The following is a 72,089-nucleotide window of genomic DNA, read 5'->3' on the forward strand; positions in this document are numbered from 1 at the left end:
CTAAAGACGCCGAGATCATTATCCATGCGTTTGTTACGTCTCGTCTCGATTACTGTAACGTATTATTTTCGGGTCTCCCAATGTCTAGCATTAAAAGATTACAGTTGGTACAAAATGCGGCTGCTAGACTTTTGACAAGAACAAGAAAGTTTGATCATATTACGCCTGTACTGGCTCACCTGCACTGGCTTCCTGTGCACTTAAGATGTGACTTTAAGGTTTTACTACTTACGTATAAAATACTACACGGTCTAGCTCCAGCCTATCTTGCCGATTGTATTGTACCGTATGTCCCGGCAAGAAATCTGCGTTCAAAAGACTCCGGCTTATTAGTGATTCCTAGAGCTCAAAAAAAGTCTGCGGGCTATAGAGCGTTTTCCGTTCGGGCTCCAGTACTCTGGAATGCCCTCCCGGTAACAGTTCGAGATGCTACCTCAGTAGAAGCATTTAAGTCTCATCTTAAAACTCATCTGTATACTCTAGCCTTTAAATAGACCTCCTTTTTAGACCAGTTGATCTGCCGCTTCTTTTCTTTCTCCTACGTCCCCCCCTCCCTTGTGGAGGGGGTCCGGTCCGATGACCATGGATGAAGTACTGACTGTCCAGAGTCGAGACCCAGGATGGACCGCTCGTCGGGACCCAGGATGGACCGCTCGCCTGTATCGGTTGGGGACATCTCTACGCTGCTGATCCGCTTGAGATGGTTTCCTGTGGACGGGACTCTCACTGCTGTCTTGGAGCCACTATGGATTGAACTTTCACAGTATCATGTTAGACCCGCTCGACATCCATTGCTTTCGGTCCCCTAGAGGGGGGGGGTTGCCCACATCTGAGGTCCTCTCCAAGGTTTCTCATAGTCAGCATTGTCGCTGGCGTCCCACTGAATGTGAATTCTCCCTGCCCACTGGGTGTGAGTTTTCCTTTCCCTTTTGTGGGTTCTTCCGAGGATGTTGTAGTCGTAATGATTTGTGCAGTCCTTTGAGACATTTGTGATTTGGGGCTATATAAATAAACATTGATTGATTGATGGAAGTGAAGGGGAAAATCATAAAAAAAAAAAGGATCAAACGAGCATCAATATTAGCTGCAAATGTGTTCCTGAATCTTGCCTGGGGCGTCCACAATAACCCATTATCACTACTTCGGTATGGAGAGATAGCCTAATGGCAATCACACCCCACCTTTCACACTCGTTTTACGGAATTTTCAGTTTTTGCGGACCCCGCCGTCCTTCAGAATATTGGCCTCTTCAGTTGTAGAATTTTAGTTTTTTGTGTTTTACGGAATTTTCAGTTCCTTCTGATTCTTTGGCCTTTTTACCTGTTAGAGCCTAGGATTTACAGGGTTTGTATATGTGTCATAACACTCAGTCACACGCTTTTTTCCCCTTGTAATTCAAAATGTACTCACTGGAATCTGGGCTCCTCCCCCTTGGCCTCGGTATTCCCCCTCAATCCTCAGATCCCAGCCGAAAAGAACAAAAAACATTTCGTCAATGGGGAGATAGTTGCTATGGCCATGGTCTGTCCGTATTCGCCTCTCCTACTGGAATCGTCAGATGTGTTGGAATCCGGCTCGAAGGACCCAGAAGATGTCAAGTTCAAACACCAAACTATCTATTACACAAGACAAGAAGAAGGAATCAAGCAGTGAAAGAGTTGAATTTTACTCATGAGGAGAGACGTATTGGGCTGTACACTCAGTTACAGTTTCCCCCTACGCTCTAAGGTACAGTCCCACGTGCTCCTCTATGTATTCGGGAGGTCCGTAGTTAACATCACTGAGCAAACAGCCCTAGTAGACACAATACATGATTATTCAGAATGGAAATGTGCTGACACACGAGATCTCGCCCTTGGCTGTCAGTAGGCAGGGTCCGGAAACAAACTGCTGACAAGAGAAAACTCGCAAAGCAAGACCACAAGTTGCGTCTTTGCACAGATAGAAAAGTACAACTTCAGCACAATTGATAATAACTATAGCAACGGACTTTAAGCATAAAAGTTGTGTGATAACTTATACATAAATATTCTAACACAACCTTCTACTATCCAGGTGAGAGGCATGAGTTAGAATGTAGAATTAACTTTAGCCTGCTCAGAGGCGATGCAGCAGATCAGTATGTCAACGCTGTAGGTCTCTGTGATCATGGCGTCGCTAAAAGTAGTTTGTCTGCGTTAGCGCTTATAATAACAGTATCGCTGATACTTGTTAATATGAGGTACTTTTACCAGTATTGTTGGCGGTTGTGATTTTTTTATTTTTTTAGAGTAATAAAGTACTCCTATTAGCTTAATTGTTAGCCACCTCATACTTGCCATACTTTAGGACTTAGAATGCATTGGGGGAAAAAAGGAAAAACATGTGTTCTTGTCTGACAGAGGGTTTGTTATTGATGGGCAAATTTTAAATAAAAAAAAATACAGGAGAGGACATAATAGATGTCATTGAATGCAGCACAAATGGCTGGAAAAAAAGAAAGAGAAGAGCAAAAAATGGGGAGGTTAATGGAAGGCAAAGATCATCCTGTCATGAAGCTGGGAAGGCGACAGAGGTGACGTCTTTTGCATCAAGAGACTTGTTCACCTCACTGGAGACATGAAGGCTGTCATGAACAACAGCAAGAAAACATCTATTTTCTGTCTCCTGTGAGGGAAACTGCTCCTCAAGAATCAATCTCTGATATGCCAATTATTCTCCTTTCTGCTCAAAGACATTTGGAACGGTGACGCTGTCAGCTCACAGCAGTCCTCGTCAAATAGTGTGACGCCAGGGTGTGACCGTGCTTTATCAGTATCACGCTCCAATTCCTTTATCATTCCACGAGTTGACTGATTGTTAAGATCGTTGATGACTAGTCGACTATGGAAACAGTCTTTAGTTGCAGTCCTAATGTACAAAAGCCAGAAGCTGTGAAGTTGTCACCTTGTGTAAATGCTAAATAAAAAGAGAATACAACAAATCCTTTTCAACTTATATTTAATTGAATAGACTGCAGAGACAAGATATTTTATCTTCACACTGAGAAAAAAAATAATCATAAAGTTAGAATGTAATAGCAGCAACACATTGCAAAAAAGGCTTTTTTACCAGTGTGTTACATGGCCTTTCCTTTGAACAACACTCAGTAAAGGTTCGGGAACTGAGGAGACACATTTTTGAAGTGGAATTATTTCCCATTCTTGCTTGATGTATCAGAATCAGAATCAGAATCAGAAATACTTTATTAATCCCTGAGGGGTGATTAAAAGTTTAAGCACATTCCCATTCAAATTCAGACAAACATTACAGGGAGACAGAACAGGATCAAACATCACAGGGAGACAGAACAGGATCAAACATTACAGGGAAACAGAACAGGATCAAACATTACAGGGAGACAGAACATGATCAAACATCACAGGGAGACAGAACAGGATCAAACATTACAGGGAGACAGAACAGGATCAAACATCATAGGGAGACAGAACAGGATCAAACTTTATAGGGAGACAGAACAGGATCAAACATTACAGGGAGACAGAACAGGATCAAACTTTACAGGGAGACAGAACAAGATCAAACTTTATAGGGAGACAGAACAGGATCAAACATTACAGGGAGACAGAACAGGATCAAACATAACAGGGAGACAGAACAGGATCAAACATTACAGGGAGACAGAAAAGGATCAAACTTTATAGGGAGACAGAACAGGATCAAACATTACAGGGAGACAGATCAGGATCAAACATAACAGGGAGACAGAACAGGATCAAACATTACAGGGAGACAGAACAGGATCAAACTTTACAGGGAGACAGAACAGGATCAAACATTACAGGGAGACAGAACAGGATCAAACATTACAGGGAGACAGAACAGGATCAAACATTACAGGGAGACAGATCAGGATCAAACATAACAGGGAGACAGAACAGGATCAAACATTACAGGGAGACAGAACAGGATAAAAAATTACAGGGAGACAGAACAGGATCAAACATTACAGGGAAACAGAACAGGATCAAACATTACAGGGAGACAGAACAGGATCAAACATTACAGGGAGACAGAACAGGATCAAACTTTACAGGGAAACAGAACAGGATCAAACATCACAGAGAGACAGAACAGGATCAAACTTTACAGGGAGACAGAACAGGATCAAACATCACAAGAAGACAGAACAGGATCAAACTTTATAGGGAGACAGAACAAGATCAAACTTTATAGGGAGACAGAACAGGATCAAACATTACAGGGAGACAGAACAGGATCAAACATAACAGGGAGACAGAACAGGATCAAACATTACAGGGAGACAGAAAAGGATCAAACTTTATAGGGAGACAGAACAGGATCAAACATTACAGGGAGACAGATCAGGATCAAACATAACAGGGAGACAGAACAGGATCAAACATTACAGGGAGACAGAACAGGATCAAACTTTACAGGGAGACAGAACAGGATCAAACATTACAGGGAGACAGAACAGGATCAAACATTACAGGGAGACAGAACAGGATCAAACATCACAGGGAGACAGAACAGGATCAAACTTTATAGGGAGACAGAACAGGATCAAACATTACAGGGAGACAGAACAGGATCAAACATTACAGGGAGACAGAACAGGATCAAACATCACAGGGAGACAGAACAGCATCAAACATTACAGGGAGACAGAACAGGATCAAACATTACAGGGAGACAGAACAGGATCGCTAATGGGTCTGCCCTTGATTGATTGATTGATTGATACTTTTATTAGTAGATTGCACAGTACAGTACATATTCCGTACAATTGACCACTAAATGGTAACACCCCAATAAGTTTTTCAACTTGTTTAAGTCGGGGTCCACGTTAATCAATTCATGGCCCCTTACAAAAAAGGTGAAATACAGGTAAACAAAGGGGGACCAATTATTGAAAAAAAAAATGGTCTAAGCCTGGGCCTCTGGAGAAGGGGTCCGGACTGAGGCCAAGGGAAAAAACAACTCATAGCCATAGCACACATCTCTCCTACATGTGTGTAAGAGGGAAACATCAAAGAAAACAAAAGACATTAAATACATGAAAAGAGCAGAGCTGATGCAAGCAGCCACTTCTACTTACCGCTGTGAATAAGTGAAGTGAATTATATTTATATAGCACTTTTCTCTAGTGACTCAAAGCGCTTTACATAGTGAAACCCAATATCTAAGTTACATTTTAAAGCAGTGTGGGTGGCATTGGGAGCAGGTGGGTAAAGTGTCTTGCCCAAGGACACAACGGCAGTGACTAGGATGGCAGAAGCGGGAATCGAACCTGCAACCCTCAAGTTGCTGGCACGGCCACTCTACCAACCGAGCGATGCCAATAAAAAGTAAAAGAAACATATACACTGTGGTGGCCTCTGTGGTGTTCCACGCCATGGTCTGCTGGGGAGGAGGCAGCATGGCCAGAGACAGGAGCAGACCCAACAAAGCAACCAAGAGAGCCGACTCCACTCTCGGCCACCCACTAACTCCGCCAGTGTCCTGTCCGCATGGATCAATCAATGTTTATTTATATAGCCCCAAATCACAAATGTCTCAAAGGACTGCACAAATCATTACGACTACAACATCCTCGGAAGAACCCACAAAAGGGCAAGGAAAACTCACACCCAGTGGGCAGGGAGAATTCACATCCAGTGGGACGCCAGTGACAATGCTGACTATGAGAAACCTTGGAGAGGACCTCAGATGTGGGCAACCGAAAGCAATGGATGTGGAGCGGGTCTAACATGATACTGTGAAAGTTCAATCCATAGTGGATCCAACACAGCCGCGAGAGTTCAGTTCAAAGCGGATCCAAGACAGCGGCGAGAGTCCCGTCCACAGGAAACCATCTCAAGCGGAGGCGGATCAGCAGCGTGGAGATGTCCCCAACCCATACACAGGCGAGCGGTCCATCCTGGGTCCCGACGAGCGGTCCATCCTGGGTCTCGACTCTGGACAGCCAGTACTTCATCCATGGTCATCGGACCGGACCCCCTCCACAAGGGAGGGGGGGACATAGGAGAAAAAAGAAAAGAAGCGGCAGATCAGCCAGGATGAGCCAGGATGCGTCTAAGGAGACCGAGGTGTCCGATACCTGCTCCTTCAGCCAGTCCTGTCTCTTCATCCGCATCTCCTCTGGTCTCTCCAAACAGACTCTGGTGTGGCAGAGACCCAGCAACTGGTCTCCGGGGCCAAAAGGCTCCTGGTAGGCAGATCCAGAAGTTCAGAAAAAAACCACAGCAGAAGTCGGGAAAGTGCCACCCCTTGTCGAAAAGTCCCAAAGGGTCCCCAACCAAAAGACAATGTTTCAGCATGTTGCAAATACATTTTAATCCCCGCTGGAATGTTCATATGCAGATTTATGCAAATGAGGTGCTGTGAGTGTAAAGCCAGCAAGTCTTAGAGCAAGTGGGGTCATCAGTTTGACCTTGGATGGCGTGCGGAGCAAAGGTGAGGCAGCAGGCTAGAAGGTGGCTTGCATGGCGAGAGAATCAAGCAACAGGACTATGATGGTGCGGAATAGAACTGTAGAACATTTTTAATGCGTGCCAACTGAATTACTGCTTGAAAAGAATTCAGTTATTTTGGCTGAGAGCTCATTTGCTGTGTGGCACATGAAATCTTTTGTAAAAGTGCCTCTATTTTTATCCCTCGCTGACATGAAAGCAGAAATGAAAAGACAGCATCGGAGCATCAGCGAGCTGGCGCGGTGGTTCAAGGTAGTGTCGCTCTTCAAAAAATGCTCGTCTGCTCCCTTCGGCCTCGAGCTCCAAGCAGGATGAGAGCGCAGCACAACAACAAGGAGGAATTAATCTGAAAGCTGTCAGCTTGTGGTCAGCTTGACCTTTAAAGCAGAGATGCTCCTTTTTCCCCCCAATTTTGCCTATTTTTACTATCTTTATGCAAGAAAAACATGTTTTTTATGCAATAAATCTGCTAGATTACAGCATGAACATTTGACTAATGGGAGTCAACTATAGTGGCCATGAAGCCCTCGAGAAACATGAATCTACCTAAATAATAAGCAAATAGTATCATTTTTCACCAACACACTTCTGTTGCTAGGCAACACTCACTCCTGCTACGACTAAGTTAGTGCTCAATATTACTAGGACTAAGTTAGTGTTCAATATTACTATGACTAAGTTAGTGCTCAATATTACTAGGACTAAGTTAGTGTTCAATATTACTATGACTAAGTTATTGCTCAATATTACTAGGACTAAATTAGTGCTCAATATTATTGGGACTAAGTTAGGGCTCAATATTAATAGGACTAAAGTAGTGCTGAATATTACTAGGACTAAGTTAGTGATTAATATTAATAGGACTAAGTTAGTGATCAATATCACTAGGACTAAGCTAGTGCTCAATAATACTGGGACTAAGTTGGTGCTCAATATTACTGGGACTAAGTTAGTGCTCAATATTACTAGGACTAAGTGCGTGATCAATATTATTAGGACTAAGTTATTGCTCAATATTACTAGGACTAAATTAGTGCTCAATATTACTGGGATTAAGTTAGAGCTCAATATTAATAGGACTAAAGTAGTGCTGAATATTACTAGGACTAACTTAGTGATCAATATTAATAGGACTAAGTTAGTGATCAATATCAGTAGGACTAAGTTAGTGCTCAATATTACTAGGACTAAAGTAGTGCTCAATATTACTAGGACTAAGTTAGTGATTAATATTAATAGGACTAAGTTAGTGATCAATATCACTAGGACTAAGCTAGTGCTCAATAATACTGGGACTAAGTTAGTGCTCAATATTACTGGGACTAAGTTAGTGCTCAATATTACTAGGACTAAGTGCGTGATCAATATTATTAGGACTAAGTTATTGCTCAATATTACTAGGACTAAATTAGTGCTCAATATTACTGGGATTAAGATAGTGCTCAATATTACTAGGACTAAGTTAGTGATCAATATTATTAGGACCAAGCTAGTGCTCAATAATACTGGGACTAAGTTAGTGATTAATATTAATAGGACTAAGTTAGTGCTCAATATTACTAGGACTAAGTTAGTGTTCAATATTACTATGACTAAGTTAGTGCTCAATATTACTAGGACTAAGTTAGTGTTCAATATTACTATGACTAAGTTAGTGCTCAATATTACTAGGACTAAGTTAGTGTTCAATATTACTATGACTAAGTTATTGCTCAATATTACTAGGACTAAATTAGTGCTCAATATTATTGGGACTAAGTTAGAGCTCAATATTAATAGGACTAAAGTAGTGCTGAATATTACTAGGACTAAGTTAGTGATTAATATTAATAGGACTAAGTTAGTGATCAATATCACTAGGACTAAGCTAGTGCTTAATAATACGGGGACTAAGTTAGTGCTCAATATTACTGGGACTAAGTTAGTGCTCAATATTACTAGGACTAAGTTAGTGCTCAATATTATTAGGACTAAGTTATTGCTCAATATTACTAGGACTAAATTAGTGCTCAATATTACTGGGATTAAGATAGTGGTCAATATTACTAGGACTAAGTTAGTGATCAATATTATTAGGACTAAGCTAGTGCTCAATAATACTGGGACTAAGTTAGTGATTAATATTAATAGGACTAAGTTAGTGATCAATATCACTAGGACTAAGCTAGTGCTCAATATTACTGGGACTAAGTTAGTGCTCAATATTACTGGGACTAAGTTAGTGCTCAATATTACTAGGACTAAGTGCGTGATCAATATTATTAGGACTAAGTTATTGCTCAATATTACTAGGACTAAATTAGTGCTCAATATTACTAGGATTAAAGTAGTGCTGAATATTACAAGGACTATGTTAGTGATCAATATTAATAGGACTAAGTTAGTGATCAATATCAGTAGGACTAAGTTTGTGATCAATATTACTAGGACTAAAGTAGTGCTCAATATTACTTTTCCACACACTTTGGGAAGATGTCTAACAATTTTGTCATTCATCAGTCATTGTAGTCTCATTCATTCAAACATCTCACCTGGACTGTTTGCTTAGTCTTAGATTAGTCACATATAGTCTTAGACTTAGATTATTACATCTAGTGTTGGACTTATTTCTGTCAGATCTAGTCTTCGACTTAGATTGTTAAATCTAGTCTTTAACTTAGATTGTTACATCGAGTCTTAGACTTCGATTGTTACATCTAGTCTTGGACTTAGATTGTTACATCTAGTCTTTAACTTAGATTATCACATCTAGTCTTAGACTTAGATTGTTACATCTAGTTTTAGACTTAGATTGTTACATCGAGTCTTAGACTTATACTTGTCAGATCTAGTCTTGGACTTAGATTGTTACATTTAGTCTTAGACTTAGATTGTTGCATCTAGTCTTATGCTTAGATTGTTACATCTAGTCTTAGACTTAAATTGTTACATCAATTCTTATACTTATGTTTGTCAGATCTAGTCTTAGACTTAGATTGTTACATCTAATTTTAGACTTACTGTAGATTAACACATCTAGTCATAGACTTAGATTGTTATATCTAGTCTTGGACTTAGATTTGTCACATCTAGTCGTAGTCTTAGATTGATACATCAATCTTAGACTTATATTTGTTGGATCTAGTCTTAGACTTAGATTGTTACATTTAGTCTTAGACTTAGATTTTTATATCTAGTCTTAGACTTAGTTTGTTACATCTAGTTTTAGACTTAGATTGTCACATCTAGTCTTAGACTTAGATTTTTATATCTAGTCTTAGACTTAGATTGTTACATCTAGTCTTAGACTTAGATTGTTACGTCTAGTCTTAGACTTAGATTGTTACATGTAGTCTTAGGCTTAGATTGTTACATCGAGTCTGAGACTTATATTCGTCAGATCTAGTCTTAGACTTAGATTGTTACATTTAGTCTTAGACTTCATTGTCACATCTAGTCTTAGACTTAGGTTGTTACATCGAGTCTTTGACTTATATTTGTCAGATGTAGTCTTAGACTAAGATTGTTACATTTAGTCTTAGACTTAGATTGTTACCTCTAGTCTTAGACTTAGATTTTTATATCTAGTCTTAGACTTAGATTGTCACATCTAGTCTTAGACTTAGATTGTTACGTCTAGTCTTAGACTTAGATTGTTACATATAGTCTTTAACTTAGATTATCACATCTAGTCTTAGATTTAGATTGTTACATCTAGTTATAGACTTAGATTGTTACATCGAGTCTTAGACTTAGATTGTTACATCTAGTTTTAGACTTAGATTGTTACATCGAGTCTTAGACTTATACTTGTCAGATCTAGTCTTGGACTTAGATTGTTACATTTAGTCTTAGACTTAGATTGTTGCATCTAGTTTTATGCTTAGATTGTTACATCTAGTCTTAGACTTAAATTGTTACATCTAGTCTCATACTTATGTTTGTCAGATCTAGTCTTAGACTTAGATTGTTACATCTAATTTTAGACTTACTGTAGATTGTTACATCTAGTCATAGACTTAGATTGTTATATCTAGTCTTGGACTTAGATTTGTCACATCTAGTCGTAGACTTAGAATGATACATCAATCTTAGACTTATATTTGTCGGATCTAGTCTTAGACTTAGATTGTTACATTTAGTCTTAGACTTAGATTTTTATATCTAGTCTTAGACTTAGTTTGTTACATCTAGTTTTAGACTTAGATTGTCACATCTAGTCTTAGACTTAGATTTTTATATCTAGTCTTAGACTTAGATTGTTACATCTAGTCTTAGACTTAGATTGTTACGTCTAGTCTTAGACTTAGATTGTTACATGTAGTCTTAGGCTTGGATTGTTACATCGAGTCTGAGACTTATATTCGTCAGATCTAGTCTTAGACTTAGATTGTTACATTTAGTCTTGGACTTCATTGTCACATCTAGTTTTAGACTTAGATTGTCACATCTAGTCTTAGACTTAGGTTGTTACATCGAGTCTTTGACTTATATTTGTCAGATGTAGTCTTAGACTAAGATTGTTACATTTAGTTTTAGACTTAGATTGTTACCTCTAGTCTTAGACTTAGATTTTTATATCTAGTCTTAGACTTAGATTGTCACATCTAGTCTTAGACTTAGATTGTTACGTCTAGTCTTAGACTTAGATTGTTACATGTAGTCTTAGGCTTGGATTGTTACATCGAGTCTTAGTCTTATATTCGTCAGATCTAGTCTTAGACTTAGATTGTTACATTTAGTCTTAGACTTCATTGTCACATCTAGTTTTAGACTTAGATTGTCACATCTAGTCTTAGACTTAGGTTGTTAGATCGCGTCTTTGACTTATATTTGTCAGATGTAGTCTTAGACTTAGATTGTTACATTTAGTTTCAGACTTAGATTGTTACATCTACATAGTCTCTAGACTTAGATTTTTACATTGAGTCTTAGACTTATATTTGTCAGATGTAGTCTTGGACTTAGATTGTTACATTTAGTCTTGAACTTAGTTTGGTCACATTTAGTCTTGCACTTAGATTGTTACATCCAGTCTTAGATTTAGATTGTTACATGTAGTCTTAGACTTAGATTGTTACATCTAGTCTTGAACTTAGATTGGTCACATTTAGTCTTGGACTTAGATTGTTACATCCAGTCTTGGACTTAGATTGTTACATCCAGTCTTAGACTTAGATTGTTACATCTAGTCTTAGACTCAGGTTGTCACATCCAGTCTTAGACTTACGTTAGACAAACGTTTCAAGGTGTGTCAAAGAACAAGTAGGCAGCCCACCTGTTCCAAATAAACTTACACCAAACCAAAGAGACCGCAGTGCTAATTTCCGTTAGCCTGTCAGTAAGCTGGGCTAATGTATGTTAGCACCAAGCTAGCGGCGTAGCAGCCAAGCTCAAACCTGAATGTTTCTATTGATTTTGGGATTGGGTTGCCTTTTTTGAGTTTATACCAAGATGTAGTAAGTGGACTTCATGTGTGGATTAAAATACTTTCCTTTGTGTGCTTAGTTTTACAGGAACTTCATTGTGGTGACGATCACTAAGCAACCTCAAGTTGAAAGTTTTTCATCTGTGATTTAAAGGGGGACTGCACTTTTTTGCCTATCGTTCACAATCGTTACGAGAGACAAAAAGAAAATGTCATAATTTTTTTGCAGTTTAACGATTAAAATTGGCCTTTTTTTAAGGGGGTTAGCAATGCGGCTAATGGGAGCAATCAATTCAACCTCTAAATCACTTTTGAAATGCATTCAAAAAACATCAACAATATTTCATTTACGCTCTGTAACCTGTATGATAAGAAACTGTAGCAACATTGTTTTTGTGAGCGCAAACACTGAAGAACTCTTCTTCTAATGTGGTAACACGTCGACGTGCTGGGGTATTAGCCATAAACTAGCTACAGGAAAATATAAGTTAGCTTCTACGTCAGCACAAATTTAGTTTGAATTTGTAATACACAACACTGTGATAGAACATCAATCTGTACTAAGTGAAAAACATGAACAATCATATTACAGTATCTGTAAAAGTATTATTTCATGTTCATTTGGGAAAGCACTCCATTTATGTCAAAATAGCAAGGCTTCAAATTCTATATTTATGGCGTGAAAATCGCTTTCACCTTTCAATCCCCACCTAGTACCAACCTCGTCACGTCCGTTGTGTCCTTGAGCAAGACACTTCACCCTTGCTCCTGATGGGTGCTGGTTAGCGCCTTGCATGGCAGCTCCCTCCATCAGTGTGTGAATGTGTGAATGTGGAAGTAGTGTCAAAGCGCTTTGAGTACCTTGAAGGTAGAAAAGTGCTATACAAGTACAACCTATTTATCATTTTATTTATTTACCTCACTCTCCTGGCTTCCGTCTGCTCCAGCCCTTCCTTTGTTCATCCTCCGTATGTTCGGCTTCGAAAAGAAAAGGTTGTGAGTCCCCATTTGTCCAAAAATAGTCGTCTTGGTTTAGTCGGCCTTGATTAAAACACACTACTGTTTAATTGCAGAAGAAGGAACACACATTTGTTGCCAGAAAGGGAACATGCGCTGCTATGGAAACTGAAATCAATGCGCTGAAGAAAGCAGCCCTGGCATTGATTAAAGTGATCCAAGTACGGTAAATATTGAAGGTATTACATATTGTTATGAAGGTGTCTATTGCTACATTATATATAGCTGTACGTGCAGCGTGTTTTATATACAAGTACATTGATGGAGGGTTTTGAAGTTTTTTTTAGAGGCTTTGAAGGCGACAACTTGGACAAACTTGAATGATCCACAAGGGAAATTGTTCCACACAGTAGCTCAGTTACAATGATGGAAAGTGCAAGGATGGACAGGACAATGCAGGTATAAATAGACTAAATATATCCATCCAGCCATCTTCTTCCGCTTATCCGAAGTCGAGTCGCGGGGGCAGCAGCCTAAGCAGAGAAGCCCAGACTTTCCAATTCGTCCAGCCCTTCCCGGGGGATCCCGAGGCGTTCCCAGGCCAGCCGGGAGACATAGTCTTCCCAACGTGTCCTGGGTCTTCCCCGTGGCCTCCTACCGGTTGGACGTGCCCGAGGGAGGCATTCGGGTGGCATCCTGACCAGATGCCCAAACCACCTCATCTGGCTCCTCTCCATGTGGAGGAGCAGCGGCTTTACTTTGATCTCCAGAGCTTCTCACCCTATCTCTAAGGGAGAGACCCAAACTCATTTGGGCCGCTTGTACCCGTGATCTTGTCCTTTCGGTCAAAACCAGAAGCTCATGACCATAGGTGAGGATGGGAATATAGATGGACTGGTAAATTGAGAACTTTGCCTTCCGGCTCAGCTCCTTCTTCACCACAACGGATCGATACAGCGTCCGCATGACTGACAAATCTTTCAAGTGTTTTTTTTTTATCATCTTTAAAATCCTACAAATAAAAAAAAGACGTGTGTTCTTGTCTCTCATAATGATTATGAACTGATTGTGATTACGAATTGTTTTGTGATTAGGGAATGGATGTACTGATTATAAATTGTTTTGTGTCATGTTTGTGTGTCCTGAACTATTCCAAATGTTGCTGGTTTCGGAATTAGGATTGTATTGTTATTGTGTGATTGTGTATTATTTGGTTGGACTGATTAAAAAAAAGAAACTTAAACTTAGACTACGGCTTAGACAAACTTGAATGATCCACAAGGGAAATAGTTCCACACAGTAGCTCAGTTACAAATGATGGACAATGCAGGTATAAAATAGACTAAAAGCAATATAAAATATAACATATAAATAAATGATAAATGGGTTGTACTTGTATAGCGCTTTTCTACCTTCAAGGTACTCAAAGCGCTTTGACACTACTTCCACATTTACCCATTCACACACACATTCACACACTGATGGAGGGAGCTGCCATGCAAGGCGCTAACCAGCACCCATCAGGAGCAAGGGTGAAGTGTCTTGCTCAGGACACAACGGACGTGACGAGGTTGGTACTAGGTGGGATTTGAACCAGGGACCCTCGGGTTGCGCACGGCCACTCTTCCACTGCGCCACGCCGTCCCTATATACGTAATATTTACAAATATGTTTCCATTTCAGTTAGGAACTTGTGTTAGATGTAAATATAAACAGAATACAATGTTTTGCAAATCCTTTTCAAGCCATATTCAGTTGAATATGCTACAAAGACAACATATTTGATGTTATCCCTCAGTCTACCCCGGGGCAGCTGTGGCTACTGATGTAGCTTACCACCACCAGGTGTGAATGAACGTTTGAGTGTTTAGAAAAGCGCGATATAAATCTAAGTTATTTGATGTTCAAACCTATAAACTTTTTTTTTTTTTTTTTTTTTTGCAAATGATAATTAACTTAGAATTTCATGGCTGCAACACGTGCCAAAGTAGTTGGGAAAGGGCATGTTCACCACTGTGTTACATCACCGTTTCTTTTAACAACACTCAATAAACGTTTGGGAACTGAGGAAACTAATTGTTGAAGCTTTGAAAGATGAATTCTTTCCCGTTCTTGTTTTATGTAGAGCTTCAGTCCTTCAACAGCTGTCCTATTTTACGCTTCATAATGCGCCACATATTTTCCATAGGAGACAGGTCTGGACTGCAGGCAGGCCAGGAAAGTACCCGCACTCTTTTTTTTACGAAGCCACACTGTTGTAACACGTGCTGAATGTGGCTTGGTATTGTCTTGCTGAAATAAGCAGGGGCGTCCATGAAAAAGACGGCGCTTAGATGGCAGCATATGTTGTTCCAAAACCTGCATGTACCTTTCAGCATTAATGGTGCCTTCACAGATGTGTAAGTTACCCATGCCTTGGGCACTAATGCACCCCCATACCATCACACATGCTGGCTTTTCCACTTTGCGTCGATAACAGTCTGGATGGTTCGCTTCCCCTTTGGTCCGGATGACACAATGGGGAATATTTCCAAAAACAATTTGAAATGTGGACTTGTCAGACCACAGAACACTTTTCCACTTTGCATCAGTCCATTTTAGATGATCTTGGGCCCAGAGTTTCTGGATGTTGTTGATAAATGGCTCTCGCTTTGCATAGTAGGGCTTTAACTTGCACTTACAGATGTAGCGACCAACTGTATTTAGTGACAGTGGTTTTCTGAAGTGTTCCTGAGCCCATGTGGTGATATCCTTGAGAGATTGATGTTGTTTTTTGATACAGTACCGTCCGAGGGATCGAAGGTCACGGTCATTGAATGTTGGTTTCCAGCCATGCTGCTTACGTGGAGTGACTTCTCCAGATTCTCTGAACCTTATGATGATATTATGGAGCGTAAATGTTGAAATCCCTAAATTTCTTGCAATGTCACTTTGAGAAAGGTTGTTCTTAAACTGTTTGACTATTTGCTCACGCAGTTGTGGACAAAGGGGTGTACCTCGCCCCATCCTTTCTTGTGAAAGACTGAGCATTTTTTGGGAAGCTGTTTTTATACCCAATCATGGCACCCACCTAGTGGTGTAACGGTACACAAAAATGTAAGTTTAATATTCATAAATGTAAGTTACATTAAAACACTCTCTACCTCTAAACCAAAAAGCTGTGAAAAAGATGATGCTGTGTTCCAAATTTAAGTTCTTTACTGATATTGAGTGAGCTTATGGCTTTTAATTTTGTTTATATATATATATATATATATATATATATATATATATATATATATATATATATATATATATATATATATATATACGTAGGTGTGGGAAAAAATCACAAGACTACTTCATCTCTACAGAAGTGTTTCATGAGGGGTTCCCTCAATCATCAGGAGATTTTAATGGAAGCATTCACATACAATGGTTTATATAGAGCACAGAGTGGGTGGGTACAGGCAGGCGTAGGGTGTGGTGATTGGCTCATGTGTTACCTAGGAGGTGTTTCCGTCTATGGCGGCATGTTGAAATGATTTCACTGCGCTTGTTGAGGGATGATAGATCTGGATGATACATAATAAACAGTTTCTCTTTTAAGCATAGGTTGCATCTTTTATTACCACTGTTGTAAGGTGTGCTGGATGCAAGAATTTGCCATTTTATTGAATATTCAACATTATTGTCTTTGAGGTTCCAAATGTGTTTGCTGATTTCTGTAGAATTCTGCAAAGTCTGGTTTCTAAAGGAGGCGTTGTGATTATTCCATCTTGTTTTGAACGCTCCTTCGGTTAATCCTACGTACGTGTCGGATGTGTTTTATATATATATATATATGTATATATATATATATATATATATATATATATATATATATATATATGTCTTGATTGGATTATCCAGAGAATAGTGCTCGATACCGTGGTAGAGCGCAATATGTAGGTGTGGGAAAAATCACAAGACTACTTCATCTCTACAGAACTGTTTCATGAGGGGTTCCCTCAATCATCAGGATTGAGGGAACCCCTCATGAAACAGTTCTGTAGAGATAAAGTAGTCTTGTGATTTTTGCCACACCTACATTGCTTTCCTCCTCTCTAAGGTTCTCATAGTCATTATTGTCACCGATGTCCCACTGGGTGTGAGTTTTTCCTTGCCCTTATGTGGGCCTACCGAGGATGTCGTGGTGGTTTGTGCAGCCCTTTGAGACACTAGTGATTTAGGGCTATATAAGTAAACATTGATTGATTGATTGATATATATATAGCATTCTATTTTAGTTACTTTGAATTTACAACCCCCTGGCGCTTTTTTTGTACGGTTTTTGTACAATTTGTACTGTTTTTGTACTTATTTTGATTATTGTTTCTCGACTGTTTGTAAATGTTGAAATATATAAATACAGTTTAAAAAATAAAAATTTATTTTTTGTAGTTTTATACAGTATAGGCGACATTAATAAACTCTAGGTTACATTGTAGTCAGCTGGAGAGACTAAAAATGTATCTGAGGGTTTATATATGTCTCCTATACTGTATAAAACTCCGCTTCACCGCGACGTGTCACCACTTCCACTCTCCGCGCCTTCAAAATAAGAGCTCGAGGCATATACTGTATAACAGCTCATCACAAAAAGGCAAGTCCATAAAAATAGGTTACATCATCACAAAGAATTGATTGATTGATTGATACTTTTATTAGTAGTTTGCACAGTACAGTACATATTCCGTACAATTGACCACTAAATGGTAACACCTCAATAAGTTTTTCAACTTGTTTAAGTCGGGATCCACGTTAATCAATTCATGTTAAGAGGATATAACATCACCTTATGGCAGGTGTGTCCAAAGTGCGGCCCAGGGGCCATATGCGGCCCGCAGCTAATTGTTTACCGGCCCCCCACACATTCTGGAAATGCTATTGCAAAAATAAAAAACAACATTAAAAATATTGGAATGAGGTGAAATCTATCGAGAAAAAGTTGCAATGTTGACACAAAGCTGCCATGAAGGCTGTCTTTTTTTTCTCATTTGTCTTTATTTTACTATGTAAAAAACATCTTTACCATGAATTGATTAACGTGGACCCCGACTTAAGTTTAACAACTTATTGGGGTGTTACCATTTAGTGGTCAATTGTACAGAATATGTACTGTACTGTGCAATCTTCTTATTACAAGTTTCAATATATCAATTTTTTGTTGTTGTTGCCATTGCTAAAAAAAATTATGACAAAAAAATCCATGTTATAATGAATTATTTTCAATTTGTTCAAATATTTAACTTTAAAATGTTTTATGTGGTAAATGTTGCATATATTGTGCAGTTGCCATATAAAAACAAAGTTTTCTTTGACAAAAGAGCAAAAAACAAAAAAATTAATCGTTAAAACGTAAAATCAACAGATATATCTGAAGTTGATCTCGTAACTTAAGTGTTGAAAGTAAAAAAAACAAAAAACTAATAAAAATGTATCACTTAATGAGTGGGGCACCTTTTGGATCCCAAATATATTTAGCGGTATTTTATTTATCTTTTCACAGTGATTACTTAAAAATAATAAAGAATTAAAATCAATGGTGTCCTGCATTATTGATCTTTTAGGGCTCTAATTACTAAATACTGCATATTTCAGTTTTACTATTAAAAAACAAAAACAAAGATGTTTTTGACAGAAAAGCCATAAAACCTTTTTTTTTTTAAGTTGATATAGATATTTACTGTAGGCGTTAAATAAAAAATAATACAAATTTGACTTAGTAACATTTTAATAACTGAAACCCTTTATGGTCCCCGGGACCCCTAAAGGTAAAATATTTTTTAAAAATCCATATATTTTGTTATGGTTTGAAAATGAAAAATATCAAAATGGCCCCGCATGTTTTAAACTTTCCGTGTGCGGCCCTTCGTGGAAAAAGTTTGGACACCCCTGCCTTATGGAATTTTTACAATTCAAGAGACAAATTACATTTAATTGAAGATTTTTCACGATAAATAATGTACGTTTTAATTCTCCCTTAACTGCTACCAGAGATTATGTCCTGGATAAAAATGAAATTAAAAAAAAAGTTATTTGTTGCCGTAAACCTCGTACACTCCATTCATCGTTTTTTTCCAATTTAGAGCCTCGCCATTGGTCAACTGATCGACCAATGGTGAGGCTTGGGACATTCTACAATAAACCGCTGATTAGCTTCTGCGCACGCGCAGTCTTCACCCCACAGAAGAGCACTCGCGTCCCTCAGAGGATATTCTCTCTGCTTATAAAAGGTACGCAGAAACACGACATGGCGATATTTCCCCGACCCTTCAATGGTCATAAAGCTAGTTCAGAACTACAGTGGTCAACTATATGTCTTTTCCTCGTATAACCGAGCCAGCGCCGCTGTTCTCACATTGTTGTGCTAACCGGCGAAAGCTAAGCTACATTTAGCATGCTAGCTTCCTGCTAAGCTAACGCTCCTCGGTGTGCGAATAACGGTGATTTTCACACTAATGCCTTTTCCAAAGTGTCTGAATCACTTATCCATCACGTCGTACGGCAGCCGAAACCAAAAACTTGCACTTTAAAAGGCACTGACGTCGTTTGGCAATCAACCGGCGGTCATTTCCTCAAATGTCACGTGGTCTGCACTTAAAATGCATAGCTATCTTATGAGTAGGGGCGAGAAATTGGGCCGCCATCTTGAAGTGGTGATGAGGAGCCGGCGAGCAGCCTAAACTGAGTTGATAGGTAGAAAACAAAGATGCTAAACTGAGTTGATAGGTAGAAAACAAAGATGCTAAACTTAGTTGATAGGTAGAAAACAAAGATGCTAAACTGAGTTGATAGGTAGAAAACAAAGATGCTAAACTGACAGTTGACCCGTAGAAAACAAAGATGCTAAACTGACAGTTGACCGGTAGGAAATAAAGATGCTAAACTGACAGTTGACCGGTAGAAAACAAAGATGCTTAACTGACAGGTGACCTGTAGAACACAAAGATGCTAAACTGACAGTTTACCAATAGAAAACAAAGATGGACAGTTGACAGGTAGAAAACAAGATGCTAAACTTACAATTGACTGGTAGAAAACAAAGATGCTAAGTTGACAGTTGACTGGTAGAAAACAAAGATGCTAAACTGACAGTTGACTGGTAGAAAACAAAGATGCTAAACTGACAGTAGACCGGTAGAAAACAAAGATGCTAAACTGACAGTTGACTGGTAGAAAACAAAGATGGACAGTTCAGAGGTAGAAAACAGAGATGCTAAACTGACAGTTGACTGGTAGAAAACAAAGATCCTAAAGTGGCAGATGACAGGTAGAAAACAAAGATGCTAAACTGACATTTTACAGGTAGCAAACAAAGATGGACAGATGACAGGTAGAAAAAAAAGATGCTAAACTGATAGTTGACAGGTAGAAAACCAAGATGTTAAATTGACAGTTCACTGGTAGTAAACAAAGATGGACGGATGACCGGGTAGCAAACAAAGATGCTAAACTGACAATTCACAGGTAGAAAACAAAGATGCTAAACTGACAGTTGACCGGTAGAAAACAAAGATGCTAAACTGACAGTTGACCGGTAGAAAACAAAGTTGCTAAACTGACAGTTAGAAAACAAAGATGCTAAATGACAGTTGACCTGTAGAAAACAAAGATGCTAAACTGACAGTTGACAGGTAGAAAACAAAGATGCCAAACTGACATTTGACAGGTAGAAAACAAAGATGGACAGATGACAGGTAGAAAACAAAGATGCTAAACTGATAGTTGACAGGTAGAAAACCAAGATGTTAAATTGACAGTTCACCGGTATTAAACAAAGATGCTAAACTGACAGTTGACCGGTAGAAAACAAAGAGGCTAAACTGACAGTTAACAGGTAGAAAACCAAGATGTTAAATTGACAGTAAACAAAGATGGACAGATGACCAGTAGAAAACAAAGATGCTGGACAAGTCGCCACCTCATCGCAGGACCATATATATATATATATATATATATATATATATATATAGATATAGATATAGATATAGATATAGATATATATAGATATAGATATATAGATATAGGGACGGCGTGGCGCAGTGGGAGAGTGGCCGTGCGCAACCCGAGGGTCACTGGTTCAAATCCCACCTAGAACCTACCTCGTCACGTCCGTTGTGTCCTGAGCAAGACACTTCACCCTTGCTCCTGATGGGTGCTGGTTAGCGCCTTGCATGGCAGCTCTCTCCATCAGTGTGTGAATGGGTAAATGTGGAAGTAGTGTCAAAGCGCTTTGAGTACCTTGAAGGTAGAAAAGCGCTATACAAGTACAACCCATTTATCATTTATATATATATATATATATGCATATGTGTATGTATGTATATAGATACATACATACATATATATATATAAACACATACATATATATGTATTTATATATATATATGTGTATATATATGTATGTGTATATATATATGTATGTAAGTGTGTGTATATATATATATGTGTGTATATATATATATGTATGTGTATATATATATATATATGTATGTGTATATATATATGTATGTAAGTGTGTGTATATATATATAAATATATATATGTATGTTTATGTATGTATGTACATATATATGTATGTATATATAAGTATGTATATGTATGTATATATACATATGTATGTGTATGTATATGTATGTATATATAAGTATGTATATATGTGTGTATATATATGTATGTATATATATATATATATATGTATATTTCTATATGATGCGCGAGCTCGCAACCGCGGCGACTTGGCAACCAGCCAAACCCAGTTTAAAAAAATAAAATAAAATAATTATATTTTATGGTAAAGCACATCCGCACCACCTATTCACCTTGACAACCCCAGGTAAATGATAGATAATCCGGCATTAGTTCAGCTAGTCTGTTTACATGATCACCTGATCTATTCACATTCACGTGCAGGCAGAGCACAGCTTGTTCACGTCTCACCTGCTGGTGGGCGAGCTGGATAATTAGACAGCTGCGTCTAATCAAGTGTTGCATAAAACTCCACCGCAGCGCAGAGTGGAGGAAGGTTCACTATCTTTGACAATAAACTACAGTTGTGCCAAAAAAAAGTACCAAATCCAAAAGCTGAACGGACAGCCAGTAAGATTACACTTTATTCCCCTTTGTGGGTGTGACGCACCTGTTGTTGAGCTGGTTAGATGGGAGAGTTGTGTGTATGTAGCGTGTCTCGTCTGGAGGCTAAATACTCACCGTGTTTGGTTACATGTTGTATGGTGAGGAAATGTTACAGCATATTCTTTACTTGGTCTAATAAATGTTGAAACAGTTTGCTTTATCAGGAGGTGAAATTATTCAGTTTAAAGTGTTGGATTTAACTGTGCTGGATCATTGGCTGTTAGTGAGGGCATAAATAGGAAACATGTCTTTTTTATATATAGGAAACATGTCTTTTTTATATATAGGAAACATGTCTTTTTTATATATATTAAACATGTCTTTTTTATATATAGGAAACATGTCTTTTTTATATATATTAAACATGTCTTTTTTATATATACTAAACATGTCTTTTTTATATATATTAAACATGTCTTTTTTATATATAGGAAACATGTCTTTTTTATATATACTAAACATGTCTTTTTTATATATATTAAACATGTCTTTTTTATATATAGGAAACATGTCTTTTTTATATATAGGAAACATGTCTTTTATATATATTAAACATGTCTTTTTTATATATATTAAACATGTCTTTTTTATATATAGGAAACATGTCTTTTTATATATATTAAACATGTCTTTTTTATATATAGGAAACATGTCTTTTTTATATATATTAAACATGTCTTTTTTATATACAGGAAACATGTCTTTTTTATATATATTAAACATGTCTTTTTTATATATACTAAACATGTCTTTTTTATATATAGGAAACATGTCTTTTTTATATATATTAAACATGTCTTTTTTATATATAGGAAACATGTCTTTTTTATATATATATTAAACATGTCTTTTTTATATATATTAAACATGTCTTTTTTATATATAGGAAACATGTCTTTTTATATATAGGAAACATGTCTTTTTTATATATATTGAACATGTATTTTTTATATATATATTAAACATGTCTTTTTTATATATATTAAACATGTCTTTTTTATATATATTAAACATGTCTTTTTTATATATATTAAACATGTCTTTTTTATATATATATTAAACATGTCTTTTTTATATATATATTAAACATGTCTTTTTTATATATATTAAACATGTCTTTTTTATATATAGGAAACATGTCTTTTTATATATAGGAAACATGTCTTTTTTATATATATATTAAACATGTCTTTTTTATATATATTAAACATGTCTTTTTTATATATAGGAAACATGTCTTTTTATATATAGGAAACATGTCTTTTTATATATAGGAAACATGTCTTTTTTTATACCAGTAGACAACATTTAAGATCTGAGTCTTTCACTGCTAAATACATACATTTATATCGGATATGTATTTTAAATATGTATATAAAATAAGTGGTTAATCGGTATGGTATGTATATATTTTCATATTGGGTTTTCTGCTGCATTTATTTATTGTGTTTTTGGGGTTGAATGTATTTTATATGTATGTTGGTGCATTTATGTTGAGACAATTTATTTTAAATCTGTTTTAACTTAAAGGGAAAATATTGGTCAATTTTCTTGCATGTGTTTAATGGTTAAGCGTTTGATAACCTAATTATAATTGTAAATTATGGGATTAGACTTGATTAACTTTGTACAGCATGTTAATCTTGTGGTGTTTTGTCCTTTACAGGTTTTTCACCTAGAAGCTAAAAGCTAAAAACTAAGACTGCCAAAAGCTCCTAAAGACTGCAAAAAGCTACCAAAGCTCCTAAAGGCTGCTAAAAAGTCAAAGGAAGCTGTTTCATTGGTTGAAGAAATTGTTGCAAACTAAAGGAAAATAAAAGGGGAAAAAAATGACGGTTTGGTCTTTTGAGTGAAATCCAGAATTTATATTCAGCATTGGCACATCCTTTCAAGTGTGGGATAAGGACAGCTAAAACACCAAAACACTTGACAGTATGTGTATATATATATATATATATATATATATATATGTATGTATGTGTATATATATGTATGTGTTTATGTATACGTATGTATGTATGTATATATATATATATATTAATGTGTATATATATGTATGTGTATATGTGTGTGTTCTGTATATATATATTTTATTTTTAAATTTTTTAAAATAAAATGTTAAATTATTTCAATATGAGTAAAAATACAAAACTGTGATAAGAACTGATCATTCTGGTCCCAATGTTGTGCTCTTACAACATATTTCTCATAATCCTTTTTTTCCCACCAACAATTAAACATTTGTCTCATAAGATTTTTTTTTCCTCAAAATATTTAGTTTCTTCTGTTAATATTTACATTTTTCTCTTAATCTTTTATAAATTGTACATAAAATATTTTTTTTTACTGATACTGTGGTCCTTTGGCCTTTGCTGCCATTTCCCCAAAGATAATCCAATTCATCCATTCCAGACACCTCAAAACACAGAAAAAACATTTTATAGCAAATGATTGTACTTTAGTCTACAAAAAACAATTCCAAATGCATGTGAGTGAATAAATAATTGGATAAATAAGCACTTAATAAGTAGTTGTTGGTGAAGAGGACTTGATTTCAATAGTATTTCTCACCTTCTTTATCAAAGTGAGCCCTGACGTGAGGTATCGGCTGCACTTTGCTAACCAGCCAGAAAAGAGGCTTCAGTCTCAATGATGCTGATTTAACTACTCCCACTTAAGTCCTAATTGCTGCCATCTTCATGCCTGGAGGAAGTTGTCTGAAAAGAAATCATCAGATGTATTTGTGACTGAGGATGATGTCTCCTCAGCTCCTAGGAGCTCATCACCAGCAGTAAAGCTGTATCAACACCGGCTGGACAGACCCGAGGGAAGTGGCGCCGCATACGGGGAACTGCCGCTGGACATCGCCATGAGTTACAAACCTATAGCTCCTGCGCCGTCTGGCTCCAACCACACGCCTCCTGGTTTGTTCTCAACATCATTTTCATCAACTATTACCATTAATCATCTTTTTCTCATCGTGCATTTTGTCTGAAAAGGACCACACTGTTCTCGTAAATGTCTGATCTTTTCTGCTTATAATAGGACAAATTTTCAGACTTTTTGTAGGAACTTTTTGGTCAATTGAAAAGTGTTCTCCTATTACAGTAATACTCCTTTGTCAGGACAGTATGACTTTATTTGACCAAGTCTGAACTGTTCCCTCATGTTGTTGTCAATGAGGTCATCAATAAGTGTGTTTGCGTCTTCTCTGCCGTCTCCGAAAAATTATATTTCCCTTTGAAATATTACACTTTCTGACGATATTGGCATTATGACATTTGTCTTTCTGGCAAAAAGCATTTTCTTACGACTTTCTTCTCATTTTCTGACTTTTCTCCTAATATATTGAAAAATTGTCACATTTTTTTCTTCACCATTGTTGGTAAATGAAGTGTTTCTCAGGACTTTATGACTTGTTTTCTTCCCTGATATGATGTGTTCTTTGGAAGAATACAAATACTGTATTTCCTGGAATTGCCGCCGGGGGCACTAATTAATTCAAAACCTCTTCTCACTCCGGCGCTTACCAAAGGCATTCGGTAAATTTAGGCCTGCGCTTATAAATTTGAGTGTGATGTAAGGATGCCATCATGGAAAGCACATTTAATAAAAAACGTTAATATGGTCTTACCTTTACTTATAAATGAAGTCCATGCGCAGCTCCTTCTGATCAAAAGCATCGATAACTTGTTTATAGAAGTCTTCCTTATCTTTCTTCAGTTTTAAAAGTCTCTCTGTCTCGATGGAGATCTTCCTTTATTACCTCCTGCTTCGATCGAAAGTCCAGTTTAGAAAACGGTTTTATTTTAGATATGTAATCCTCCATGTTAAAAGTGCAAGCGAGAGGAAAAAATAAACACACTCTTGCTGCTTGTTGTCACTTCTTCTGCAGCCGAGTAGTCGCAAGAAGGATCACTAGCGCCCTCTACCACCAGGAGGCGGGAGTCATTTAATGACTCCTATTTGACACACGCAGCTACGGTATATTAATAAAACATAGCTGCTTACTGTTCTTTTTAGCATATTCAATAGCTTGGACCTTAAATCCTACTGAATAGCTCTTAATCTTCTTCCCTTTATGCGATTTCAAATGATTGAAATCAGCCTCCTCCATTTTGAAAATGATGACAGGTGAAGTGTCACTCGTGACGTGACGCGTTTGACCCGGTGGAAATTCTAGCCATATGCTAATTATTTGGCAAAAAGAGTTTGACCCGGCATTTATTCTAGGCAGGTGCATACTATATACCCGGCGGCAATTCCAGGAAATACGGTAACTGGAGCACAGTTTTTTTTTAACAGTTGTCAGAATAAATAAAAGCGGAACCCGTTTTTCAGTTCCTAGTAATATGTTGTAAAAACCACCGCAAACGTTATGGTCAATTTGTGGGGATGATAAGCTGATGGTTTGTTGCTGTCAAAAAACAGTGCTAGTCTTTTTACATTAACAGTGAAATTCTGCTGACTGAGTGGGCAGTTTCAGTTTTTGCGGTGCATGTAAAAAAAAAAAAAAAAGAGACTTCATTAAGCTGTAAGAAGATCTGAAGGATGATGATGATGATGATGATGATGATGTCTAAACAGGATGCACCTGAACTCACTTTAATATCCTGGCAAAGCATGTCAATACTTGGGTTATATTCTCCATATTGGACATCTTTTATGGCAATAATTCAACTTTTAATACCATTTTATATTTTCCAGTAACATTATGACATTTGTGTTATGACATTGAAAGGATAGATTTTTTTTTTTGTAATATATTACATTCTTATCATTTTCTGACATTTCTTGTAATATTACGACAAATTCCTATAAAATTGCTGATTTTCCCTCACGATATTCAGATTTCTTTTTTCTCCCACTCCAGAATTAATCCTTTGTCAGGACAGAAGTGAATTAAATGATATTTATATAGCGCTTTTCTCTAGTGACTCAAAGTGCTTTTACATAGTGAAAGCCAATATCTAAGTTCCATTTTAAGCAGCGTGGGTGGCACTGGGAGCAGGTGGGTAATGTGTCTTGCCCAAGGACACAACGGCAGTGACTAGGATGGTGGATGGCGGCCACTTCAAAAAGTAAAGTCCTACTCAGTGTGACTTTATTCGTCCAACTGTAAAATGTTCCCTCCTAATGTTTTTGTCCATGAGGCAAATCAATAAGTGTGTTTGCATCTTCTCTGCCGTCTCCTCTTTTCTTGGAAAATGATTTTTCCCTTTGTAATTTTACATTATCAATCAATCAATCAATCAATGTTTACTTATATAGCCCTAAATCACTAGTGTCTCAAAGGGCTGCACAAACCACCACGACATCCTCGGTAGGCCCACATAAGGGCAAGGAAAACTCACACCCAGTGGGACATTGGTGACAATAATGACTATGAGAACCTTAGAGAGGAGGAAAGCAATGGATGTCGAGCGGGTCTAACATGATACTGTGAAAGTTCAATCCACAATGGATACAACACAGTCGCGAGAGTCCAGTCCAAAGAGGATCCAAGAGACAGCAGCGAGAGTCCCGTTCACAGCGGAGCCAGCAGGAAACCATCCCAAGCGTAGGCGGACCAGCAGCGCAGAGATGTCCCCAGCCGATACACAGGCGAGCAGTACATGGCCACCGGATCGGACCGGACCCCCTCCACAAGGGAGGGGGGGACATAGAAGAAAAAGAAAAGAAACGGCAGATCAACTGGTCTAAAAAGGGAGTCTATTTAAAGGCTAGAGTATACAAATGAGTTTTAAGGTGAGACTTAAATGCTTCTACTGAGGTGGCATCGCGAACTGTTACCGGGAGGGCATTCCAGAGTACTGGAGCCCGAACGGAAAATGCTCTATAGCCCGCAGACTTTTTTTGGGCTTTGGGAATCACTAATAAGCCGGAGTCCTTTGAACGCAGATTTCTTGCCGAGACATATGGTACAATACAATCGGCAAGATAAGATGGAGCTAGACCGTGTAGTATTTTATACGTAAGTAGTAAAACCTTAAAGTCACATCTTAAGTGCACAGGAAGCCAGTGCAGGTGAGCCAGTACAGGCGTAATGTGATCAAACTTTCTTGTTCTTGTCAAAAGTCTAGCAGCCGCATTTTGTACCAACTGTAATCTTTTAATGCTAGACATGGGGAGACCCGAAAATAATACGTTACAGTAGTCGAGGCGAGACGTAACAAACGCATGGATAATGATCTCAGCGTCTTTAGTGGACAGAATGGAGCGAATTTTAGCGATGTTACGGAGATGAAAGAAGGCCGTTTTAGTAACGCTTTTAATGTGTGCCTCAAAGGAGAGAGTTGGGTCGAAGATAATACCCAGATTCTTTACCGTGTCGCCTTGTTTAATTGTTTGGTTGTCAAATGTTAGAGTTGTATTATTAAATAGAGTTCGGTGTCTAGCAGGACCGATAATCAGCATTTCCGTTTTTTTGGCGTTGAGTTGCAAAAAGTTAGCGGACATCCATTGTTTAATTTCATTAAGACACGCCTCCAGCTGACTACAATCCGGCGTGTTGGTCAGCTTTAGGGGCATGTAGAGTTGGGTGTCATCAGCATAACAGTGAAAGCTAATACCGTATTTGCGTATGATGTCACCTAGCGGCAGCATGTAGATGCTGAAGAGTGCAGGGCCAAGGACCGAACCCTGGGGAACTCCACACGTTACCTTAACGTAGTCCGAGGTCACATTGTTATGGGAGACACACTGCATCCTATCAGTAAGATAAGAGTTAAACCAAGACAGGGCTAAGTCTGACATACCAATTCGTGTTTTGATACGTTCTAATATATTATGATCGACGGTATCGAAAGCAGCGCTAAGATCGAGGAGCAGCAACATAGATGACGCATCAGAATCCATCGTTAGCAATAGATCATTAGTCATTAACATCTTTTCTGGCAGTAATGTAACTTTTCTTGTCGTTGCCTAATTTCCGGTAATGATATTTTTCTTTCTTGTCGTATTGAATTTTCTCTGAAAATGTTGTCATTATTTCCTGGTAATACTAAGACAAATGATGACAAAATTGCTGCTTTATTGAAACATGTTCTCCTATTACAGTAATAATCCTCTGGCGGGACATGATGACTTTATTTTTCCAAGTGTAAATAATGTTATTGTCCATGAGGCATCGAACCAATGAGAATGTTTTGTTTCTGCAGGCTCCTCGGTGCCGTCTCCTTCCCTCCCATCGTCGTCTAACTTCAGGCCGGCTTTCAGCGACTTCGGTCCTCCTTCCATGGGTTTTGTTCAGGTATGCACTTTCCTGCTGGCGGCACAGAGGTGGAACATGTGTCAGTCAGAGAAGGGTGATGATGAGATGTTGTCTCCTCCGCTTGTCAGCCCGTCAAAGTCAGCCAAGGCTCCACTTACAGCGAGCTTCTGTCCGTCATTGAGGAGATGAGCCGGGAGATCCGCCCGACATACGCCGGCAGCAAAAGTGCCATGGAGAGGCTAAAGAGAGGTACGCACGCACTAAGAACTGACATTATGCACTGCATCGGGAAAGTATTCACATGTTATGTCACAGCTCGGGTTCTACTATACACTAATCAATGACTGCGCTACTAAACCATTGAAAACTCTACTGCGTCCTAAAAATACCGCTAGTTTTTGGGTTTTTTTACGGACACATTGCTGGTTTTACAAGCAGAGGAGCATGTTGGGCAGCGCACACACACAGAGTACTTACAAGCAGACACCGTGTGTAGACCCAAAAGGGAGAACGGACGTGTTTTGGTGTAAAAAGTAAACATAAAGGTGAAGTTAGCGTATTTCCTTGAATTGCCGCCAGGTATATAGTATGCACCTGCCTAGAATTACTGCTGGGTCAAACTCGTTTCACAAAATATTATTTTTATTAGGGCACGTCTAGGATTTCCGCCGGGTCAAACTCATCACATCAAAAGTGACGATTTTTTTCCCCCCGAGTTTTTATTTCCTTGAATTGCCGCCAGGGCGCTAATTAATTTAAAACCTCTTCTCACTCCGGCGTTTACCAAAGGCATGCGGTAAATTTAGGCCTGCGCTTATAAATTTGAGTGTGATGTAAGTATACCATCATGAAAAGCATATTTAATAAAAAATACGTTATTATGGTCTTACCTTTACTTATAAATGAGCTCCTTCTGATCAAAAGCATCGATAACTTGTTTATAGAAGTCTTCCTTATCTTTCTTCAGTTTTAAAAGTCTCTCTGTCTCGATGGAGATCTTCCTTTATTACCTCCTGCTTCCATTGAAAGTCCAGTTTAGAAAACTGTTTTATTTTAGATATGTAATCCTCCATGTTAAAAGTGCAAGCGAGAGGAAAAAACTAAAGGATCGCTGCTCACTCTTGCTGCTTGTTGTCACTTCTTCTGCAGCCGAGTAGTCGCAAGAAGGATCACTAGCGCCCTCTACCACCAGGAGGCGGGAGTCATTTAATGACTCATATTTGACACACGCAGCTACGGTATATTAATAAAACATAGCTGCTCACTGTTCTTTTTTGGCATATTCAATAGATTGGACCTTAAATCCTACTGAATAGCTCTTAATCTTCTTCCCTTTATGCCATTTCAAATGATTGAAATCAGCCTCCTCCATTTTGAAAATGATGACAGGTGAAGTGTCACTCGTCACGTGACGAGTTTGACCCGGTGGAAATCATTTTGAAAATGATGACAGGTGAAGTGTCACTCGTCACGTGACGAGTTTGACCCGGTGGAAATTTTAGGCATATGCTAATTATTTGGCGAAACCAGTTTGACCCGGCAGTAATTCAAGGAAATACGGTAACCGGAGCACATATTTTTTTTAACAGTTGTCAGAATAAATAAAAGTGGAACCCGTTTTTCAGTTTCTAGTAATATGTTGTAAAAACCAGCGCAAACGTTACGGTCAATTTGTGGGGATGATAAGATGATGGTTTGTTGCTGTCAAAAAACAGTGGTAGTCTTTTTACATTAACAGTGAAATTCTGCTGACTGAGTGGCCAGTTTCAGTTTTTGTGGTGCATGTAGAAAAAAAATAGAGACTCTATTAAGCTGTAAGAAGATCTGAAGGATGATGACGTCTAAACAGGATGCACCTGAACTCACTTTAATATCCTGGCAAAGGATGTGAATACTTAAGTAAATGGGATTTCTTAGTCTATTTTTAATACATTTGAAACATTTCTAAAAAAAAAATGTTTCAAAGGACAAAAATGAATGTATTCCATTTTTGGACTAAAGCTGTAACATAATATGTGAGTACTTTCCACATGCACTGTAGACTAAATATGAAGTCAGATGAGGACGGACAAGACTTTGATTGTGTGAGCAGAAAGTAAGTCACACATCCGTCATTTCCCACTAATGTCTTGTTGACGAGAACACCACCATAATGAACTCATGCAAATGACAATCACACACGCGGGCGGAATGCTCCGTTGCCAATTTAGAAAGAGACCCCGCCATTACGCTGCGTTCAAACCCAGGTTGATGTCTTCCAGGAATAATCCACGCCCGTGCGCTGGTCAGGGAATGTCTCGCTGAGACGGAAAGAAGCGCCCGCACATAACACTCTTCTCTCTTCCAACTTGACTTTTGTACAGACTTTTCAACTACCGCTGTGCATAAAAGACATAATCAAGCAGATTTTTATACCTTTTATGTTCGAAAGAAAAGCAAACCTTTCCTCCCCGATTTGACCTCCCACACATTCTCTCGTCATCCCACACAACGTCTCAAGTCACTTTCTTACCTCGGGAATTTTGTAAACCACATTTTTGCAGTTCCGTATGTATATCTTAATTAAATGATTAAAAACAAAGTGCAGCCTTTTTCCTTCCCCAAGTTTGGCAGTAAAACACACGCTGAAGACGGGATAAATACATTTATTTGTGGTACTTTTTCTATTGCAGGCTGACTTAGATGCACAAAAGTCTGGAGAAACAAATCACCTCTCAAAGTAAAAGTAGCATGAAAAGTTTAGACCAGGGGGCCTCGGCTTTAAGTTGTGGGCGACCTGTGGGAGAGATCAGCAGCTTGTCTCAACCGGGGGGGGCCAAAGTGCAACTGGGGGCCCGCAGTTATTTTTTATTGGCCTTTGACAACCGTATTTGCAACATATCACAATAATAAAGTCATTTTATTTGTGCAAATAGAAAAAAAAATGATTAATCACAAGTATTACTCACCTGCATAATTTTAATTAACTTCCTTCCATCCATTTTCTACTGTTTGTACCTTTTGGGGTCGCGGGGGTGCTGGAGCCTATCTCAGCTGCATGCTGGCGGAAGGCGGGGTACACCCTGGACAAGTCGCCACCTCATTGCAGGGCCAACATAGATAGACAACATTCACACATTAATGTGTTGCCAATCAACCTATCCCCAGGTGCATGTCTTTGGAGGTGGGAGGGGCCTATCCCCAGGTGCATGCCTTTGGAGGTGGGAGGGGCCTATCCCCAGGTGCATGTCTTTAATTACCTTAAACATTACAATTAATGAAAAAAAAGACCTCAGTATTTAGACACCAATTCAATGTCATTGTTTGAATAGATTATAAAATACTAAATTAAAATGTATATATGCATGATTTATGCAATATTTGTTTGTGATTAATCACACGAGTTAACTTCCACTAATTTCCTGTCACCTGTAACACAAAGCTATCAGCTGGCTTAGTAGACATCTTTAACGTACAAAACCTATCAAAGTGGCCCCCGCTGGATAAAGTTTGGACCCCCCAGGTCTGAACTCATGCTTGTGATGTTTGCTATGAGCAGCATCAGTTAGTAACTACTTTCTCATGCACCCCCCATGATTAAAAGGTCCAACTTAATAATGGCTTGTTGGTGAGATAAGAGCAGGCTAGAATCATCTTTCTGCTGGCTCCTGTGACTAATGAGGGGGACAAAGTACATCTTTCTTGTGTTTGGTTGTGATTCTAGCAGCTGTGTGGCACTTCTTTACAAGTGGAATAAAGCGGTTCCACCTGTGGGAAAGTTTGATGTGGAGCAGGTGAGTGTGTGGATAGAAGAATAGTCTGACAGCGTGGTGTCACAGTGGAGTGTCAGCCCTGAGAGAAGACAAGACGTCCATTAAGTCAGATGAAGACAGAAGAGGCTGCGTGTCAACAGACCGTGGTGGCGGTGGGTGGTCGCGTGTCGTAGTTGAACAGGCCTTTGTAGCGACCCTTCTCCTCCTTCTCCTTGCTGCGGATACGGTCCTCCATGGCGCGCAGCTCCTTGGCCACGGAGGGTCCCAGGGAGGGGTCCAGCTCCAACACTTTGCCAAAGTCTGCCCGGGCTTCTGTCTCGTTCCACACAGCGGCGTGGGCCTTGGCTCGCTTGTAGTAGGCCTTCACGTTGTCTGCGGGACAAGACAATCATCTTGTGATGGAAAACACCTTCTCTGCTGGCCTAACAAAACCACACATCCATCCATCCATCCATTTTCTACCGCTTATTCCCTTTGGGGTTGCGGGGGGGGGGGCTGGTGCTTATCTCAGCTACAATTGGGCGGAAGGCGGCGTACACCCTGGACAAGTCCGTAACCACAAATCATCATTTTAATGGACTTTCCCTTAATATGTCAAAGTATTCACACCCTCTCCATGTCAGTGCTGCTGTGTTTACTTGACACTTTGTATCCAATCACTATTCAGCTAGCTTATGTTGCCATGCTGTACCAAATCAACAATGTGTATGCACTGTTAGTGAACAGGCACATACAGTTGATAGACAGCTGAATGCTGAACGTGACATTTACACCTCCTGAGATTGGATACTCACTGGTTTGAGACACGGCGGTGCTGTGCACATCAGCAGAGTCACACTCGGGACCGTTAGCGAGAGAATTTGAGAATGCATACAGCTCTAATATGTGTATATATATATATATATATATATATATATATATTAGGGATGCACCGAAATGAAAATTTGTGGCCGAAGCCGAATAAAACTTAAACGCTTGGCCGAAGGCCGAATAATGAATGCAGTTTTTCACCTTTTTTTTAATATTGCATAAATAGCCTAGAATAAATATTTAGACATGTTTTTCAAATAAAGTAATTTTTTATTGAATACTGACATATTTTAAATATTCCAGTAGCCTTTGCTTTTCAAAAAAAGCACAAAGTTTTTCATTTATATTAGGCCTTCAAACAAAAAATGCATTCCAAAAAAAAATAAAGTGCATTAAAGTGGATAAACCCACAACAAATGAATTATTGTCCTTTTGGCAAAAGTCTGCTTAGCCACAGTAGATATGCTAATAATGTAAACAGAAGGCTCAAGTAAATCTCAATAAGTGTGTGCTTGTAACCTCATACACTTATACAGGTACACAACATATCCCAACGTCACTGCACGTTGGTTGATTGCGTCACCGCCTCAAATAATTGCGTCACACGCCACTATTCGGCCTTGTTTTTAACTCATTCCACCGAAGGCCGAATGTGGCTTTTTTTGCCATATTCGGCCGAATATATTCGGTTACCGATTAATCGGTGCATCCCTAATATATATGTATATATATATATATATATACATATATATATACGTATATATACATATATATATACGTATATATATATATATATATATATATATATATATATATATATATATATATATATATATATATACACACACATATACATACAAATATATATATATATATTTTTTTTTACCCTAATGTGTCCTGCATGTAAAAAAGTTTGGACACCCCCATTGTAGACGTTAATCCTGTGTGTTGTAAAAAGACAGTTTTGCAACAGCTATTATTTTAGACAGTATACAGTCAGCCCTTGGACTCCAACCTCTGCTTGGTAGCATGATGGCGCTGGCTTACCTTCATATTTGAAGGTGAGTGAGGAGCAGTGTTCAATGACTTCGTAGTAGTGGCCCTGCAGTAACTGGCATTGGCAGTAGTTGAGGAGCAGAGGTGTGATCATGTGGTCCAGCTTGATCCAAGCTTCATCTCCTGGTTGCTCCTGGAAACGGGCAAACAAAGGTGTGGCGATGCTGGCAAGGTACAAGTCAGGGCGACAAAGACGTCATCAACCTTCATCTGTAGATTCTTCAGGCAGGCGATGCCATTGTAGTACTTCTCCGTGGCCTCCTTTATTCGGCCTTGTTTGAAGAGGGCGTTGCCCTCCTCGTGGATGTGGGGCACAAAGGCCAACTTCTCCTCGTCCGTCATGGCCCACACGTCCAGTTGGAAGGAGCCTGGAGGAAGAACCTGAACACAGAATTGGAGCTCAGCCATCAACATTCATCTCAAATGCAGACAAATGTTGTGTGCAGTCAAGTGCATCAAATGTGTCAATCAGCACTTTTGTAAGAAGTGGAGATGGTTCTGATGCCACCACAACAACACAGCAAGGATGCATTCAGGAACACCCGGAATTTGGAGCACCAAACATTACAAGTCAAGTAGGTGCTTTCTCTGTGTTCTGTATTGCTCACTTTTGAATGCCTTGCTTATTTCATTCATACAATTGAAATATTCAAATGACTAGTCTTCTACTTAAATGTAACACAAATCCATGAAAGAAACAAAGTATTTGTCCTTTCTTAATGTGCACATTTGACATGTTTTAGGTAACATTTCGGGCGCTGTTTCGAAGTAACAATTTGCAACTCGTATGGATTCAAATGTAATCGATACCCTTGTAAGAAGTACTCAGTCACTTTTGTAGATGCGTGACCTACTTCCTCATTGACAAGATGCTGCAAGTCAGAGCTGGGAATGACATCAGCAGTTCCAGTTATGTCAGAAATCAAGACGGCCACACAGCCACCAAAACTTTCTTTACACTTGCTTTTGTCTGATTGTAAACACATGATGTGAAAATAATATGCAAGCTTCAAACGGGGTGGATGGAGAGGAAGCACTAGTGTACATAAACATTGCATATGGCTGACTTACTGTGACAGTCAGCAGAAGTGCTAATAATAGTAGATGTTATAGAAGCAGACATCATTGTGACGTCACTTGACTAGGAACTTCAAAATCCCAACTTGCCAGTACAAAGTGAACGCACCATTGTGCCTCGTCTGACTTGGCCTAGGCTAGATGATCCAGCCAGGCTTTGCTACACATCTTAAAAAGTAACCCGGAGCTCTGCCATAGACTAGCATGAATTGATGAAGGTGGACCCCGACTTAAACAAGTTGAAAAACTTATTGGGGTGTTAGCATTTAGTGGTCAAATAACCCTGTGCAAACTACTAATACAAGTCTCAATCAATCAAAAGCATGTTGTTGACTGTCATGTTCGCACTGTAGCTCCCATTGCTATGCTAATGCTAACCACCTTTTACACAACTTGACATATGACGCTGCACAGGTGTTGAGTTAGTAGTGTAAATATAGAAAGTACACTTCTTGGAGACACACAAGACAGTGTGGGGCTTACTGGAAGCATGTTGTCTTATTTCTTTGTGCAGTTTGAAGGTTAGCGTTTAAGCTTACATTTGATTTGATTTTGACATAAAAATGGCATTGTGTTTTTTATTTCAACATTGTTAGAATAAGATAAAGCGTGCACACTCCAAAGATCTTTTTCTGCCCCTTTACAACCGTTTCATAACACTGTAATTGTGGTATTTGACTATACTTTATTTTTAAACCATGTTCATTGCATTTCAGCCTTTGATGGGAGTTGAACTCATTGATGCTCAACAAACCTGCTGCCATCTGGTGGTTAAGAGGCGCAGTTACACCAAAAGCACATGTGATCAATCAAGTGCTGAGACTCCAGAGCAGGGCTGTCAAACTCATTTTAGATGGGGGGCCACATAGAGAAATATCTTCTCCCAAGTGGGCCGGACTGGTAAACTCACGGCCAGATAACTTAAAAATAAAGACAAATACAGATTGTTTTCTCTGTTTAAAAATAGAAGAAGCACATTCTGAAAATGTACAATGTCGGGTTTATTTTACACTTACATGTTGCGGCTAATAGTATTCTATTTTTATTTGTCGTGTGTGGAAGACTTGCGCTTCCGGGTTTTTCGGATCAACAATCACCGAGATGCCAGGCTCTTCCAGTTTTACGACAATGTTCTATTTTGCAATAAATTGTCTTTGAGCTTTTTAGCAATTGTCTTTTCGCCTCCTCCCCGGCTGCTGCCTTTGACAGAGGGACATGTGATTAGATAAGCACGCCCAGGTGGGCCATCTACGCACCTGTTGCAGGACTGCAGGCCACGACCCCTCTCCACATCGTGATTTACACTTTCTGAATAAATTATGTGATAATGTTCATCAGTCAACTAATTTTCAATCTATCAGGATAAAACAATGAAAAAAATCAAATTACAGGATGTCATTTATGTAGTTTGCTCATTTACCTCGACTGGTGCACTAACTTGTTTTTTTTCTTACATCTAGAAAGATACAAATAATTGCTATTGTGACATCTAGTGGACACATTTAGAACAGCAGTTTTTTCATTCAAAAATTTCGGCTCATTTTTATACTTCACAAACTCATCCCGCGGGCCGGATAAAACCTTTATGTTTGACACCCCTGCTCTAGAGTCCTTTCTTGTGTTTCTTTATCTCAAGACGGAATTCTTGTTTTCTATTTGACGTGTACAAAGTGAAGGTGGAAAGGGTGGGCATGATAAGCTTTTAGCTTCCGCCTAAACCTTTTTGGTCAGGAAATGTAAAGCCATACTTTGATGTATTTGTCTGCTATGCACTTGACATGAAGTGACCAGCAAATAAATAAATAAATAAGCAAGTCACACACCTCCAGAAGGTGAATGGTGAAGATGAGAGGCTGCGGAGTAGCCTGCAGTTGGTCCAGATCCTTGTGTCCCAGCGAGTGGTGGGAGTGGATCTGTGCGATGCCGCAGCAATGCCTCTGGCCTTCCAGGGGGTCTTTCCCCACGCTGATGTTCCTCAGGGACTGGGACACCAGCGGGTAGAGAGCCGTGTGCTGACGTGTGACAACACAAAACATCTCAGCTGTCAACAACAACAATAAACTACTCGTCACATTTGGTGAGCTTCCTCACTTTGGTGTCACATGTGAATTCTGCAATCTCTCCTTGTCTCATGGTGACCAGCACTCTCTCCCACACGGCCAGTTTGAACTTCTTGCCCAGGATGAGCTCCATGGGCTTGCTGCAGCAGCCCATGGACTTGGAGTCGTCCAGTACTGTGCCGTCACACAGGCTGGTGCGGTAGTGGAACACCACCTAATGAGAACGAGGACACTTTTATTACAAAATGTCAGCAGCTTGGGAAAAATGTCGAAATGTTCAAACATGCTTTGCTAATAACTTCATCGTATTTAACAGCAGAATGAATAGATGTTTACTTCTTACAAAATATAACAATTGTGCTACTTTATAATAATACTAATTTGGTCCAACAACATTTAAATAATCACTGAAAAACAAATGAATTTCCATACTTAAATAATTAAATAAGCAGACCGAATAAATGTTACACAGCCGTAACTTCCTGGCAGTAAACCTGCAAAAAATCTCTGTTTTCACACTTTGCACTATTTTGTTACACATTTTTATGCATTTCTTACATATTTGTTATGTTGCACCTTCATTTTGAGATTATTGTCAAGTGTTTAATGTGATTTTAAAAATGTGTTTACATTGTTTTCCATGTTTGTTTTAGGATTTCCTTTGACTGATTGATTGAAACTTTTATTAGTAGATTGCACAGTACAGTACGTGTTCCCTACAATCGACCACTAATACGTTTTTCAACTTGTTTAAGTCGGGGTCCACGTTAATCAATTAATTCATGATCAATTTCTTTCTACCTTGATAGCTGAGGGGATAATTATCAAGAGAAAGTTACATTTAAATTAAAAACTTTTACATTTAATATATACATATATATATATTTCTCCTGGTCCTCATTTTCGGCAAGTCTTAGGAATAATAATTTTTAATATACATACTTGCCAACCTTGAGACCTCCGATTTTGGGAGGTGGGGGGAGTGGGGGTGTGGTTAAGAGGGGAGGAGTATATTTAAAGCTACAATTCACCAAGTCAAATATTTCATATATATATATATATATATATATATATATATATATATATATATATATATACATATATACACACAAGTAAAATAAATACTTGAATTTCAGTGTTCATTTATTTACACATATACACACACACATAACACTCATCTACTCATTGTTGAGTTAAGGGTTGAATTGTCCATCCTTGTTCTATTCCCCGTCACTATTTTTCTAACCATATGCATGTACAGTAGATGGCAGTATTGTCCTGTTTAATAGTGTTACAACATTGCTGTTTACGGCAGACGAAAACGTGACTGCTGTTGTTGTGTGTTGTTGCCGCGCTGGGAGGACGTTAATGAAACTGCCTAACAATAAACCCACATAAGAAACCAAGAACTCATATATATATATATATATACAAGTAAAATAAATACTTGAATTTCAGTGTTCATTTATTTACACATATACACACACACATAACACTCATCTACTCATTGTTGAGTTAAGGGTTGAATTGTCCATCCTTGTTCTATTCCCCGTCACTATTTTTCTAACCATATGCATGTACAGTAGATGGCAGTATTGTCCTGTTTAATAGTGTTACAACATTGCTGTTTACGGCAGACAAACTACTTTACGGTAGACGAAAACGTGACTGCTGTTGTTGTGTGTTGTTGCCGCGCTGGGAGGACGTTAATGAAACTGCCTAACAATAAACCCACATAAGAAACCAAGAACTCGCCCTCGATCATTCTACAGTTATAACGTCATTGGGCAGACACGCTGTTTATATTGTGGGAAAGCAGACATGAAAACAGGCTGTCCTCACTCAGGTCCACATGGAGCTGGAGGGGCCGTGGACTCCAGCTCCGCCTGAATTTCGGGAGATATTCGAGCAAAAATGTGTCCCAAGTGGTTTTTGGGAGCGGCGCTGAATTTTGGGAGTCTCCCGGAAAATCCGGGGGGGTTGGCAAGTATGATTGTGCTATTATTAAAAAAAAACATCATCACATAAGGTCTAATTTATTATAAACTTCGCTTTGAAAATATAGGATAGGACTCCATTGTGCTTTGGAAAGATCAAATCTGTACTAAGAGGCCTTGCGGTTTTTTTTTTCGTACGCTTAGTGACGCCGGTCAATTCTGACCTATGACAGCCTTAGAAACATGAGTGACGTCGTGAAGCAGCCAATCAGCAACGATAAACACACGCCATCCTGTCACGCCCCCAACTTGGGAAGCAGCCAATCAGCAACGACAAACATGCTATCCTGTCCCGCCCCCAGCTTGCCGTCAGATGAAAAAAAGCAGAGGACAAAAATGACTTTTACACAAACTACATCATTTTAAACTTAAACACGCTCAACAATCAGCTTCTTTCATACGCGTCATGCATTCAGCGTCAAACTAATGTCATGTTAGCGGAGATATGGCAGCAGATACAACAAGCTAGCTTTAGCTAAGCCGTCTTCGTCACGTTTGTGGTGTTTCCAGCGACATTATCACAGCCATCACGCACAAACACACTCATTCTACCTTGGTGCCATCGGGGAAGCTGGAGAGTTGTCCTTTGCCGGGGCTTAGCAACTTCTTACTGATTCCTTCTTCCAGTAGCCGCCGTGCTTCTTCCTCCATCCTTGCTTGTCCGAGTCCTGCCGACACACTCCGATGATTGCCGAAGTCAGCCGAGTCCTTAGTGTCGCTTTTGGCCAAGCAGCGCCCTCCTCAGACAGGCGGTGGTACTTACACTCTTCTTTCCTCCTAGGGCAGGGGTGTCCAAACTTTTTCCACTGAGGGCCGCACACGGACAGTTAAAGCAGGCGGGGGCATTTTGATATTTTTCATTTTCAAACCATAACAAAATATATGTTTTTTTAAATTTATTTTACCTTTAGGGGTCCCGGGGACCATAAAGGGTCTCAGTTATTAAAATGTTAAAAATAAGTCAAATTGTATTATTATTTTTTATTTAACACTTACAATAAATATCTATATCAACTTAATGGCTTTTCTGTCAAAAACATCTTTGTTTTTTTTAATAGTAAAACTGAAATATGCATTATTTAGTAATTAGAGCCCTACAACAGTGGTTCTCAACCTTTTGTCAGTGATGTAACCCCTGTCAACATTTAATTCAAGTACCCACTAATCACAGCAAAGCATTTTTGGTTGAAAAAAAGAGATAAAGAAGTAAAATACAGCACTATGTCATCACTTTCTGATTTATTAAATTGTATAACAGTGCAAAATATTGCTCATTTGTAGTGGTCTTTCTTCAACTATTTGGAAACAAAGATATATAAATAACTAAAAACTTGTTAAAAAATAAACAAGTGATTCAATTATAAATAAAGATATCTCCACATAGAAGTAATCATCAACTTAAAGTGTCCTCTTTGGGGATTGTAATAGAGATCCATCTGGATTCATCAACTTCATTCTAAACATTTCTTCACAAAAAAAGACATCTTTAACATCAATATTTATGGAACATGTCCACAAAAAATAAATTGTTGTATTTCTTTTCACAGTTTATGAACTTACATTCACATTTTTTATAAAGGATTTTTTAATTGTTGCTATTTTTAGAATATTTTTAAAAAAATCTCACATACCCCTTTGGCATACCTTCAAGTACCCCTCGGGGTACACGTACCCCCATTTGAGAACCACTGCAATATTATATACATGTGAATATATACACTTGTTTTACGTGAACAAATGTATATTTTAAGGGAGAAAATGGCAATATAGTCACAATAGTGCAGTAAAATTCAACATATTACAACTTATTAAGGTAAATAAAATTTAAAAAAGTATCCCCATTTTTTTTGCAGAAAACCAAAGCCAGTTTAATCGCCAGAATGTTACTGTTAGATATAGTAGGTCTTTTTTTTAAACAAACTAATACGGTAGAGGGAAAAACTATCACTATTTCATAGGAAAAATAACTGTTAGCTTAGTCACAAAATGTACACTTAATTTTGCTGTAAAATATTGTTTGTTTTACACATTACTATAAATGGAAAAACAGTACCACCGTTTTTTATGGGAAAATGGCAACTGAGTCTAAAAATGTTACTGTAAAATGTATACATATTTTTTTACAACAAAGTACCACTGTTTTTTTTTTTTTTAATTCTGGCAGCTGAGTAGCCGGTTTTTAACTATATAAAAAAATGTAGTACCTTCTTTTTCTATTTACAGTAACACACCGTAAAAACGACTGTAGATTTACGATAAAAAGAAAAACTGGCAGATCAGTCGACAGGATTTTACAGTAAAAAAAAAAAAGTGGTGGAATTTTTATTTATTTACAGTAACATACTGTAAAAAACAAACATAAACTATACTGTATAGTCCAGGGGTCAGCAACCTTTTTGAAAGCAAGAGCTACTTCTTGGGTACTGATTAATGCCAAGGGCTACCAGTTTGATACACACTTCAATAAATTGCCAGAAATAGCCAATTTGCTCAATTTACCTTTAATAAATAAATCTACATATAGAAAAAAATGGGTATTTCTGTCTGTCATTCAGTCGTACATTTTTTTTCCTTTTACGGTAGGTTTTTTGTAGAGAATAAATGATGAAAAAACACTTAATTGAATGGTTTAAAAGAGGAGAAAACAGGGAAAAAAATGAAAATTTAATTTTTAAACATTGTTTATCTTCAATTTCGACTCTTTAAAATTCAAAATTCAACTTAACAAAATAATTGAAAATCTAGCTAATTCAAATCTTTTTGAAAAAATTTAAAAAAAGAATTTATGGAACATCATTAGTCATTTTTCCTGATTAAGATTAATTTTAGAATTTTGATGACATGTTTTAAATAGGTTAAAATCCAATCTTCACTTTGTTAGAATATATAACAAATTGGACCAAGCTATATTTCTAACAAAGACACATCATTATTTCTTCTTGATTTTCCAGAACAAAAATTTTAAAAGAAATTCAAAAGACTTTGAAATAAGATTTAAATTTGATTCTACAGATTTTCTAGATTTAATTTTAATCATAAGTTTGAAGAAATATTTCACAAATATTATGTTGAATAAAACAGAAGCTAAAATGAAGAATTAAATTAAAATGTATTTATTATTCTTTAAAACAAAACAAATAAATTTACTTGAACATTGATTTAAATTGTCAGGAAAGGAGAGGAAGGAATTTAAAAAGGTAAAAAGGTATATGTGTTTAAAAATCCTAAAATCATTTTTAAGGTTGTATTTTTTCTCTAAAATTGTCTTTCTGAAAGTTATAAGAAGCAAAGTAAAAAAATAAATGAATTTATTTAAACAAGTGAAGACCAAGTCTTTCAAATATTTTCTCGGATTTTCAAATTCTATTTGAATTTTGTCTCTCTTAGAATTATCGGACAAAGTGAGAGCAGCTTGCTAGTAAATAAATACAATTTAAAAAATAGAGGCAGCTCACTGGTAAGTGCTGCTATTTGAGCTATTTTTAGAACAGGCCAGCGGGCGACTCATCTGGTCCTTACGGGCGACCTGGTCTTGGTGACCCCTGGTCTAGTCTATCAAAATGTTTATTTTGTAAAATTTTGATAGCTTGTTTTTACTACATAAGTCAAGCAAATATTGAAGTATTTATTTTGACATTTTTTTTTTAGAAAGTGTGAAAATATATTTTTGTTTGAAAGGTATGCAATTTCACGCAGTACATATATTGTTCTGCGATGAGGTGGCGACTTGTCCAGGGTGCATCCCGCCTTCCGCCTGATTATAGCTGAGATAGTTACCAGCGCCCCCCGCCACCCCAAAGGGAATAAGCGGTAGAAAATGGATGGATGGACATATGTTTTCTGTCCAAATGGAAGAAACATACTAAGTGACACAAGTGCATCATGAATACAATAATAACAGACTATGTGACACAAGTACATCATGAATACAATAATAACAGACTATGTGACACAAGTACATCATGAATACAATAATAACAGACTATGTGACACAAGTACATCATGAATACAATAATAAGTACATAAGTGTTGTCTTTGTCTGGAGGTGAAATAAAGTGCCTATAAAAAGTGAAAAGGTTTTATTGTTATTCACAGTCAACATTGACATAAAAGATGTCAGTCATGGAGTGGTAAGAGTCAGCAGGAGTGAGTGGTTGAAGTGTCAGTGGTTAGAAAACAATACTGAAGGCCGCTTGTGTTAAATCAACAACGTGAGATCATTTTTCAAAATAAGGCAAGTAGAAGAGTTTGAATCCTCGTCTTCCACGGACAGCGCAGCTGATGTATATCACATGATACACTGGGGCGGTAATAACAATTAGTGACTTTGTTTCCTGTATATTCAAGAAAGTCCTGCAGAAAAAAATATGTATTTACCTCCAGGGATGAAGAGAAGGAATCCAGGGACAAAGAAAATAGCGCTTGAAACACCTGCGAGGATAAAAAATAAACTAAAATGTCAAACTGTTGTATGAATAATGTGTTATTATTGGTGGTTTGCATGGTGACCAGCAGGGGGCGCTAGGGACACATCACATTATCAAAATGACTTTTTGACTTTCATTGATCACACTTGTTTGCAGGGAGAACACAACTAGGTTTATGTGTCTCAGATGATATGATGACTAATTGGGACTTTAAGACTATCATTTTTAAATCTCTTAAGAAAACACCACTTTTTGTTCCTTTCATGAGGTAAATATTAAAGGCCTACTGAAATGAGATGTTATTTAAAGGGGGATAGCAGCTCCATTCTATGTGTCGTACTTCATCATTTCACGATATTTTTGCTGAAAGGATTTAGTAGAGAACATCCATGATAAAGTTGGCAACTTTCGGTCGCTAATAAAAAAGCCTTGCCTGTACCGGAAGTAGCAGACGATGTGCGTGATGTCACGGGTTGTGGAGCTCCTCACATCTGAACATTGTTTACAATCATGGCCACCAGCAGCCAGAGCGATTCGGACCGAGAAAGCGACAATTTCCCCATTAATTAGAGAGAGGATGAAAGATTCGTGGATGAGGAAAGTGAGAGTGAGGGACTAAAAAAAAAAAAACTAGACGGCAGAGCAATTCAGATGTTATTAGAAAAATTTACTAGGATAATTCTGGAAAATCCCTTATCTGCTTATTGTGTTAGTGTTTTAGTGAGATTATATGGTCGTAGCTGCACAACCTGAAAGTCGGAGGGGTGTGGCCATGGGTCTGGTGACCGCCAGTGTCTCCAAGCGAAGCCACGTTTCTCAACGAGATTTAATTTTTTTCCCTCCTCCACAGTGGAAACATCCGACGGTCAGGGGCGGCCGTTGGGAGGAGGCGAGAGTCCGCAGCTGCCTCTTTGACAGGTGCAGGAGGAACGACGCAAGCTCGCTGCTCATGTCTACAGTAAAAGCCGACTTATTACCACCATTTTCTCACCGAAACCTGCCGGTTGACATGTGGTAGGGAACCATGTTCGCTTGACCGCTCTGTTCCATAGTAAAGCTTCACAGTCATCTTTCGGGAATGTAAACAAGGAAACAACACTGGCTGTGTTTGTGTGGCTAAAGGCGGCCGCAATACACCGCTTCCCACCTACAGCTTTCTTCTTTGACGTCTCCATTATTAATTGAACAGATTGCAAAAGATTCAGCAACACAGAAGTCCAAAATACTGTGGAATTATGGGATGAAAAGAGACGACTTATAGCTTTGAACAGTGCTGGAACAAAATGTCCTCTACAATGCGTGACATCACGTGTCATCATACGGCGACGTTTTAGCAGGATACTTCCGCGGGAAATTTTAAATTGCAATTTAGTAAACTAAAGCGGCCGTATTGGCATGTGTTGCAATGTTAATATTTCATCATTGATATATAAACTATCAGACTGCGTGGTGGCTAGTAGTGGCTTTCAGTAGGCCTTTAAAAAGCAACTTTACAAAATTGCTGCAAACAATCTTTTATCCTGCAAAAACATGATAAAACAGACATTGGTTTATTAAAATGTATTCAACTAGACAGCTCACTCTAGTGGAGGTATATGTTTCTTTCAGGACCAATACAGATTATTAATAGTGATGATGGCCAAAAACCCACATTTGAAGCCAATATTAATTTGCAGTGCAAGTTATTTAAACATGAATAAGCTGGACACGGCTTTTAAGTTGTTTTTTAAATATTATTTTACAGGAAAGGTGTGCAGAGTAGCGACATGATGTTTTCATTCAGCGGTTTTATTACACGTCCGAGAGGAGCATCCACGTTTGCATTTCAAAATATAAAACATTGGTCAAAATATGGCGTCTCTCTACATCTCAATAACTCATCTACTCAATTATAAACAAACCTCAAAAGCAGTGAAGTAGTCACCTTGTGTAAAAGGTAAATAAAAAGAGAATACAACAAATCCTTTTCAACTTATATTCAGTTGAATAGACGGCAAAGACAATAATTCATGTTCACACTGACAAACTTTGTTCTTTTTTGCAAATATTAGCTCCAGGCTAACTTCCTCAAGCAGGACAAAAAGGCTGCTGTCATCACCCCTAATTATGGACTACAAGCCGATACTTTTTTCCTACGCTTTGGACCCTGCGGCCTTCAAAACGATGCGGCTAATTTATGACTAACAACCATTGAGCAAATAGTTGAAAAAAACAAGTACAGACACCTAACAAGTGCATCATTGTTTGGGCTATGGCGCCATCTTTTGGACAAGTTGGCTCACTACAGCTGCTGCAGTACTCGTCGGTTTAGACTGAGCTTTAAACCCGAAGTAAATGATAAATGATAAATGGGTTGTACTTGTATAGCGCTTTTCTACCTTCAAGGTACTCAAAGCGCTTTGACACTACTTCCACATTCACACACTGATGGAGGGAGCTGCCATGCAAGGCGCCCACCAGCACCCATCAGGAGCAAGGGTGAAGTGTCTTGCTCAGGACACAACGGACGTGACGAGGTTGGCACTAGGTGGGAATTGAACCAGGGACACTCGGGTTGCGCACGGCCACTCTCCCACTGCGCCACGCCGTCCCATTTAAGTTTTACAATATAACTAAAACAACTCTTACTCCGTTGCTTTCGTCCTCTCCAAGGTTCTCATAGTCATCATTGTCACTGACGTCCCACTGGGTGTGAGTTTTCTTTGCCCTTATGTGGGCCTACCGAGGATGTCGTAGTGGTTTGTGTTGTGGTTTGTGCAGCCCTTTGAGACACTAATGATTCAGGGCTATATAAGTAAACATTGATTGATTGATACTTACTAAAGCGTCCCATGTGTGATGTCTGTAGGAGTGTTTTCATGCATATTTCTACATGCTATCGTAATGTCATCAAGCTAGCGTCATTAGCATGAGCTAATATGCTAACACGTTTACAAGTGTGTGTTAGTATCATTAACTTAAAACGACATTCTTTTTGTATTGTTTCAGTTCAGTCATTTCACCAAAACGTCAGCGTGGAGTTATTGAGTCTGTTTAGCTGATAGTTTGCGCAACTAGTGGGTCCAGGACCATGACTTCTATTTTGTTTGATCAGCCGTTTTACTGCCTGTGTTACAAACACCATTTGGAAACAATAAAAGGTATGTAAATAAACATTTATAAAATATTTCTGTATAAATAACTCATTTGGCAAAGTATATATCCGTCTTATAGTCCAGTGCGGCTTATATAAGGGAAACTATTAGTTTCTTCTAACATGTGGTGGGTGTGCTCTATAGTCCGGAAATACGGTACTATCTTCTTGAGTCATTTGTTGTTGTTTGAATATGAAATACTGCTATTCTATGTGTATTTATATTATGTGCTGATGTAGTCATGTTGTAGTTGTAAAAAAGAAAAGAGAATAAAAATAAGGCCGATACGGTCCAGGTCAAAATGTGAAATATCGACGTGTACTTTAGTGAAGGTCTTATATTTGTTAACGTTTGAGAAGTAGTGTCATCACAGAGGATAAAGTTGGTCTCTGGTGGTTTTTCTTACCTGCGTTGGGACTCAGCTGGATGACAACACCTGCAAAAATAAGAGCTGCGGAGGAAGCAGAGGTGGAAATGAGCGGCGATCGCCATGGCAACACGGCAGTGACCACTTCCTGTCCACTCACCCACTCCAGTGATCAGCAGCAGGAAGGAGGCCAGGACTACTTTTCTGTTCTTCTTCACCAGCGGGTGTGACACCCACCTGGCCGCGCAGGTACGTCAGTGTGTGTGTGTGTGTGTGTGTGTGTGTGTGTGTGTGTGTGTGTGTGTGTGTGTGTGTGTGCGTGTCTTACCCGCAGCAGTGTGCCGAGAGATGTGTGACGGAGCTCAAGGTGCTGAATGACCACTGAGAGCTGCAGTAGGACAGAGTGGACGGCTCGCTGGGGGGAAAGAGGGGGGAGGGGGGGGGGGGGGGGGGTCAACATGAGGTCAGCAACTGTCCCTTTTATGGACTAATATGACCAATGTAACTAATAGTCCTATTAGGACTAAAAGGACTAAGGTGACTACTGTGACGAGTGTAACTGATAGTACTATTAGGACTAATCGACACACCCTCCACCATGGACTGACACACCCTCCACCATGGACTGACACACCCTTCACCATGGACTGACACACCCTCCACCATGGACTGACACACCCTCCACCATGGACTGACACACCCTCCGCCATGGACTGACACACCCTCCACCATGGACTGACACACCTTCCACCATGGAGTGACACACCCTCCACCAGGGACTGACACACCCTCCACCATGGACTGACACACCCTCCACCATGGACTGACACACCCTTCACCATGGACTGACACACCTTCCACCATCCACTGACACACCCTCCACCATCCACTGACACACCCTCCACCATGGACTGACACACCCTCCACCATGGAGTGACACACCCTCCACCAGGGACTGACACACCCTCCACCATGGACTGACACACCCTCCACCATGGACTGACACACCCTCCACCATGGACTGACACACCCTCCACCATGGACTGACACACCCTTCACCATGGACTGACACACCCTCCACCATGGACTGACACACCCTCCACCATGGACTGACACACCCTCCGCCATGGACTGACACACCCTCCACCATGGACTGACACACCTTCCACCATGGAGTGACACACCCTCCACCAGGGACTGACACACCCTCCACCATGGACTGACACACCCTCCACCATGGACTGACACACCCTTCACCATGGGCTGACACACCCTCCACCATGGACTGACACACCCTCCACCATGGACTGACACACCCTCCACCATGGACTGACACACCCTCCACAATGGACTGACACACCCTCCTGCAGTGCCCTTCTCTTTAGAGCTTTGAACCGGAAGTAGAAGTACTGTTCCGTCTTCCAGCCGTCCACAGCAAGTCTCCTCCTATGGATTTCTTATTCATCACTCCGAGCAACGTTTATAAGTTTTACAATATAACTAAAACAAATCTTACTTACTAAAGTGCACCATGTGTGATGTCAGTAGGAGTGTTTTCCTGCATATTTGTACATGCTAGCACAACGTAATGAAGCTAGCATTGTTAGCATTAGCTAATATGCTAACACTTTAACGAATGTCTGTGTTTGAATTATTAACTTACAATTTTTCAATAAACTCATGGAGTTATTGAGTCTGTTTAGCTGATTGGAGAGCTAGCTTGCACAGCTAGTGGGTCCATGACCATGACTTCGGTTTTGCTTAACCATCCGTTTTACTGCCAGGTTACAGACACCAATTGGAAACAATTAAGGTATGTAAATAAACATTTATTAAATATTTTTGTGTAAATAAGTCATTTCACAATGTATATATCTGCGGCTTACAGTCTGGTGCAGGCTAATGTATGGAAAACTACATTTTTCTTCTAAAATGTAGTGGGTGTGGCTTATCAACCGGGACTAGCGGTAGACGGGTCTTTGTCCTGGCTGCTCAGTACAGTATGGCTGAGGTGACAAAACAGGAAGTGCCATTCAATTCCTCAACATTTTAGGAGAAGAACCAACCTGATTTTGAAGAAGTTGTTAAAAGAGGAGTTGCCACTGCTCCCCAGGGGATCTTCATTTTCCAGATTCTACAAAAGGAATAAAAGATGCACATCATTCACCAGCCAAGATTGTTGTAACCTTTATCCATAAAAATATGACAAAAGGTGCTGATGGTGTGTGGAAGGAGATACTGTGGAAGGCCACTCTCTAAAGTACATTATTCCTTCTTTAGGATAGAATAACATAGAAAGTACTTTATTGAGCCCTGGGGGAAATTCAGCACTACATGTGAATAATATTAATACAGTCTATTATACAGCATTATTCACATGTGAATAATACTAACCCTGTTTCCATATGAGTTGGGAAACGGTGTTAGATGTAAATATAAACGGAATACAATGATTTGCAAATCCTTTTCAAGCCATATTCAGTTGAATATGCTACAAAGACAACATATTTGATGTTCAAACTCATAAACTTGATTTTTTTTTTTGCAAATAATAATTAACTTAGAATTTCTTGGCTGCAACACGTGCCAAAGTAGTTGGGAAAGGGCATGTTCACCACTGTGTTACATCACCTTTTCTTTTAACAACACTCAATAAACGTTTGGGAACTGAGGAAACTAATTGTTGAAGCTTTGAAAGTGGAATTCTTTCCCATTCTTGTTTTATGTAGAGCTTCAGTCCTTCAACAGTCCGGGGTCTCCACTGTCCTATTTTACGCTTCATAATGCGCCACACATTTTCCATGCAGGCGGGCCAGGAAAGTACCCGCACTCTTTTTTTACGAAGCCACACTGTTGTAACACGTGCTGAATGTGGATTGGCATTGTCTTGCTGAAATAAGCAGGGGCGTCCATGAAAAAGAAGGCGCAAAAAAAAAAGCTGTATGTACCTTTCAGCATTAATGGTGCCTTCACAGATGTGTAAGTTACCCATGCCTTGGGCACTAATGCACCCCCATACCATCACACATGCTGGCTTTTCAACTTTGCGTCGATAACAGTCTGGATGGTTCGCTTCCTCTTTGGTCCGGATGACACGATGTGGAATATTTCCAAAAACAATTTGAAATGTGGACTCGTCAGACCACAGAACACTTTTCCACTTTGCATCAGTCCATCTTAGATGATCTCGGGCCCAGAGAAGCCCGTGGCGTTTCTGGATGTTGTTGATAAATGGCTTTTGCTTTGCATAGTAGAGCTTTAACTTGCACTTACAGATGTAGCGAAGAACTGTATTTAGTGACAGTATTTTTCTTAAGTGTTCCTGAGCCCATGTGGTGATATCCTTTAGAGATTGATGTGGGTTTTTGATACAGTGTCGTCTGAAGGATGGAAGGTCACGGTCATTCAATGTTGGTTTCCGGCCATGCCGCTTACGTGGAGTGATTTCACCAGATTCTCTGAACCTTTTGATGATATTATGGAGCGTAGATGTTGAAATCCCTAAATTTCTTGCAATGTCACTTTGAGAAAGGTTGTTCTTAAACTGTTTGACTATTTGCTCACGCAGTTGTGGACAAAGGGGTGTACCTCGCCCCATCCTTTCTTGTGAAAGACTGAGCATTTTTTGGGAAGCTGTTTTTATATCCAATCATGGCACCCACCTGTTCCCAATTAGCCTGCACACCTGTGGGATGTTCCAAATAAGTGTTTGATGAGCATTCCTCAACTTTATCTGTATTTATTGCCACCGTTCCCAACTTCTTTGTCACATGTTGCTGGCATCAAATTCTAAAGTTAATGATTATTTGCAACAAAAAAAAAGTTTATGAGTTTTAACATCAAATATGTTGTCTTTGTAGCATATTCAACTGAATATGGCTTGAAAAGGATTTGCAAGTCATTGTATTCTGTTTATATTTACATCTAACACCATTTCCCAACTCATATGGAAACGGGGTTTGGACTTGCGAAAAAATTTTATACTTGCAGAAATGTGTTTTCATAATTGTAAATTGTTTTTTTCCAATTAATGAAAATTGTGGTTTTTACTCAAAATTGTTTGACTTGCAGAAATGTGTTTTCATACTTAAGAATCTTTTTTTCAATTAAAGAAATTGTTTTTACTCTTGTTTTTGCATGAAGAAAATATTTTTTTATACTTGTGTATTGTTTTTTTTACATGAACAAAAATGTTACGTACATGTACATTTTTTAATGAAAACTGTTTAACTTTCAAATCAATTTACTTGCAGAAAATTGTTTTTTTTCTTGCAAATCGTTTTTTCACTTGCTGATAATTATTTTTTTTCCCTTGCAAATCGTTTTACTTGGAACATTTTTATTTCTTACGAATCATTTATTTACCTGCATAAAAAAATCATTTTTTTACCTGCTTAAAATATATATTTTTTGTTTTACTTACTAATAATTTTTTGGGAACTGCAAAAAAATGTTTTTACTGCGAATGTATTTTTTATTTTTTTTTACTTTCAGAAAATAGTTTTTATTTCTTTACTTGCATATTTTTTTTTGAATGTACCTGCGGAATATTTTTTTTTCTGCGAATTATCTTTTTTAATTAGAACATATTTTTCAACTTACGAATCATTTTTTGGCCTGCAGAAATTTGTTTTCATAATTGCACTTTTTTTTACGTTCATAAATAGTTTTTTCTTACTTGGGAATTGTTTTCTTCAATTGAAGAAATTGTTTTCTTTTTAGTTGCAAGTTGGTTTTACTTGCAGAAGTGTTTTTTACACATGTGAATTGTTTTTTTACATAAACAAAAATGTTATGTACTTGGAATTTTGTTTTTTATAAACACTGTTTAACTTTCGAATCGTTTCTTTACTTGCAGAATTTTTTTTTCTTTCTTGCAAACCATTTTTTTAAACCTGATAATCGTTATTTCACTTGCAGAATTTTTGGTATTTTTTTTTTTTTAACTTACGAATCATTTTTTGTACCTGCAGAAATTATTTTTTTCCTTGCAAATCGTTTTTGTTTACTCATGAATCGTTTTTTACTTGCAGAAAATATATTTTATTTTCTTGCAAATATTTTTTTTCCACTTTTTTCCCCGCTAATAGTTTTTTTTTACTTGCAGAATTTTTTGTAAAAATTTACATTTTTTTTAACCTACAGACATTTTTTCCCCCTGCGAATTGTCTTTTTTAACTAGAAAATACTTTTTAACTTGCCAATAATTTTTTTACCTGCATAAATGTGTGGGTCATGTGTGGTCATGTGTGGGTCACATATGGATCCTGTGTGGGTCACGTAAGGATCATGTGTGGGTCACGTAAGGATCATGTGTGGGTCATGTGTGGGTCATGTGTGGGTCACGTAAGGATCATGTGTGGGTCATGTGTGGATCCTGTGTGGGTCACGTAAGGATCATGTGTGGGTCACGTAAGGATCATGTGTGGGTCACGTAAGGATCATGTGTGGGTCATGTGTGGATCCTGTGTGGGTCACGTAAGGATCATGTGTGGGTCATGTGTGGATCCTGTGTGGGTCACGTAAGGATCATGTGTGGGTCATGTGTGGATCATGTGCGGGTCATGTGTGGATCCTGTGTGGGTCACGTAAGGATCATGTGTGGGTCATGTGTGGGTCACGTAAGGATCATGTGTGGGTCATGTGTGGATCCTGTGTGGGTCACGTAAGGATCATGTGTGGGTCATGTGTGGATCCTGTGTGGGTCACATATGGATCCTGTGTGGGTCACGTAAGGATCATGTGTGGGTCACGTAAGGATCATGTGTGGGTCATGTGTGGGTCACGTAAGGATCATGTGTGGGTCATGTGTGGATCCTGTGTGGGTCACGTAAGGATCATGTGTGGGTCATGTGTGGATCCTGTGTGGGTCACGTAAGGATCATGTGTGGGTCATGTGTGGATCATGTGCGGGTCATGTGTGGATCCTGTGTGGGTCACGTAAGGATCATGTGTGGGTCATGTGTGGGTCACGTAAGGATCATGTGTGGGTCATGTGTGGATCCTGTGTGGGTCACGTAAGGATCATGTGTGGGTCATGTGTGGATCCTGTGTGGGTCACGTATGGATCATGTGTGGTTCATGTGTGGATCATGTGTGGGTCATGTGTGGATCATGTGTGGGTCACGTAAGGATCATGTGTGGGTCATGTGTGGATCCTGTGTGGGTCACGTAAGGATCATGTGTGGGTCATGTGTGGATCCTGTGTGGGTCACGTATGGATCATGTGTGGGTCATGTGTGGATCCTGTGTGGGTCACGTAAGGATCATGTGTGGGTCATGTGTGGATCCTGTGTGGGTCACGTATGGATCATGTGTGGGTCATGTGTGGATCCTGTGTGGGTCACGTAAGGATCATGTGTGGGTCATGTGTGGATCCTGTGTGGGTCACGTATGGATCATGTGTGGGTCATGTGTGGATCATGTGTGGGTCATGTGTGGATCATGTGTGGGTCATGTGTGGGTCATGTGTGGGTCATGTGTGGGTCACGTAAGGATCATGTGTGGGTCATGTGTGGATCATGTGTGGGTCATGTGTGGATCCTGTGTGGGTCACGTAAGGATCATGTGTGGGTCATGTGTGGATCTTGTGTGGGTCACGTATGGATCATGTGTGGGTCATGTGTGGATCATGTGTGGGTCACGTAAGGATCATGTGTGGGTCATGTGTGGATCCTGTGTGGGTCACGTATGGATCCTGTGTGGGTCATGTGTGGATCCTGTGTGGGTCATGTGTGGATCATGTGTGGGTCATGTGTGGATCCTGTGTGGGTCACGTATGGATCATGTGTGGGTCATGTGTGGATCCTGTGTGGGTCACGTAAGGATCATGTGTGGGTCACGTATGGATCATGTGTGGGTCACGTATGGATCATGTGTGGGTCATGTGTGGATCATGTGTGGGTCATGTGTGGGTCATGTGTGGATCATGTGTGGGTCACGTAAGGATCATGTGTGGGCCATGTGTGGATCATGTGTGGGTCATGTGTGGATCCTGTGTGGGTCACGTAAGGATCATGTGTGGGTCATGTGTGGATCCTGTGTGGGTCACGTATGGATCATGTGTGGGTCATGTGTGGATCATGTGTGGGTCATGTGTGGATCATGTGTGGGTCACGTAAGGATCATGTGTGGGTCATGTGTGGATCCTGTGTGGGTCACGTATGGATCATGTGTGGGTCATGTGTGGATCCTGTGTGGGTCACGTAAGGATCATGTGTGGGTCATGTGTGGATCCTGTGTGGGTCACGTATGGATCATGTGTGGATCCTGTGTGGGTCACGTAAGGATCATGTGTGGGTCATGTGTGGATCCTGAGTGGGTCACGTAAGGATCATGTGTGGGTCATGTGTGGATCCTGTGTGGGTCACGTATGGATCATGTGTGGGTCATGTGTGGATCCTGTGTGGGTCACGTATGGATCATGTGTGGGTCATGTGTGGATCATGTGTGGGTCATGTGTGGATCATGTGTGGGTCATGTGTGGATCATGTGTGGGTCATGTGTGGATCCTGTGTGGGTCACGTATGGATCATGTGTGGGTCATGTGTGGATCCTGTGTGGGTCACGTAAGGATCATGTGTGGGTCATGTGTGGATCCTGTGTGGGTCATGTGTGGATCATGTGTGGGTCATGTGTGGATCCTGTGTGGGTCACGTATGGATCATGTGTGGGTCATGTGTGGATCCTGTGTGGGTCACGTAAGGATCATGTGTGGGTCATGTGTGGATCCTGTGTGGGTCATGTGTGGATCCTGTGTGGGTCACGTAAGGATCATGTGTGGGTCACGTGTGGATCGTGTGTGGGTCATGTGTGGATCCTGTGTGGGTCATGTGTGGATCCTGTGTGGGTCATGTGTGGATCATGTGTGGGTCACGTAAGGATCATGTGTGGGTCATGTGTGGATCATGTGTGGGTCATGTGTGGATCCTGTGTGGGTCACGTAAGGATCATGTGTGGGTCATGTGTGGATCATGTGTGGGTCACGTAAGGATCATGTGTGGGTCATGTGTGGATCCTGTGTGGGTCACGTATGGATCATGTGTGGGTCATGTGTGGATCCTGTGTGGGTCACGTAAGGATCATGTGTGGGTCATGTGTGGATCCTGTGTGGGTCACGTATGGATCATGTGTGGGTCATGTGTGTATCCTGTGTGGGTCATGTGTGGATCATGTGTGGGTCATGTGTGGATCATGTGTGGGTCACGTAAGGATCATGTGTGGGTCATGTGTGGATCCTGTGTGGGTCACGTATGGATCATGTGTGGATCATGTGTGGGTCACGTAAGGATCATGTGTGGGTCATGTGTGGATCCTGTGTGGGTCACGTATGGATCATGTGTGGGTCATGTGTGGATCCTGTGTGGGTCACGTAAGGATCATGTGTGGGTCATGTGTGGATCCTGTGTGGGTCACGTATGGATCATGTGTGGGTCATGTGTGGATCCTGTGTGGGTCACGTAAGGATCATGTGTGGGTCATGTGTGGATCATGTGTGGGTCATGTGTGGATCATGTGTGGGTCACGTAAGGATCATGTGTGGGTCATGTGTGGATCCTGTGTGGGTCACGTATGGATCATGTGTGGGTCATGTGTGGATCCTGTGTGGGTCACGTAAGGATCATGTGTGGATCCTGTGTGGGTCACGTATGGATCATGTGTGGGTCATGTGTGGATCCTGTGTGGGTCACGTATGGATCATGTGTGGGTCATGTGTGGATCATGTGTGGGTCATGTGTGGATCATGTGTGGGTCATGTGTGGATCATGTGTGGGTCACGTAAGGATCATGTGTGGGTCATGTGTGGATCCTGTGTGGGTCATGTGTGGATCATGTGTGGGTCATGTGTGGATCCTGTGTGGGTCACGTATGGATCATGTGTGGGTCATGTGTGGATCCTGTGTGGGTCACGTAAGGATCATGTGTGGGTCATGTGTGGATCCTGTGTGGGTCATGTGTGGATCCTGTGTGGGTCACGTAAGGATCATGCGTGGGTCACGTGTGGATCGTGTGTGGGTCACGTAAGGATCATGTGTGGGTCATGTGTGGATCCTGTGTGGGTCATGTGTGGATCATGTGTGGATCATGTGTGGGTCACGTAAGGATCATGTGCGGGTCATGTGTGGATCCTGTGTGGGTCATGTGTGGATCATGTGTGGGTCATGTGTGGATCCTGTGTGGGTCACGTATGGATCATGTGTGGATCCTGTGTGGGTCACGTAAGGATCATGTGTGGATCCTGTGTGGGTCATGTGTGGATCCTGTGTGGGTCACGTAAGGATCATGTGTGGGTCACGTGTGGATCGTGTGTGGGTCATGTGTGGATCCTGTGTGGGTCATGTGTGGATCATGTGCGGGTCATGTGTGGATCCTGTGTGGGTCACGTAAGGATCATGTGTGGGTCATGTGTGGATCATGTGTGGGTCATGTGTGGATCATGTGTGGGTCACGTAAGGATCATGTGTGGGTCATGTGTGGATCCTGTGTGGGTCATGTGTGGATCATGTGTGGGTCATGTGTGGATCCTGTGTGGGTCACGTATGGATCATGTGTGGGTCATGTGTGGATCCTGTGTGGGTCACGTAAGGATCATGTGTGGGTCATGTGTGGATCCTGTGTGGGTCATGTGTGGATCCTGTGTGGGTCACGTAAGGATCATGCGTGGGTCACGTGTGGATCGTGTGTGGGTCACGTAAGGATCATGTGTGGGTCATGTGTGGATCCTGTGTGGGTCATGTGTGGATCATGTGTGGATCATGTGTGGGTCACGTAAGGATCATGTGCGGGTCATGTGTGGATCCTGTGTGGGTCATGTGTGGATCATGTGTGGGTCCTGTGTGGGTCACGTGTGGATCATGTGTGGGTCATGTGTGGATCCTGTGTGGGTCACGTAAGGATCATGTGTGGGTCATGTGTGGATCATGTGTGGGTCATGTGTGGATCATGTGTGGGTCACGTAAGGATCATGTGTGGGTCATGTGCGGATCCTGTGTGGGTCATGTGTGGATCATGTGTGGGTCATGTGTGGATCTTGTGTGGGTCACGTATGGATCATGTGTGGGTCATGTGTGGATCCTGTGTGGGTCACGTAAGGATCATGTGTGGGTCATGTGTGGATCCTGTGTGGGTCATGTGTGGATCCTGTGTGGGTCATGTGTGGATCCTGTGTGGGTCACGTAAGGATCATGTGTGGGTCACGTGTGGATCCTGTGTGGGTCATGTGTGGATCCTGTGTGGGTCATGTGTAGCATTTTACGTGTGGGTCACGTGTGGTTCTCCAGTGAGTACCTGGTACTTGAGGTTGCTGTGCTCAGGTGAGGCGGACATGGCGGGGGAGGGATGAGGATGAGTCTTGGAGAAGGTCAGCGGGCCAAAGGTCATCTCTCCGTCCCGATCCTTGTCCCGGCCCCTCCAGTCCGCGGGGTCCACCTGGGACACGTCTCCCTCCTCCTCCTCCTCCTCCTCGCCGTCCAGCACAAAGGCGTCATCGATGGTGAACTGCGTTGCCATGGTGATGGCCTCTTACGCCCGCGGTTTCCGGCTCACTGCGGACGTGAAGGAAAACAATGACGTTACAGTCAGGTCCTGCATCACGTGACCCACGTTGTCCGAGTTAGCCGGACGCCAGAATTCAAGTTCCGAAAAAAGTAAGAATGATGTAAGAATAAAGTAAGAATAAAGAAGAAAGCCGAGCTGCTCTGATCTCAGCTTTTCTTTCCGCTCGTCGGTCACGAGACCAAGTCAACTTACTGCCTTCAAAACAATCTTTTCCTTCGCTACGCCATGTTGGACACGTTCCTTCTCAATGTTCACCAACACCTTCGGGAATCATTCGCGACTAATTCACAGCTTTTTTTTTGTCTTTTCTCGAACTTTCTACTCCTTCTTTGCGCCTTTTCCCCCACGCAGCAGGCTATCCACTGCGCATGTCTGATCCCGCCCATAGGCTCGACTGCTGGAAGTGCGACCAATCGAGTGTCGAGTTGTCGATCGTCGTATGAGAAGTTAGTGTTTTCGACATTTGTTGCACATTTAACATATTTTACTGACGCTAAAGTCAATAAAACACATTGAAAGTTTCACCACAATGCAAAAACAATTAGCATACTAAACATTGAAGTTATTGAATGATGAATGACTAAAACAAAGAATAAGATAAAACCCTTGATTGAACAATTAATGCACTGACACTAATAAAGATAAATAAATACATCACTCTTCCTGTATAAAAATAAAATTACTGTACAAAAACTTCTTTAATAATAAATACAAAAAAATAAATACTAAAAAACCGCCTTGTGATTTAACAATAACTGCACCATCAGGAATAATTATAGATACATTGATTAAAAAAATGTCAAACACTATTGTACATTTTGCCTATTTGCGAATGTATAAACTTGCACTAGTTCGCAGTAAACCAACAAAACAGAAATATATATATATAAATCGTCTTTAAATCATATTTATTTTTAAATAGTTTTTATATTGGTTTTATATTATAATAAATGATAAATGGGTTGTACTTGAGTACCTTCAAGGTACTCAAAGCGCTTTGACACTACTTCCACATTCACACTGATGGAGGGAGCTGCCATGCAAGGCGCTATTAATGTATTATTTTTTTTATTTTTTTATTCAGTCATTGGTGGAGCTGAGGATAATATTTGAATATTGTTTTTAATATTGTTGTGCAGCACTTTGGGAACATTTCTGTTGTTTGAATGTGCTATGCAAATAAAGTGGATTGGATTGGATGTATATATAAATATATATATGTCCTGCGATGAGGTGGCGACTTGTCCATGGTGTACCCCGCCTTCCGCCCGCCCGACAGTAGCTGAGATAGGCGCCAGCGCCCCCCGCGACCCCAAAAGGGAATAAGCGGTAGAAATGGATGGATGGATATATATATGTTTATACATATATATATACACATATATATATATATACATATATACATATACATACATACATACATATATATATATATACTGTATACATATGTATATATATATACATATATATATGTACATTTATACATTATATAAATATATATGTATATGCATTTATATATTATATATGAGGTTGCGACTTGTCCAGGGTGTACGCCGCCTTCCGCCCGATTGTAGCTGAGATATATGTCAGCACCCCCCGCGACCCTAAAAGGGAATAAGCGGTAGAAATGGATGGATAAATACACACACACACACACACACACACACACACACACACACACACACACACACGAGTTGTGAAGGCATATTTGAATGAAAAGGCAGACGCGCCCTGAAAGAGGTTATTAGGTGGTGTAGTGACAGAAGATGACCACATGATGGCAGTCACACGCTGACAATGAAGAAACAACAGCGTCATCATCACTCGGAACCTTTTACAAGTGTCAAAAGATAATCAATATAGAAACATCCCGACTGACGGGCTGGATGCCACGCGCGTCAACATGACGTCACGCTGACGATGTTTGCTCAGCGACGTCACAGGTGAAGCCGACCACGTGTGACGCTCCTTCCCATTGGCTGTTGATGACGTCACACCTGATGCATCGACAAGGTGGAGAAAGAGCCGCCATGTTGGCTCAAAGCCTATCTAACTTGGGTTCTGAGCTTTTTTTTTTTAAAAACAAACATTGAAATCCGAGCCCTTTTTTCTTCTGTGACCAACAAGGAGACTTTCACAAGGTTGTTGAAGGACACACTCATCGATTATTCTACAACTTCCTCCGTCTAAGTGTGCGCATGCGCGTGGACCGCAGCCTGCTTAGAGCTGTGCCGTGATAAATGATATCCCCTCAGGACACACACACACACACACACACACACACACACACACACACACACACACACACACACGGTTTCAAGGGGAACTGCCCTTTTTTTTAATTTTTTTTTATTTTAGAAGTTTTGTCTATTATTCACAATCCTTTTGTACGACAAGAACACACGCATGTTTCTTCTTTTATGCATTCTAAGTCATAAATAAATGCTAGCAAGAGTCAGCTAACAATGGAGCTGATAGAAGTCGCTCAATTCTGCCTATAAACCACTCTAAAATCATCCATCATTGTTTTATATACACACTGCTAGTATATATGTCATGTAGTAATATTCATAATAACATGGAATATATACATGATGTAAGTATATATGTAGTATCTAGTAACATTCATAATAACATGTAATATATACATGATGTAAGTATATATGTCATGTAGTAACATTCATAATAACATGTAATATATACATGATGTAAGTATATATGTCATGTAGTAACATTCATAATAACATGGAATATATACATGATGTAAGTATATATGTAGCATCTAGTAACATTCATAATAACATGTAATATATACATGATGTAAGTATATATGTAGTATCTAGTAACATTCATAATAACATGTAATATATACATGATGTAAGTATATATGTAGCATCTAGTAACATTCATAATAACATGTAATATATACATGATGTAAGTATATATGTCATGTAGTAACATTCATAATAACATGTAATATATACATGATGTAAGTATATATGTAGTATCTAGTAACATTCATAATAACATGTAATATATACATGATGTAAGTATATATGTCATGTAGTAACATTCATAATAACATGTAATATATACATGATGTAAGTATATATGTCATGTAGTAACATTCATAATAACATGGAATATATACATGATGTAAGTATATATGTAGCATCTAGTAACATTCATAATAACATGTAATATATACATGATGTAAGTATATATGTAGTATCTAGTAACATTCATAATAACATGTAATATATACATGATGTAAGTATATATGTAGCATCTAGTAACATTCATAATAACATGTAATATATACATGATGTAAGTATATATGTCATGTAGTAACATTCATAATAACATGTAATATATACATGATGTAAGTATATATGTAGTATCTAGTAACATTCATAATAACATGTAATATATACATGATGTAAGTATATATGTCATGTAGTAACATTCATAATAACATGTAATATATACATGATGTAAGTATATATGTCATGTAGTAACATTCATAATAACATGTAATATATACATGATGTAAGTATATATGTATTATCTAGTAACATTCATAATAACATGTAATATATACATGATGTAAGTATATATGTAGTATCTAGTAACATTCATAATAACATGTAATATATACATGATGTAAGTATATATGTCATGTAGTAACATTCATAATAACATGTAATATATATATGATGTAAGTATATATGTCATGTAGTAACATTCATAATAACATGTAATATATACATGATGTAAGTATATATGTAGTATTTAGTAACATTCATAATAACATGTAATATATACATGATGTAAGTATATATGTCATGTAGTAACATTCATAATAACATGTAATATATACATGATGTAAGTATATATGTCATGTAGTAACATTCATAATAACATGTAATATATACATGATGTAAGTATATATGTATTATCTAGTAACATTCATAATAACATGTAATATATACATGATGTAAGTATATATGTAGTATCTAGTAACATTCATAATAACATGTAATATATACATGATGTAAGTATATATGTCATGTAGTAACATTCATAATAACATGTAATATATACATGAATATATTACATTACATAAATATATATACATGATGTCAGAGGCAAAAACTCGGACATGGGAAGAGTTTGGGGAAGCCATGGAAAATGACTTCCGGATGGCTTCGAAGCGATTCTGGACCACCATCCGCCGCCTCAGGAAGGGGAAGCAGTGCACTGTCAACACCGTGTATGGTGCGGATGGTGTTCTGCTGACCTCAACTGCGGATGTTGTGGATAGGTGGAAGGAATACTTTGAAGACCTCCTCAATCCCACCAACATGTCTTCCTATGAGGAAGCAGTGCCTGGGGAATCTGTGGTGGACTCTCCTATTTCTGGGGCTGAGGTTGCTGAGGTAGTTAAAAAGCTCCTCGGTGGCAAGGCCCCGGGGGTGGATGAGATCCGCCCGGAGTTCCTTAAGGCTCTGGATGCTGTGGGGCTGTCTTGGTTGACAAGACTCTGCAGCATCGCGTGGACATCGGGGGCGGTACCTCTGGATTGGCAGACCGGGGTGGTGGTCCCTCTCTTTAAGAAGGGGGATCGGAGGGTGTGTTCCAACTATCGTGGGATCACACTCCTCAGCCTTCCCGGTAAGGTTTATTCAGGTGTACTGGAGAGGAGGCTTCGCCAAATAGTCGAACCTCGGATTCAGGAGGAACAGTGTGGTTTTCGTCCTGGTCGTGGAACTGTGGACCAGCTCTATACTCTGGGCAGGGTTCTTGAGGGTGCATGGGAGTTTGCCCAACCAGTCTACATGTGCTTTGTGGACTTGGAGAAGGCATTGGACCGTGTCCCTCGGGAAGTCCTGTGGGGAGTGCTCTTAGAGTATGGGGTATCGGACTGTCTTATTATAGCAGTCCGATCCCTGTATGATCAGTGTCAGAGCTTGGTCCGCATTGCTGGCAGTAAGTCGGACACGTTTCCAGTGAGGGTTGGACTCCGCCAAGGTTGCCCTTTGTCACCGATTCTGTTCATAACTTTTATGAACAGAATTTCTAGGCGCTGTCAAGGCATTGAGGGGTACCGGTTTGGTGGCCGCAGGATTAGGTCTCTGCTTTTTGCAGACGATGTGGTTCTGATGGCTTCATCTGGCCGGGATCTTCAGCTCTCACTGGATCGGTTCGCAGCCGAGTGTGAAGCGGCCGGAATGAGAATCAGCACCTCCAAATCCGAGTCCATGGTTCTCGCCCGGAAAAGGGTGGAGTGCCATCTCCGGGTTGGGGAGGAGACCCTGCCCCAAGTGGAGGAGTTCAAGTACCTAGGAGTCTTGTTCACGAGTGAGGGAAGAGTGGATGGTGAGATCGACAGGCGGATCGGTGCGGCGTCTTCAGTAATGCGGACGTTGTACCGATCTGTTGTGGTGAAGAAGGAGCTGAGCCGGAAGGCAAAGCTCTCAATTTACCGGTCCATCTACGTTCCCATCCTCACCTATGGTCATGAGCTTCGGGTCATGACCGAAAGGATAAGATCACGGGTACAAGCGGCCGAAATGAGTTTCCTCCGCCGTGTGGCGGGTCTCTCCCTTAGAGATAGGGTGAGAAGCTCTGCCATCTGGGAGGAACTCAAAGTAAAGCCGCTGCTCCTCCACATCGAGAGGAGCCAGATGAGGTGGTTCGGGCATCTGGTCAGGATGCCACCCGAACGCCTCCCGAGGGAGGTGTTTAGGGCACGTCCAACCGGTAGGAGGCCTCGGGGAAGACCCAGGACACGTTGGGAAGACTATGTCTCCCGGCTGGCCTGGGAACGCCTCGGGATCCCCCGGGAAGAGCTAGACGAAGTGGCTGGGGAGAGGGAAGTCTGGGCTTCCCTGCTTAGGCTGCTGCCCCCGCGACCCGACCTCGGATAAGCGGAAGAAGATGGATGGATGGATGGATGGATATACATGATGTAAGTATATATGTAGTATCTAGTAACATTTATAATAACATGTAATATATACATGAAGTAAGTATATATGTAGTATCTAGTAACATTCATAATAACATGTAATATATACATGATGTAAGTATATATGTAGTATCTAGTAACATTCATAATAACATGTAATATATACATGATGTAAGTATATATGTCATGTAGTAACATTCATAATAACATGTAATATATACATGATGTAAGTATATATGTAGTATCTAGTAACATTCATAATAACATGTAATATATACATGATGTAAGTATATATGTAGTATCTAGTAACATTCATAATAACATGTAATATATACATGATGTAAGTATATATGTAGTATTTAGTAACATTCATAATAACATGTAATATATACATTATGTAAGTATATATGTAGTATCTAGTAACATTCATAATAACATGTAATATATACATGATGTAAGTATATATGTAGTATCTAGTAATATTCATAATAACATGTAATATATACATGATGTAAGTATATATGTAGTATTTAGTAACATTCATAATAACATGTAATATATACATGATGTAAGTATATATGTAGTATCTAGTAACATTCATAATAACATGTAATATATACATGATGTAAGTATATATGTAGTATCTAGTAACATTCATAATAACACGTAATATATACATGATGTAAGTATATATGTAGTATTTAGTAACATTCATAATAACATGTAATATATACATGATGTAAGTATATATGTAGTATCTAGTAACATTCATAATAACATGTAATATATACATGATGTAAGTATATATGTAGTATTTAGTAACATTCATAATAACATGTAATATATACATGATGTAAGTATATATGTAGTATCTAGTAACATTCATAACATGTAATATATACATGATGTAAGTATATATGTAGTATCTAGTAACATTCATAATAACATGTAATATATACATGATGTAAGTATATATGTAGTATTTAGTAACATTCATAATAACATGTAATATATACATGATGTAAGTATATATGTAGTATCTAGTAACATTCATAATAACATGTAATATATACATGATGTAAGTATATATGTCATGTAGTAACATTCATAATAACATGTAATAAATACATGATGTAAGTATATATGTAGTATCTAGTAATATTCATAATAACATGTAATATATACATGATGTAAGTATATATGTAGTATTTAGTAACATTCATAATAACATGTAATATATACATGATGTAAGTATATATGTAGTATCTAGTAACATTCATAATAACATGTAATATATACATGATGTAAGTATATATGTAGTATCTAGTAACATTCATAATAACATGTAATATATACATGATGTAAGTATATATGTAGTATTTAGTAACATTCATAATAACATGTAATATATACATGATGTAAGTATATATGTAGTATCTAGTAACATTCATAATAACATGTAATATATACATGATGTAAGTATATATGTAGTATCTAGTAACATTCATAATAACATGTAATATATACATGATGTAAGTATATATGTAGTATTTAGTAACATTCATAATAACATGTAATATATACATGATGTAAGTATATATGTAGTATCTAGTAACATTCATAATAACATGTAATATATACATGATGTAAGTATATGTGTCATGTAGTAACATTCATAATAACATGTAATATATACATGATGTAAGTATATATGTAGTATCTAGTAATATTCATAATAACATGTAATATATACATGATGTAAGTATATATGTAGTATTTAGTAACATTCATAATAACATGTAATATATACATGATGTAAGTATATATGTAGTATCTAGTAACATTCATAATAACATGTAATATATACATGATGTAAGTATATATGTAGTATCTAGTAACATTCATAATAACATGTAATATATACATGATGTAAGTATATATGTAGTATTTAGTAACATTCATAATAACATGTAATATATACATGATGTAAGTATATATGTAGTATCTAGTAACATTCATAATAACATGTAATATATACATGATGTAAGTATATATGTAGTATCTAGTAACATTCACAATAACATGTAATACATACATGATGTAAGTATATATGTCATGTTATGTTGCTCATTATAAGCAAATAGTGGCGTAATAATGTCACACACACATCACAATTTCGCTTTTCACAACAACAACAACAACAAGACTACTAAACATGACAGACTTCATGAGAGACAACAAAGACTACTTTGGGACAAATGATGATCCAGAAACATCTATTTTTGCGGCTGAATATAAGGAGGATGATCTACAAGTTTTAGAAGCTGCGTGCTAACAGATGCAGCTTTAGTCAATCACTAAACGTCATGTAGCAGTCTTGCTAAGTGCTAAACCAAATATACAAACTATGAACATCATAAAACAATCATTTGCTGTACAATGTCTGCTCTGATGGGATGTTTACATCTTTAGGTTCAGATGAAGTATTAATTAAAATCCTCAAGCAGGTTAAAAAACAAAAGAAGGTGCCACAAACGTTTTTACTACCACCTGTGAGGAGGTGGTTGGGCCGCCTGCCTTTACCCTGACTTGTCTGCATGAGAGGCGAGCGTGCTGACCACCGAGCTAAAAGTCTGGGCTGGCTACCTCGTTTTAGCGGTGGCGATGACCAAGAAGAACGCAGAGTTGGAATATAATTACAACACTTTATGTACATATTTATATACATATATATATAATATTTACATATTTATATAATATGTAACTACAAGCTCCATTCACAGACAGGGTCCCATTGCTTTTATTAGTGGTAGAGCGAGTCAAAAGCCGAAGAAAGAAAAAAAAAAGAAAAATATTTTTATTTTTATTTGTGGCGGCCGTAATTCTTTCATGGCGGGCCGCCACAAATAAATGAATGTGTGGGAAACCCTGATGTATATATATATATATATATATACATATATATATATATATATATATATATATATATATATATATATATATATATACAAAGATGGTAAAAATTGATTTTCATGACAAAAAATTTTTTTCAAGACAAACAATGATTTTCAAGGTAAAAGTAAATTTTCAAGGAAAACATGATTTTCATGACAAAAAATAATTTTCAAGGTATTAAGTTGATTTTAACGACAAAAACGAATTTTCAAGGTAAAAGTTGATTTTAACGACAAAAACGAATTTTCAAGGTAAAAGTTGATTTTCAAGACAAAAAACTTATTTTCAAGGTACAATTTCATTTTCAAGGTAAAAGTTGATTTAAGGAAAAATAATATTTTCCAAGTGAAAGTCGATTTTCAAGACAAAATGATTTTCAAGGTAAAAGTTGATTTTAACGACAAAAACGAATTTTCAAGGTAAAAGTTGATTTTAACGACAAAAACGAATTTTCAAGGTAAAAGTTGATTTTCAAGACAAAAAACTTATTTTCAAGGTACAATTTCATTTTCGAGGTAAAAGTTGATTTAAGGAAAAATAATATTTTCCAAGTGAAAGTCGATTTTCAAGACAAAATGATTTTCAAGGTAAAAGTTGATTTTAACGACAAAAACGAATTTTCAAGGTAAAAGTTGATTTTAACGACAAAAACGAATTTTCAAGGTAAAAGTTGATTTTCAAGACAAAAAACTTATTTTCAAGGTACAATTTCATTTTCAAGGTAAAAGTTGTTTTAAGGAAAAATAATATTTTCCAAGTGAAAGTCGATTTTCAAGACAAAATGATTTTCAAGGTAAAAGTTGATTTTAACGACAAAAACGAATTTTCAAGGTAAAAGTTGATTTTAACGACAAAAACGAATTTTCAAGGTAAAAGTTGATTTTCAAGACAAAAAACTTATTTTCAAGGTACAATTTCATTTTCAAGGTAAAAGTTGATTTAAGGAAAAATAATATTTTCCAAGTGAAAGTCGATTTTCAAGACAAAATGATTTTCAAGGTAAAAGTTGATTTTAACGACAAAAACGAATTTTCAAGGTAAAAGTTGATTTTAACGACAAAAACGAATTTTCAAGGTAAAAGTTGATTTTCAAGACAAAAAACTTATTTTCAAGGTACAATTTCATTTTCAAGGTAAAAGTTGATTTAAGGAAAAATAATATTTTCCTAGTGAAAGTCGATTTTCAAGACAAAATGATTTTCAAGGTAAAAGTTGATTTTAACGACAAAAACGAATTTTCAAGGTAAAAGTTGATTTTAACGACAAAAACGAATTTTCAAGGTAAAAGTTGATTTTCAAGACAAAAAACTTATTTTCAAGGTACAATTTCATTTTCGAGGTAAAAGTTGATTTAAGGAAAAATAATATTTTCCAAGTGAAAGTCGATTTTCAAGACAAAATGATTTTCAAGGTAAAAGTTGATTTTAACGACAAAAACGAATTTTCAAGGTAAAAGTTGATTTTAACGACAAAAACGAATTTTCAAGGTAAAAGTTGATTTTCAAGACAAAAAACTTATTTTCAAGGTACAATTTCATTTTCGAGGTAAAAGTTGATTTAAGGAAAAATAATATTTTCCAAGTGAAAGTCGATTTTCAAGACAAAATGATTTTCAAGGTAAAAGTTGATTTTAACGACAAAAACGAATTTTCAAGGTAAAAGTTGATTTTAACGACAAAAACGAATTTTCAAGGTAAAAGTTGATTTTCAAGACAAAAAACTTATTTTCAAGGTACAATTTCATTTTCGAGGTAAAAGTTGATTTAAGGAAAAATAATATTTTCCAAGTGAAAGTCGATTTTCAAGACAAAATGATTTTCAAGGTAAAAGTTGATTTTAACGACAAAAACGAATTTTCAAGGTAAAAGTTGATTTTAACGACAAAAACGAATTTTCAAGGTAAAAGTTGATTTTCAAGACAAAAAACTTATTTTCAAGGTACAATTTCATTTTCGAGGTAAAAGTTGATTTAAGGAAAAATAATATTTTCCAAGTGAAAGTCGATTTTCAAGACAAAATGATTTTCAAGGTAAAAGTTGATTTTAACGACAAAAACGAATTTTCAAGGTAAAAGTTGATTTTAACGACAAAAACGAATTTTCAAGGTAAAAGTTGATTTTCAAGACAAAAAACTTATTTTCAAGGTACAATTTCATTTTCGAGGTAAAAGTTGATTTAAGGAAAAATAATATTTTCCAAGTGAAAGTCGATTTTCAAGACAAAATGATTTTCAAGGTAAAAGTTGATTTGCCATATTTTACGGCTTAGAACGCACAAAAAAAGAAAACCGCGTGCGCTCGTCTTGAATAAGGATTGTGAATGATAGGCTAACCCTCCTCCTACCCCCAAAAAGTGAAGTTTCCCTTTAAATGTGTGCGGCAGCTTGGTTTTCTACCTTCTTTCCACAGCCGGACTCGGATGGCGGCCACTTGGCCAGCGTGTCAATCAAGCCCACGTTGATGTTGACCAGGAGGATGAAAAGAAGGCCACTGGATGTTGATTCTGTGGAAAGATGTCTCAGGTCTACCGTATTTCCTTGAATTGCCGCCGGGTATATAGTATGCACCTGTCTAGAATTAATGCCGGGTCAAACTCCTTTCGCAAAATATTATTTTTATTAGCGCATGTCTGGAATTTCCGCCGGGTCAAACTCGTTTGGCCAAATAATTAGCGCATGTCTGGAATTTCCACAGGGTCAAACTCGTCACGTCACGAGTGACACTTCACCTGTCATCATTTTCAAAATGGAGGAGGCTGATTTCAAACATTTGAAATCGCATAAAGGGAAGAAGATTAAGAGCTATTCAGTAGGATTTAAGGTCCAAGCTATTGAATATGCTAAAAAGAACAGTAAGCAGCTATGTTTTATTAATATACCGTAGCTGCGTGTGTCAAATATGAGTCATTAAATGACTCCCGCCTCCTGGTGGTAGAGGGCGCTAGTGATCCTTCTTGCGACTACTCGGCTGCAGAAGAAGTGACAACAAGCAGCGATCGTTTAGTTTTTCCTCTCGCTTGCACTTTTAACATGGAGGATTACATATCTAAAATAAAACAGTTTTCTAAACTGGACTTTCAATGGAAGCAGGAGGTAATAAAGGAAGATCTCCATGGAGACAGAGAGACTTTTAAAACTGAAGAAAGATAAGGAAGACTTCTATAAACAAGTTATCGATGCTTTTGATCAGAAGGAGCTGCGCATGGACTTCATTTATAAGTAAAGGTAAGACCATTATAATGTTTGTTTTTTTATTAAATGTGCTTTTCATGATGGTATCCTTACATCACACTCAAATTTATAAGCGCAGGCCTAAATTTACCGCATGCCTTTGGTAAGTGCCGGAGTGAGAAGAGGTTTTAAATTAATTAGCGCCCCGGCGGCAATTCGAGGAAATACGGTATTCTCATGAATCAAGTGACAAATTGCAAAAAGGGGATGAATGACTGCGTGAAGTAAAAGTTGCATCATTTATTGATGGATATTGCACAGGCGGAGTCACGACAAAACGCTCGCTGTGCACACCCACCAGGTGCACGTTCACGTGCACGCACAAACACATGCAGACGCACAATCACTCGCCAAGAGACCACAACTCTCACTTCAGCAACACTTTGTGTGACAGACCTTGCTACTGACACCAGAATGTATTTTGACACTTGTCTAAATAAAGGACATTTCATAAAAAAATGTCATTATTGTAACAAAAAATGTGAGTGTAGATGAAACATATGTTTATTATTGTCATTTAGTCCTTCAATAAAATGTTGAACATACAAGACAACTTGTCTTTTAGTAGTAAGTAAACAAACAGAACTCCTAATTAGTCTGCAGTAACATATTGTGTCATTTATACACCTATTATTTTATACACATTATGGGGGACAAACTGTAAATATTGATTATTAATCTACTTGTTCATTTACAGTTAATATCTGATTATTTCCTGTTTTAACATGTTCTATCTACACTTCTGTTCAAATGTAATAATCACTTATTCATCTCTTCTTTGATACTTGACATTAGCTTTGGATGATACCACACATTTAGGTATCGATCTGATACCAAGTAGTTGCAATATCATACAATAAAATATAATACCTAATACACCAGTAATAATATGGTTAAAAAATACTGATGTAAAGGGTAGGTGTCATGCTGTTTTCTGTTTGAACATGTTCTATCTACACTTCTGTTCAAATGTAATCATCACTTATTCTTCTCTTCTTTGATACTAGACAGTAGTTTTGGATGATACCACACATTTAGGTATCGATCCGATACCAAGTAGTTAGAGGATCGTACATTGGTCATATTCAAAGTCCTCATGTGTCCAGGGACGTATTTACTGACTTTATAAACATACTATGGATGTAAAAAAAATATCAATGTAATCATAGTAGTATCGGCTAGATACACTCCTGTACTTGGTATCATTACAGTGGATGTCAGGTGTAGATCCACCCATGGTGTTTGTTTACATTGTGACGGTGGTGAGCTATTGTATCCTCCTACGGTGTGTAGTGAAGCATGTTTAGCTATTCCCCCTCCTCCAGTGATAATGGTACTTGTAAGAAACTCACTTTATTTGTCGCTATGAAGGCCAGGATTAGTGATTTAGAAGTAGCTAAAACACTGTTTATGGACAGCAGCTCTTCCTGAGAGTGTTTCAGTGTTATAACTTCACCTTTATCTTGACTTTTTACAGCAAAATGC

General features: G+C 38.6%; 3 protein-coding genes across 3 annotated transcripts; 1 reads left to right on the forward strand and 2 right to left on the reverse strand.

Annotated features, from left to right (window-relative positions):
* Window positions 1–19,021: 19,021 nt before the first annotated feature.
* Window positions 19,022–31,793, forward strand: cdk2ap2 (cyclin dependent kinase 2 associated protein 2). Its single transcript, XM_061916625.1, has 5 exons — window positions 19,022–19,097; window positions 24,768–24,923; window positions 29,160–29,251; window positions 29,341–29,461; window positions 31,474–31,793. The coding sequence occupies exons 2-5, from the start codon at window positions 24,869–24,871 to the stop codon at window positions 31,539–31,541; spliced, it is 336 nt and encodes a 111-aa protein (XP_061772609.1). The 5' UTR covers window positions 19,022–19,097; window positions 24,768–24,868; the 3' UTR covers window positions 31,542–31,793.
* A 48-nt stretch (window positions 31,794–31,841) lies between these two features.
* On the reverse strand, window positions 31,842–40,674 carry aip (aryl hydrocarbon receptor interacting protein). Its single transcript, XM_061916617.1, has 7 exons — window positions 40,517–40,674; window positions 37,999–38,181; window positions 37,731–37,919; window positions 35,035–35,211; window positions 34,822–34,963; window positions 33,107–33,336; window positions 31,842–33,043 (listed from the first exon to the last, which is right to left on the reverse strand). Exons 1-7 carry the CDS (start codon window positions 40,613–40,615, stop codon window positions 33,038–33,040), a joined length of 1,026 nt encoding a protein of 341 aa, XP_061772601.1. The 5' UTR covers window positions 40,616–40,674; the 3' UTR covers window positions 31,842–33,037.
* Window positions 40,675–44,028: 3,354 nt separating this feature from the next.
* Window positions 44,029–58,832, reverse strand: tmem134 (transmembrane protein 134). The gene is made up of 8 exons (XM_061916624.1): window positions 58,642–58,832; window positions 58,180–58,436; window positions 49,959–50,026; window positions 48,221–48,307; window positions 48,053–48,129; window positions 47,932–47,976; window positions 44,342–44,395; window positions 44,029–44,264 (listed from the first exon to the last, which is right to left on the reverse strand). Exons 2-8 carry the CDS (start codon window positions 58,399–58,401, stop codon window positions 44,182–44,184), a joined length of 636 nt encoding a protein of 211 aa, XP_061772608.1. The 5' UTR covers window positions 58,402–58,436; window positions 58,642–58,832; the 3' UTR covers window positions 44,029–44,181.
* Between the last annotated feature and the right edge of the window lie 13,257 nt (window positions 58,833–72,089).

This window comes from Nerophis ophidion, linkage group LG01, assembly GCF_033978795.1.
Source record: "Nerophis ophidion isolate RoL-2023_Sa linkage group LG01, RoL_Noph_v1.0, whole genome shotgun sequence".
In the NCBI taxonomy this organism is placed as follows: Eukaryota; Metazoa; Chordata; class Actinopteri; order Syngnathiformes; family Syngnathidae; genus Nerophis; species Nerophis ophidion.

What these genes read in the sequence shown, in the direction of transcription:
- cdk2ap2 (XM_061916625.1), top strand. Translation starts at nt 24,869, where the DNA reads ATGAGTTACAAACCTATAGCTCCTGCGCCGTCTGGCTCCAACCACACG. An exon ending in CTCCAACCACACGCCTCCTG is followed by an intron (nt 24,924 to 29,159) that starts GTTTGTTCTCAA and finishes TTGTTTCTGCAG; the next exon opens with GCTCCTCGGTGCCGTCTCCT. An exon ending in CTTCCATGGGTTTTGTTCAG is followed by an intron (nt 29,252 to 29,340) that starts GTATGCACTTTC and finishes TCCGCTTGTCAG; the next exon opens with CCCGTCAAAGTCAGCCAAGG.
- aip (XM_061916617.1), bottom strand. Translation starts at nt 40,615, where the DNA reads ATGGAGGAAGAAGCACGGCGGCTACTGGAAGAAGGAATCAGTAAGAAG. An exon ending in TCACCATTCACCTTCTGGAG is followed by an intron (nt 35,212 to 37,730) that starts GTGTGTGACTTG and finishes TTCTGTGTTCAG; the next exon opens with GTTCTTCCTCCAGGCTCCTT. An exon ending in TGAAGAATCTACAGATGAAG is followed by an intron (nt 34,964 to 35,034) that starts GTTGATGACGTC and finishes GCCCGTTTCCAG; the next exon opens with GAGCAACCAGGAGATGAAGC.
- tmem134 (XM_061916624.1), bottom strand. Translation starts at nt 58,401, where the DNA reads ATGGCAACGCAGTTCACCATCGATGACGCCTTTGTGCTGGACGGCGAG. An exon ending in AACAACTTCTTCAAAATCAG is followed by an intron (nt 48,308 to 49,958) that starts GTTGGTTCTTCT and finishes CTTTCCCCCCAG; the next exon opens with CGAGCCGTCCACTCTGTCCT. An exon ending in CTCTCGGCACACTGCTGCGG is followed by an intron (nt 48,130 to 48,220) that starts GTAAGACACGCA and finishes CTGCGCGGCCAG; the next exon opens with GTGGGTGTCACACCCGCTGG.